Source organism: Sus scrofa, unplaced genomic scaffold (genome assembly GCF_000003025.6).
Source record: "Sus scrofa isolate TJ Tabasco breed Duroc unplaced genomic scaffold, Sscrofa11.1 Contig280, whole genome shotgun sequence".
In the NCBI taxonomy this organism is placed as follows: Eukaryota; Metazoa; Chordata; class Mammalia; order Artiodactyla; family Suidae; genus Sus; species Sus scrofa.
Genome location: NW_018085165.1, coordinates 21,667 through 93,755, shown reverse-complemented (window position 1 = coordinate 93,755; position 72,089 = coordinate 21,667). Strand labels below are relative to the sequence as shown.

Here is a 72,089-nt window from a genome sequence, read left to right as displayed (position 1 = left end):
AGCTGAAGCAAATAATATTGAATGTTCATGTCTTAAAAATAGGTACTGGGAATTGGTGAGTTGTAACAATAGGTAGTATCATGGAGTTTTTTAAAGTTTTAGGCATATTTTAAGGCAGTGTTATCAACCCAGCTTCACATTTGAGTGACCAAGAAAGTCACATGTACAGATCCTGATACTGGTTTGAGGCTGAAGCTGGGGTAGATGTGAATTTTAAAACAATCACATGTAAATTATTGATCAACTGGAACTAAAAAACCACTGGTATAAGCAATATACATTTTTAAAATTTTTATTGCAATATCCTATTTGGTAGTTTCCAATTATGATCACAATTTTTAAGGATAGGAAACTTCCCAGATGTGTTTACATTATTTTATTTTTGAATTTTTCTCAACTAAACCTTGGGGTGACCTTCTAAAATAATGAACCAGAATTGCCTTCAGGTAGTAGAAGTAAGATAATTGCAATCCCTTTATCAGACAGATTGACATGAATATCTATTAGCTAAACCTAAGAGGCTGGGTCCTGACCTAGCTGTGGGACCTTTCCTGGTACTAAACACCTCAACTTTAAGCAAGAGAGTTTATGATAAGGAAAACAAGCCCACCAGGTATATGAAAAGACACTCAATGTCACTAATATCAGGAAATGCAAGGCAAAACCTAAATTAAATATCACTTCACACTTGTTAAGATGTCTATTACCAAGAAAACAAAAGATAACAAATGTCGGTGAGGATGTGGAAAAAGGGAACACTTGTACATAGATTGTGGGAATGATTGTGGAGATAGCACTTACAGAAAACAGAATGGAGGTGCCTTAAAAAATTAAAAACTATTGTGGTTGCCAAGGGGAAGAGGGAAGGAGTGGGATGGATTGGGAGCTTGGGATTGGTAGATACAGACTATTGCCTTTGGAATTGATAAGCAATGGGATCCTGCTGTATAGTACTGAGAACTATGTCTAGTCACTTATCATGGAGCATGATAATGGGAAAAAAAAGAATCTATACATGTATGTGTAACTGGGTCACCATACTGTACAGTAGAAAATTGACAGAACACTGTAAACCAGCTATAATGGGGAAAAATGTCATTATATAAAAAAATTAAAAACTGCTATTAATTAAAATAGAACTCCTTTATGATCCACAACCCACTTCCAAAGTCAATGAAATCAGTCCCTCGAGAAGAAATGTGCAATATTATTCCCTTGTCGTTGCAATATTATTCAAGAAACAAAAGTATGGAAACAACCAAAGTGTCTGTGGACAGATAATGAAGAAAATGTGTTGTGTATACCTAGATAATGGGATATTATTCTGCTATGAAAACAAGGAAACCCTGCTGTTTGTGACAACATGACTAGAACTGGAGGGTCATATTCTAATTGAAGTAGGCAAGATAAAAGACAAACACTCTATGATCCAAATGGTGGGTGGAATCTAAGAAAATCAAATTCATAGAAGCATAGATCAAGACTGTTCATGTAAGTGGTAGAGGGTAGAGAAAGTGGAGAGACAATCACAGGGTACAAACTTTCAATATTAAAATGAATGAGTTCTGGGGATAATATACACCAAGGTTTTTAGAGTACAAATGTATTACAAGAAGTTCCTGTTGTGGCTCCGTGGTAACCAACCCGACTAGTAACCATGAGGATGTTGGTTTGATCCCTGGCTTTGCTCAGTGGGTTAAAGATCTAGCATTACTGTGAGCTGTGGTGTATGTCTCTAGCCATGGCTTGGATCCCCATGTTGCTGTGGCTGTGGCATAGGCTGGCAGCTGCAGCTCCTATTCTACCCCTAGCCTGGAAACTTCCATATGCCTCAGGTGTGGCTCTAAAAAACAAAACAAAAAAATGTATTGTACAATTGAAATCTGCTATGAGAGATCTACTTAACTGCTCTTACCACACACCCATGTCTCTCTACACACACAACAACTCTATGTGATGATAGATAATTAACTTGACTTTGGTAATTATCCACAATATCTACAAGTATTAAATCATCATTTCATAATCTGAAAAAACCTTTGTGTTGTACAAGCTGAATATATGCAGTTTTGTCAATCATCTGTCCGTGAACATTTGGGTTGTTTCCATGTCTTGTGTATTATGCATAGTGCTGCAATCAACATGCGGGTGCATGTATCTTTTTTAAGGAAAATTTTTCTGGATATCTGCCCAAGAGTGGGGTTGCTGGGTCACATGGTAGCTCTCTGTATAGAATTCTAACGTACCTCCATACTGTTTTCCATAGTAGCTATACCAGATTACATTCCCACTAATAGTGCAGGAGCATTCCCTTTTCTTCACAACCCCTCCAGCACTTATTTGTGGACTTATTAGTGATGGCCATTCTGACTGATGTGAAGTGGTATCTTGAGGTAGTTTTGATTTGCATTTCTCTTATAATCAGTGATGTTGGGCATTTTTTTTTTCATATGCTTTTTGGCCATTTGCATATCTTCCTTGGAGAAATGTCTATTCAGGTCCTTTGCCCATTTTTCCATTGGGTTGTTGGCTTTTTTGCTGTTGAGTGAGATAAGTTGCTTGTATATTCTAGAGATTAAGCCCTTGTCCGTTGCATCATTTGAAGCTATTTTTTCACATTCTGTAAGTTGTCTTTTGGTTTTCTTTTTGGTTTCCTTTGCTCTGCAAAAGCTTGTCAGTTTGATTAGGTTCCACTGGTTTATTTTTTCTCTCATTTCTGTTGCTTTGGGAGACTGACTTGAGAAAATATTTGTAAGGTTGATGTCAGAGAATATTTTGCCTATATCCTCTTCCAGGAGTTTGATGGTGTCTTGTCTTATATTTGAGTCTTTCAGCCTTTTTGAGTTTATTTAGGTGCATGGTGTGAGGGTGTGTTCTAGTTTCATTGATTTGCATGCAGCTGTCCAAGTTGTCAAGCAATGCTTGCTGAAAAGACTGTTTTTTTCCCATTTTATGTTCTTGCCTCCTTTGTCAAAGATTAATTGACCGTAGATGTCTGGGTTTATTTCTGGGTTCTCTCTTCTGTTCCATTTGTCTGTCTGTCTGTTTTGGTACCAGTACCACATTGTCTTGATGCCTGTGGCTTTGTAATATTGCCTGAAGCCTGGGAGAGTTATGTCTCCTGCTTGCTTTTTGTTCTTCAGAGTTGCTTTGGCAATTCTTGGTCTTTTGCTGTTCCATATAAATTTTTGGATTGTTTGTTCCAGTTCTGTGAAATACGTCATGGGTAATTTGATAGATTTCTTTGGGTATATGGCCATTTTTTACAATTTTAACTTTTCCAACCCAGAAGCATGGAATATCTTTCCAAATCTTTACATCTTCTTTAATTTCCTTGATGAATGTTTTATAGTTCTCAGAATATAAGCCTTTCACCTCCTTGATCAGGTGTATACCCAGGTATTTGATTTTTTGGTGTGCAATTTTAAAAGGTATTGTGTTTTTGTATTCTTATTCTAAAGTTTCATTGTTAGTATACAGAAATGTGACTGATTTCTGAATGTTAATCTTCTACTACTTTGCTGAATTTGTTGATCAGTTCAAGTAGTTTTTGGGTGGAGTCATTAGGGTTTTCTATGTATAGTCTCATTTCATATGCATACAGTGACAGTTTTACCTCTTCTCTTCCTATTTGGATGCCTTTTATTTCTTTGGTTTGTCTGATTGCTGTGGCTAGGACTTCAAATACTATGTTGAATAACAGTGGTGAAAGTGGGCATCCCTGTCTTGTTCCAGATTTGAGTGAGAAGGCTTTTGGATTTTCTGCATTGAGTATTATATTTGCTGTGGGTTTGTCATAAATGGCTCTGATTATGTTAAGGGATGTTCCCTCTATACCCACTTTAGTAAGAGTTTTGATCATGAATGGATGTTGGACTTTGTCAAATGCTTTTTCTGCATCTGATGAGATGATCATGTGGTTTTTTACTTTTCTTTGGTTAATGTGGTGTATGACATTCATTGATTTACATATGTTGAACCATCCTTGTGCAGCTGGTATGAATCACACCTGGTTGTGGTGTACAATCTTTTTGATGTGTTTTTGGATTTGGTTGGCTAAAATTTTGTTGAGAATTTTTGCATCTATATTCATCAAAGATATTGGCTGATAGTTTTCTTTCTCAGTGGTATCTTCGTCTGGTTTTGGAATTAGGGTGATGGTGGCATCATAAAATGTCTTTGGGAGTGTTCCTTCTTCTTCAGTTTTTTGGAAAAGTTTAAGGAGGATGGGTATAATTTGGTATTTGTATGTTTGGTAGAATTCACCAAAGCCATCTGGTCCTGGACTTTTATTTGTAGGGAATGTTTTTTATGAAATATTCAATTTCATTTCTAGTGATCAATAAAACTTTTAAAAATGTTTTTGTTTATGAACACATAACTTGAATTTAGAATCCAGATGAAAGAGTACTGCATTGTATGGGGTATTTATAAAATTTCTAAATGAAGGAAATATCTAGAATTGTATTTGAGTAAAATAAGGTATATTTAATTATGTCTTAATTTATTAAATTTGAATTATATATTTTCTTAAAGATGAAGTGTATTTCTCATTTTATATTTTCAGCAAAGAAGTAGGCTATATTTTATATGATTGTGTGTGTAATATGCCTAATGAACTTCCTCTTCTGTTACTATTTAACACTCAATATTTAGTTGAATTTCTATAAAGTAAGTGTATAGAGAAAGAGGTGAATAAAGAGAAACCAATGAGGAAACAATTCCAAGCAGGTATAAGTTGTCATATAGAGAAATATTGCCAAAAGGCCTGGGGTGTATTACCTTAGAAATGAATTACTCGAATCCAAAATATGAACAAAATGCTGTGTGCCCATTTTACTTACTTTTTTCCAACCTTTTCTTTTAAAAAAGGTGTTCCAGCTACCTAGAACTGGAAATCTAACTAGTGTCTATGAATTCTTCCTCCTGGAACTCTCAGATGATCCAGACCTGCAGCCCTTCCTCTTTGGGCTGTTCCTGTCCATGTACCTGGTCACCATGCTGGGGAACCTGCTCATCATCCTGGCTGTTGCCTCTGACTCCCACCTCCACACCCCCATGTATTTCTTTCTCTCCAACCTGTCCTTGGCTGACATGGGTTTCATCTCTACTACCATCCCCAAGATGATTGTGAATATCCAAATTCACAGCAGAGTCATCTCCTATGCTGGTTGCTTAACCCAGATGTCTATTTTCATCCTTTTTGGAAGTATAGATGATATGCTTCTGACAGCAATGGCCTATGACAGGTTTGTGGCCATCTGTCACCCATTGCACTACCCTGTCATCATGAACCCACGCCTCTGTTGCATCTTAGTTTTGCTGTCTTTTTTCATCAGCCTTTTGGAGTCCCAGGTGCACAATTGGATTGTGTTACAACTTACTTGCTTCAGTGATTTGGAAATTTCTAATTTTTTCTGTGACCCTTCTTTACTCCTCAAGCTAGCCTGTTCTGACACTTACACCAACAACATAATCATGTATTTTTTTGTTGCCATTTTTGGTTTTCTCCCTATCTCAGGGATCCTTTTCTCTTACTCTAAAATTGTTTCCTCTATTCTGAGAGTCCCTTCATCGGGTGGGAGGTATAAAGCCTTCTCCACCTGTGGTTCTCACCTGGCAGTTGTTTGCTTATTTTATGGAACAGGTATTGGGGTGTATCTCAGCTCAGCCATCTCACATTCTCCCAGGAAGGATGCAGTGGCTTCGGCAATATACACTGTGGTCACCCCCATGCTGAACCCCTTCATCTACAGTCTGAGGAACAGAGACATCAAAAGGGCCATGAGGAGTTTCCTTGGACGCAATCTAATCTCAGTATCCATGGAGTGTAGGTTGAAAAATGCAGAAAAACTAAGCCTGTATACTTAAAATCCTACCTCTCTTTGCTATGGATCAATTATTTTAAACACATCAAAACCCACTCTCTTCTTTCATAGTCACCTCTGCATATCTTCCATGTGCCCTTCCTTAAATACACCCCCATCACTTATCCCCACACAGTAAATAATATCTATTCTTCCATATCATATTTAATTTGATACACATTAAAGCTTTTCATATCAATTAAATATAAACCAATAGCTGCAATCCTCAACAGAGAGATCTCTAAGTCAGAAAGGCTGTGTGTGTATCATTAGGAAGGTTACATTACATCACTATCCAGATATATCCCACTTTAACTTCTAGGGAAAACAGGTAAGCCCAAATCAGATTTTGTTAAAGCCTTCAAGGGTTAAGAACTCACAGAAGTGTAAAGGAAATATATTCTGGATAGAGTTGATTCTTTCCTAGATAGCAGAAAACAGAAACCTGGGCATTTGTTAAATTTGGCATTGGAATGGCTGCAGATTGGACTGATGTGGATGGAGGGGCTCTCCTAGTGTCTCAGAAACCAGGAGGTCTACTCAAGACTGTATGACCAGAAGCAGAAGAGTGGGGTCTGCAAAACTACCCAGTGGAGGGGTACTTATACCCATTGCTGGTTTGTCTCCAGAGAATTCTTATTGAGATCATGGTAGTGCAATGAATTTGAGAGTATGTTGAAAAGCAGATGGACAGAAACTGAGTCTTGATTTGCTTGAAGCACAATGTCCTTATAGAGTATAGTGCTGGTGTGGTGGGAAGTACATGAAATAATCCCAATAATCCTAACTCCTAGTTTCCCTTTCCTTGTGTAATTCCCTTCCACAGAGCATCAGATGGACATAATGACTCCCTCCCAACAATCAGAATGTGCAAAGTCATTTCTGGGACAAAGTTTTAAAATCTTTCTTCTTCCTGCCTCTCTCCAGCTCTCTCAGGTTCTCCTATTGATAGAAGCCAACTGCCATGTATTGAGCTGTCCCATTAGGGGCACACGTGTCAAGGAACCATGGGAGTTCTCTGGATGACATCCTGTGCACACATGAACCCTACCCACAGTCCCATGAGTGAGCTTGAATGTGGTCTTCTGCTAATCAAACCTTGAAATGCCCAAATCCCTGACCAAAAACTTGGCTGCAACCTTCTGGCAGGCCTTCTGAAATATTTAGGTATATATCAGACACCAAATAATAAGTAAAAATCAATAGTTTCAAATATGTTGATTATTTCACTTAGAGCAATAAACATAGAACTGAAGGCTCATTCAACTTGGCAAAAACTAAAACAAACAAACAAACAAAACAGCTTGTAAATCTCCATCACATAAAATGCCAAAGCCAGAAAGGGCTAAGAAAATGAAAATAAGAAGTTATCCTTAATAAAATAAAATTTTAAAAAAGTTATCCTTAGAGACATAGCAGAAAATGGAAAGAGCATCACATTCTTGGTATGGAAGATCTAAGGCTGTATAGATTTCATGCATAACACAGTGGATTTACAGATATGAAACCACACATTGAGTGGTTAAATTGAGGGGAAAAAAGAATGTCTGAACTTTATGGTAAAGATCTTACAACTTTGAAGTAAGAAGCAAGGAGTACAGGTACACTTCCTTGTGAGGAGAAGAGAAGCTTCCAAAGATATTCATTTTTCTCTTTTCTTCTTCCATTAATACTAGCAAGTCTCCAGAGACTAGGACCACATGGGCCAATGAGTTAATCATGAGCTGTGAGCCCTAAGGACATATCATTGCAAATAATTGGGTGGTGCCTCCAGCCCTTTGGTTTCCCAGTTCTATGGATGTGGCTATATATTTTTGTCCACATGTTTTGTAGGAATCTGCATCAGATGGTCCCAGCCTAAGTTCGTCTTCCTGTCAAACCTGAGGAGGGACCCTGAGACTCGATCACACACCAGGCAGGAGAGGGCAGTAAATCTGTACTCCTTGGTCATGGTCCAGCAGAGAGGCAGCGCAGCCCATTAAGTGCTGAATGGGGAGATTGATGGATAGATGGACCCTTGGGACCACGATTTCCTCCTCAACCAGACAAACATGACAGTTGGGTTAGACACCTGAGGGAAGCCAATATACATAATTTTGGATCAGAGCTTCTAAAGTTTATTGGCTCTAGTTGGGGTGTGAAAATATTCACTGAGTTCCACATCCACTCTTACTGGTTTTGCCTGGCATTTCCCAACTATAGCAACACAGGAGTCTCTAAACTTCCTCCTTGACACTTCAAATGCTCATGGAAGCAATGATGAGGAAGAGGAAGACATTAATTATAACATTCTTCAATCCTGTTGAGGGCTTCCTAAGTGCCAGGCTCTGAAGTTTGTGTTTTATATCTCTTGTTTGATTTCATGTTCATTATATCTAACATATTATAAAATTATAAGAGAACACATTATTATCATTACTTTATTAAGAGAAAGTTCATAGCACTTTATATAACTTATACCAGGTCATGAGTTAAAATAGGTTGAAGCCAGTCAGTCTGTGCAGACTGACTCCACACACAGGGCATCTGGGAAGTCTTCCCCCACTAACCCAACTGTCCTGTCACCTCCCTGTCAGGCCAACCATAGACTTATTCACTATTCCTTTCCTTTTGGAACTTTCTGCAGGACACAGTGGAGAGCAATATGTAGTACCTTCTCTCCCAACTATAGGAAGTGTGGCTGAGATCACAGGCAAAGCCATAGAAAGAAGTGATAAATTAAGAAGGATGATTTGGAGTTCCCACTGTGGCTCTGTGGGTTAAGGATCTCTGTGGACATGTGGGTTTGATCCCTGGCCTAACTCAGTGGGTCAAGGATCAGCTTTGCTGCCAGCTGAAGCATAGGTTGCAGAGGCAGCTTCAACCGGGTGTTGCTGTGGCTCTGGTATAGGCTGGCAGCTGCAGCTCTGATTCAACTGGCCCAGGAATTTCCATATGCTGAAGGTGCAGCTGTAAAATAAAAAATATGTATTAGAGCCTTGTCAGTTGCATCATTTGAAACTATTTTCTCCTATTCTGATATTTGTCTTTTTGTTTTCTTTTTGGTTTCCTTTGCTGTGCAAAACCTTGTCAGTTTGATTAGGTCCCATCAGTTTATTTTCGTTTTTATTTCTAGACTCTTATACTGAGTGAAGTAAGTCAAAAAAAGAAAGACTAATACCACATGATATAACTTATATCTGGATTCTAATATATGGCACAAATGAGGCTTTCCACAGAAAGAAAATCATGCACTTGGAGAATAGACTTGTGGTTGCCACGGGGGAGGGAGTGGGATGGAATTTGGAACTTGGGGTAAATAGATGTAGACTATTGATTTGGAATGGATAAGTAATGAGATCCTGCTGTGTAGCACTGGGAACTATGTCTAGTCACTTATGATGGAGCATGATAATGTGAGGAAAAAGAATCTATATGTGTGTGTGACTGGGTCACCATGCTGTACAGTGGAAAACTGACAGAACACTGTAAACCAGCTATGATGAAAAGAATAAAAATCATTATGTAAAATGCATATATATATTGATAACTTAAAGCAGTTTCTCTTTTGATTTTGCTTCTGTACTTCTTTTCAAGCGTCCACTTTTCCCTCCATACTGTGTTCAGCCTATTCAATCACAAAAGGAGACATAGCATCAGAGTCTAGGGTTTACTTCTACATAGGGTACTGAAAACAGTTTAGAAATGTACTTCAGGCACATAGATGGTTAGATCTCAATACCTCTGCTTAAAACTTTCAAAATATTTGGAAAGAATGAAATTTACTGCATGGGACTTTAAGACTGATAAGTTTATTTTGAACCCTGTTTGCTTCAATTATGAGTGTATTTGAGGATAAGTTCTTAGTATACCTGAGCTTAAGATTGTCGACTGAGATTATTACTTGCTGACATAACTTCTGTGAGTGAAGGCAGGGTGAATAATGGATGCCTTCTATGCTATAACTGTCATATGGATGTATATGAAGGGGCAAAGTAGATTTTAGATATTTTGTTACTAATGATTATGTTAGCAAGCAACCGTTTGTGAGTGACTTTTAGTGGTTCTGCTCAGCCACTAGTCAGCATTGTGGTGAGTCCTTCCCCCAAACAGGTGAGAGTTAGTGAGTGACCATTGGCCCCTCCCCCTCCTTTCCTCTGTATAAAAGAAGCCTGAATTTGACTGAGGCAAGATGGTTTTTTGCCTCACTGGTCTGTCATCTTCTCAGTCTGCTAGATTTCTGAATAAAGTTGGTGTTCCTTGCCCAAACAACTTGTCTCAGAATTTATTGGCCTGTCGTGGTGAGCAGAGCCAGTGAACTTGGGTTGGGTATCAATAAGGCTCATTTTCATGTCATTGGACTTAAATATCTGGTGACCTGATGTTATGTCTCTCCCAAATCCCCGATAGGATATTTTGCTTTTGTTTATACAAGTATATTTTGATACATGCAGGGAAATGACTGAGGCTCATTTATTTCTGATTCCCCAGAGCATATAACTTGTTGGCACACAGGAGGCACCAAGAATTTAAAAAAAAAAAAGGTAGGTGTTGATTAAACCATCCTTTTTTCATAGAAACAAAATGTAGGTAACATGTCTTCCAAACAGAGAACAATTTATGCCAGTGTTTTCATCTTTTCAGGAATGTCCCATTAAGATCAGAGACAGTATCAAATAGTGCTTGTTTTTGTCTATGTCATGGACTTTCTGTGGGACATATTATTTTCCATTTAATAGCATCAGCAGCTTTCAATAATTGAAAAACCATGGCAGAGAGTTTCATAAATATTGGGAAGGGGGTCCAAAAAGGAGTGGATGGCACATCTTTTTTTTTTTTTTTTTGTCTTTTTTGCTATTTCTTTGGGCCACTCCCACAGCATATGGGAGGTTCCCAGGCTGGGGGTCCAGTCGGAGCTGTAGCCCCCGGCCTACGCCAGAGCCACAGCAACGCCAGATCCGAGCCACGTCTGCAACCTACACCACAGCTCATGGCAACGCCGGATCGTTAACCCACTGAGCAAGGGCAGGGACCGAACCCGCAACCTCATGGTTCCTAGTAGGATTCGTTAACTACTGCGCCATGACGGGAACTCCCGGATGGCACATCTTAATGCATAGGCTGAGACTCATTTTAGGATTTCATGTCATCCCTGCTCCAGTGCCCTGAAACAGGAAAGGCTTCAGTCTCCCTGCCATATAATCCTTAAAATGTCATTAAATATTTCAGGTTGTTCTTCATTACTAACCATGTTATTCCAATAATGATTGAAATTCTTTATAAAATATGACCAAATATTCATTAAGTTTCAGACATCCCTTAGGTTCTGTACATAGTCTAAATATGGGTGTAGACTCTCCATTTCCAAGAAGGAAGAGAGGCACAGAGAAGAGGAGAGGTTTACACACAATACACATATGGGGTGAAAGACCCAGGACTCAAGCGTTAATCTACTTATTCCTTCACTGCTCCCAGTCACCTCCACTGTAGCTAACAAGTGATTCTTTTCAAAGCTACTTTGCTTCCAGATTGAAATGAAGATAAAAGAATTGGCTTCTCCCCTTCTGGTTCAGTGAGAAAACCTGTGTGAATTATGGCAGTGAGGCAGCAGTTTACAGGGGCCATAATGTGACTACCTATTGGATTGTGGGGTTTTCAAGGATAGTCATGCATATTTCAGTCCAGTTTTTAAGTCTAAGATTGAAAAGACTTTCTATACAAGATGAAAATATCATGTGCAGATATCATGAAATATTCGTCACAAGACAGACATTAGGGTATTTTCAAATGATAAACATAAAAGGGGTCATAGTTGATAGAAAATGATTTTTGTCTAGGGACAGATACAGGCAATTTGATTTCCCTGGTGGTGCATTGGTTTAAGAATCTGGCATTGTGGCTGATGTGGCTTGTGTTGTTGATGTGGCACAGTTTTGTCTCCTGGCCCAGGAACTTCCACATGCCATGGACGCGGCAAAAAATTTTACAAAAGAAAAAAGGAGAAAAAACAACACAAAACGAAACCCAAATAGAGGCAATTAACACTAGTAAAATAAACATGCACTGATTTAGAAATTAAATGAGTAATTCCACACACATATTCCATACAAATTCTCATTTGTGTGATATGGAGAGAGGTACAAGAATTTTCATGGGATTTCTTTTAAGAAGAAACTGATATAAATTATAATATTAATATAAATTATAGAATGTAAAACAACTATTTAATATGTAAATAAATATGTATTATTACATTTAAATGTATATTAATATATATTTAAATTTGTCAAATTCATATTAAAGTATATAAATATAAATTTATAAACCAAATAAAATGATATCTTCCCTTTTGCATGGGAAAATGTGCATCAGTAAAATCTTTCAGGTAGTATGTATTTTACAAAGACCTAACCTCAGTGTTTTGGTTGACAAGTACTTTCATAGCCACCATAAGTAGTATTGTATTTAAGAAAGCTTTTAAGAAAGGTGGATATGGATAACATAAATCAATATTGATGTTATGTAAACATTACAAGAAGATAGACCCATAAACTTAATGACATTGGTTGGTTTGGGGGGGACAAGGGTGCAGAGAAATTGATGTCAAGCCCAATTTCTGGTACCTGACACAGATTGAGGTCAAAAAAACTGAAAGGACAGAGTTTGGAGCTGAGAAAGTTTTATTGCAGGGCCAAGAAATGAGAAGAACCAATGACTCCAGCTCAAAAGTCCTGAACTCCCCAGTGGGTTTAATGGAAATTTTTCATATGCAAAACTTAGGTGGTGGGCTCCAGGGTGTGTGAGCTGCCTCTGATTGATTTGTGATGAGGAAACAATCATCAGTCTTCTGGTCCAACCAGTCTGGGGTCCACGGCCTGGAGCTCAGCCTGAACTTAGCATCATCCACGTACCTGCGGGCCCTAGTTCCTGTAAAAGAACTCAGATCCAGGTATCAGATTGTTACATAGTTCACCTGAGTAGGAACCTGACCCAGGCAACATTGCTGAACAATTGTTTCTAATAAAAATCTCTGTTGTGCAGCACAGTGACCCAGGAACACATATATATAATTGTTTTTCTCATATTATCTTCCACCATGTTCTAACCCAAGAGACTGGATAGAGTTCCCTGTGATGTACACTAGGATCTCATTGCTCATCCATTATAAATATAATAGTTTACATCTACCAACCTCTGACTCCCCATCCATCCACTCCCTCCCCTTCCCCAGTGGCAACCACTGTTCTCTATGATTCAAACATAGTCTGATTAGGGAAGTGAGGGCATAAAGCAAGACACAATATGACATATTGGATCCTACCAACAGCCCCAGGAGTGAGTTTGAAAGTACTCCTCTGCTAATCAAACTTTCAGGGGGCTGCGGCCCTGACCAATTGCTTGATTGCAACATTCTAGGAGGCCCTCTAAAATATTTAAGTAAATATCAGTCAACAAATAACAACTCAATATCAAGAGCATCCTAACATGGCACATAATTCCATTAGAGAAAAAAATTAGAGGTGACGACCCAGTGAAATTCAGAAACACACACACACACACACACACACACACACACAGCCCTGTACATCTCCACCATATAAAGTGCCATTCCAAGTAAGAACTAAAGTAATGAAAGTAAGTTAGCTTTAGAGACAAATATTAACTGGGGAAATGGAAAAAGTATCACCTTCTTGGTATAGATGTGCCAATGCTTCATAGATTTTGTGATGAAAAAATTTATTACAGTGAAAAAAAAATCTTACATTTACTGGTTAGATTGGGAGGAAATGTCTGAATATTATGTTAACATCCTGCAACTTGTTATATGTAATAAGACAAAGGTACAGGTGAAGGGAGGAGAGACCCAGAATCTTCCAGGGACATACACATTTCTTTTTTTTTTTCCTCTTCTATTTATACTAGCAAATCTCCAGAGACTGGGATGACATGGACCAATTGGCTAATTACGAGCTTTGTGCACTGAGCCCTCAGGTCACACCACTGTGCGTAATTGGCCAGTGCCTCCATCTCTTCATTTTGCCAGTTCTAAGAGTGTGACTCTACACCTGTGTCTCCATCCTTTGTGGGCAGCAGTTTCCAGGCTGAATCTGATTGATTTCCTGCCAGTCTGAGGAGGGACCCTGAGACTTGACCACACACCAGGAAGGAGAGGGCAGTGAATCTGTACTCCTTGGTCATGGTCCAGCAGAGATGCATCCCAGCCCAGTAAGTGCTGAGGGGAAAGAGTAATTAAAATAAGAAATTTGGGGATCATTCCTTCCTCCCCAAGGGAACAAACATGATGCTTGAGATAGAAAGATGAAGGAACACAACTATTCAGAATTTTGGACCGGACCCCTCTGAAGTTTTTGTTCTTGGTTATGATTTGTATGTGAGAATTCTCATTCAGACTTCTGCATGCACCCTCACTGGCTCTGCCTCTGCCTGGCATCCCACCCACCACCACCACCATAGCAGCACATGGGTCTCTCTAAAGTTCTCCCTTAGCTCTTAAATGCTCATGAAAGCAATGATGAAGATGAGGAGGAGGATGGTATTAACCCAAATATCATGCACTGTTGATGAGTGTCAAGCTCTGGGGTATGTGTATTGTGTTTCTGCTTGTTATATCCCTCTGAAATTGTAAGTGCCCACAAATGATTATTTTAATGAGAGGAAGGCGCAGCATTTTATGTAACATTTACTGTGGTATTGGTTAGTAAGTGTTAAAGCCATGTTTGAAGCCAGTCAGCCTGGGCAGACTGATTCCAGACACAAGGCATCTGGGCAGTCTTCCCCCTGGGAACCCCAGCAGTCATGTGTCTCCCTGTGAGAGCTGGCAGAAACTCCCCTCTCGTTGTGCCCTTCTCTGTGGAGTTTTCTTGTAGACCGCAGTGGAGGGAAGTAGGTAGCACTTGCTGCTCTGAAGCTAGGAGATGTATGAGATACAGAAAGAGTCAGAGAAAGACAAATGCTGTATGATCTCACTTATATGTGGAATCTAAAATATGGCACAAATGAACCTATTTACAAAACAGAAATAGACTCACAAACATAAAGAACAAACTTGTGGTTGCTAAGGGGAATGTGGGGGAATGGGATAGACTGGAAATAGATGCAAACTGTTACATTTAGAATGGATAAGAAATTATATTCTTCTGTATTGTGCGGGAAAGTATATCCAATTTCTTGGGATGTAACATCATGGAAGACAGCATGAGAAAAAAGTATATATATATATATATATATATATATATACACATATATATATATATATACACACACACACATATGCATGACTTGGTCACTATGCTGTACAGCTAAATTAACACAGCACAGTAAATCAACTATAATAAAAATAAAATAAAATCACAAAAAGCATAGCGCAGAATATTTAAGGGAAAATATCTCTCTCGATCTTGCTCCTGGATTTTACTTCAACTGTCCACTTCCTCCTCCACACCCGTAATCAGCTGACTCGACGACAAAAGGAGACATAAAATAAGAGTCTTGGAGTCCCGTTTCTATTTGGGAAAATGAAAACTGTTTAAAAAATATATCTTAGATATGTCTTTGGTTAGACCTCTGCCCCTCTGATTGGAACTTTCAGAGAGTCTGAAAACAATGAAATTTAGGACATAGGACTCAGAGAATAAAAACTTAATTTTGAATCCTTGGTATTCCACTACTTCATACTGCATGAGGCGGCAATTTCTTAGTCTGTGAGATTTAGGATTGTCAACCGAGTTGATTCTTTTTTGATACAAAACCACTCAATTAGGTTGAAACAAACAATGGTAGCCATCTCTGCAATAACTATGTGAAGAGAGGAAATACATTTTTAATATTTTGTTACCATTAATAATACTATAATAAATATATTTACTTATTAAATATATATTATTTAAATATATTAAAAGAATTAAAATAAATTAAATATTAATAATACTATAATAAACTATTACAATTCTCACATTATTAGATTTAAATATCTCTTGATCTGATGTTATAGTTTCCCTATATCCCAGACATTTTGTTTGTTTACACTAATACATTCTTCTTATATGAAGATGAATGACTGAGGTACATTTATTTCTGACCCCCAAAAGCCTACATTTTGTTTGCACAGAGGAGACACAGAGGATTTTGGAAAAGCCAGTTAAGTGTTGAATAAACCCTTCCATTTTTCAAAGAAAGAAAGTAATGGGCATACGTCTTGCAAACAGTGGACCATTCATGCCAGTATTTTCATCCTTTTCAGAATGTCTCATAAGACTAGGACAAGATAAAATAATGCTTGTTTTTGACTATGTAATGGATTTTCTGTCAGATCTATTAATTTCAATTTAATGGCATATGCAGGATATGCAGGATTCAATCATTGAAAAACGATTGCAGAAATTTTCATAAGTATGGGGAAGAAAAAGGAGTCGGAGTATATGGGGACAGTACATTTTATTTCATTGGGCTTATTTGTATTTTAGGATTTCATGTCATTCCATGCTTCAGTGCCCTGAGACAGGAAAGGATTCAACTGCTCTGCCATATAATCCACAAAATATCATTAAATTTGGGAAATTGTATTTAAAGAATAAATACATTACCCCAATGTTGATTGACTTTCTTTATAAAAAATGATGCAATGAAATATTTCTAAGTTAAAAACACCTTATAGGTTCTCACATGGTCTTCTGGTGGGTATTAGATTCTCTATTTCTGAAAATAAATAGAACCATAGAGAGGAGGAGAGATTTACACACACTCCACATATAGGGGGTGAAAAACACAGGACTCGAAGAGATCTGCTCGTTTCTGCAACAGTTCTCAGTCACCTCCACTATAGCTAATGAATGAGTCTTTTCTAACCTACCTGGGTCCCAAATGTGAAATGAAGGTAGAAGAATTGATTTATCCTCTATTGGTTCAGTGAGTCTATCTGTGAATTATGGGAATGAGGCAGTAGTTTACAGGGGCCATAATGGCACCAACATGATGGATTACAGGGTTTTCTATAAATAGTCATTTTTTTCAGTCCAGTTTTAAAATCTAAGTTTGAAAACAATTTCCTATGCAAGATGAAAATGTATATGCAGGTATCACAAAATTATCACAAGATAGACTTCAGAAGGAGGAATGCAAATACCATATGATGTGACTTACATGTGGAATCTAAATATGGCACAAATGAAACTATCTATGAAACAGAAACAGACTCATGGACAAAGAGAACAGACTTGTGCTTGCCAAGGGGAAGAAGGGGAAAGGTGGGGATGGTTGAGGATCTTGGTGTTAGTAGATGCAAACTATTATATCTAGAATGGATAAGCAAAGGGGTCCTCCTATATAGCACAGGGAACTATATCTAATCTATTTGAATAAACATGATGGAAGATAGTATGAGAAAAATAATGTATATGTATATATATGCATATAAATACATATATACATATATAAATATATATGTGACTGGGTCATTATGCTGTACAGCAGAAATTAACACTAAATCAATTATAAATATTAAAAAATAAAATGAAAATTTGACAAAAATATTTTTTCAAATGATTAGTAAAAGTTGATGTGGTTGATAGAAAGTGATTTTTGTATTGAAATAAATATAAGCAATTAATATTAGTAAAACAATATTCACCAACTCTTAGAAATGAACTAATTATCAATCACAGATTCTTATTTGTATGATATGAACAGTGGTACAAGAATTTTCTTTTTTTTATGAATTCCATAAATGTTTTAAAGAAGAAATAATATCAATCCTTATACATTCCTTTGTAAAATAAGATAATAATGTACTTTTATGAGTTCAGCATTATCCTGCTATCCCAGAAATGGATATTACTTAAAAAACAAAGCAAACCAAAATAAACCAACAAAATACTGTAGACTGATATATCTCATAAGCATACACAGAAATATCCATTAAAACATAGAAAACTGATTGAATTCAACAACATATAAAATAAATACTAAAAAAATAAATAAATTTCAAAAAATAAAATAAAATAAAATAAAATAAATACTATATTATAAACACATGTAGTTTATCCCAGGGATGCACGATTTCATTTACCATTTGAATACAGTAAATATAATTCACCATAGTAATAAAGGAGAAAAATCATATGATCTTTCCATTAGAGGCAGAAAAAGTATTTTTCAAATTCAACACATATTTACGATTAAAAAAAAAATCTCAATAAACTAGATCTCAGTCAACTTCCTCAGTATAAAGAAGAGTATTTACAATAAACCTGCATTGTATTAACCATGAAAGACTAAATTTCTTAAATTTTTTTAAGAAAAAGTTTGTTGCTATCAACACTTCTACTGAACCTTGTATGAGAAGCCCTAGCCAATGCAATGAAGCAGGAAAAATAGTGGAAAACATACAGAAAGAAAATAAATAAGACTGTCTTTACCGCAGGTGAAAGGATTGTATACAATAAATAGCCTAGGGAATCTATAAAATTGTTACTACAACTAATAAGTAAATTCAGCAAAGGTTTCAGACTATGACATCAACATACAAAAATTAATTAGCATAGAACAACTTGAAAAAATTTAAATCATGAATTTAATGAAATACACACAAGACCTACTTAAGACATATATTTAAAATATAAGATGTTGGAGTTCCTGTTGTGGCTCAGTGGAAACGAATCTGACTAGCATCCATGAGGATGCAGGTTGTATCCCTGGCCTCGCTCAATGGCTTAAGAATCCAGTGTTGCCTTGAGCTGTGGTATAGGTAGCAGACAGCTTGGATCCTGTATTGCTATGGCTGTGGCTGTTGCTGTGGCCAGCGGCTACTACTTAAATTCAACCCCTAGCATGGGAACCTCCATATGCCGCATATGCGGCCAAAAAATTTTCAAAGGACTGTTAAGAAGAAATTGATATAAATAGTATTATAAAAAATATGTAATGGAATTTAACTATTACATAAAATATATGATTATATATTGTTACAATAAATAGATGAGATGTCTATATTTTAAATATTTTGCATTTATATTAAAATATATAAATATAAATTTATAAACTAAATAAAGTGATGTTTTACCTTACATGATCATGTGCATCAGAAAAATATTTGAAGTACTTGTTTGTATTTCACAAAGAGACTTAACCTCAAAGTTGAGGTAAAGTACATTTCAGAGGATTGTGGGTGGTAAAGGCAAATTTTTAAGGAAGATGCTTATAGATAAATAAATGAATATTGACATCATGGAAACATTGACAAAGCAATATACCCATCAGCTTCATGGCACTGATTGTTTTTTGGGGGCAGGTATGCAGAGGGATGAAATTGAGCTGAGATACCAAGAAAAGCTAAATGTTATCAGTTATGTTTCACATCTCTATGTTTCTATTTAGTGAGTGATGGTGGGAATTGATGAGAGTAATAATAGGTAATATTCATGGAGCTTTTTCTAAGTCTTGGGCAATATTCCAAGACAGTGTTTATCAAGCCCAGCTTCTCATTAGTGTGACTGAGAAAGTCATGCAGAAATCCTGACATTGGTTCTAGGCTGAGGCTGGGGTGCCTGTATATTTTAAAATAAGCATGCACAAATTATCAGCCAACTGGTACTTAAAGCCACCAGTGTAAGCAATATTAATGATTTTTTCAAAATTTCTTTCAATGTCCTACTAGGTAGTTCAATTATTATCCAAATTTCATAGTAAGGAAACTGCCCAGATGTGTTTACATTATTTTTTTTAACTTTTCTTATTTTCCCACTGTACAGCAAGGGGGTCAGGTTATCCTTACATGTATACATTACAATTACATTTTTTTCCCCCACCCTTTGTTCTGTTGCAACATGAGTATCTAGACAAAATTCTCAATGCTATTCAGCAGGATCTCCTTGTAAATCTATTCTAAATTGTGTCTGATAAGACCAAGCTCCTGATCCCTCCCACTCCCTCCCCCTCCCATCAGGCAGCCACAAGTCTTTTCTCCAAGTCCATGATTTTCTTTTCTGAGGAGATGTTCATTTGTGCTGGATATTAGATTCCAGTTATAAGTGAGATCATATGGTATTTGTCTTTGTCTTTCTGGCTCATTTCACTCAGGATGAGATTCTCTAGTTCCATCCATGTTGCTGCAAATGGCATTATGTCATTCTTTTTTATGGCTGAGTAGTATTCCATTGTGTATATATACCACTTCCTCCTAATCCAATCATCTGTGGATGGACATTTGGGTTGTTTCCATGTCCTGGCTATTGTGAATAGTGCTGCAATGAACATGCGGGTGCATGTGTCTCTCTTAAGTAGAGGTTTGTCCGGATAGATGCCCAAGAGTGGGATTGTGGGGTCATATGGAAGTTCTATGTATAGATTTCTAAGGTATCTCCATACATTTCTCCATAGTGGCTGTACCAGTTTACATTCCCACCAACAGTGCAGGAGGGTTCCCTTTTCTCCACAGCCCCTCCAGCACTTGTTATTGGTGGATTTATTAATGATGGCCTTTCTGACTGGTGTGAGGTGATATCTCATGGTAGTTTTGATTTGCATTTCTCTTATAATCAACGATGTTGAGCATTTTTTCATATGTGTGTTGGCCATCTGTATATCTTCCTTGGAGAACAGTCTATTCAGGTCTTTTGCCCATTTTTCCATTGATTGATTGGCTTTTTTGCTGTTGGATTGTCTAAATTGCTTATATATTCTAGAGATTAAGCCCTTGTCGGTTGCATCATTTGAAACTATTTTCTCCCATTCTGTAAGTTGTCTTTTTGTTTTCTTTTGGGTTTCCTTTGCTGTGCAAAAGCTTTTCAGTTTGATGAGGTCCCATGGGTTTATTTTTGCTCTAATTTCTATTGCTTTGGGAGACTGACCTGAGAAAATATTCATGATGTTGATGTCAGAGAGTGTTTTGCCTAGGTTTTCGTCTAGGAGTTTGATGGTGTCCTGTCGTATATTTAAGTCTTTCAGCCATTTGGAGTTTATTTTTGTGCATGGTGTGAGGGTGTGTTCTAGTTTCATTGCTTTGCATACAGCTGTCCAGGTTTCCCAGCAATGCTTGCTGAATAGACTTTCTTTTTCCCATTTATGTTCTTGCCTCCCTTGTCAAAGATGAATTGACCATAGGTGTCAGGGTTTATTTCCGGATTCTCTATTCTGTTCCATTGGTCTGTCTGTCTGTTTTGATACCAGTACCACACTGTTTTGATGACTGTGGCTTTGTAGTATTTCTTGAAGTCTGGGAGAGTTATGCCTCCTGCTTGGTTTTTGTTTCTCAGGATTGCTTTGGCGATTCTGGATCTTTTGTGGTTCCATATAAATGTTTGGATTGTTTGTTGTAGTTCTTTGAAAAATGTCCTGGGTAATTGGATAGGGATCGCATTGAATCTGTAGATTGATTTGGGTAGTATTGCCATTTTTACAATATTGATTTTCCCAATCCAGGAACATGGAATATCTTTCCATTTCTTTACATCTTCTTTGATTTCTTTGATTAAAGTTTTATAGTTCTTGGCATATAGATCCTTTACCTCCTTGGTCAGGTGTATTCTGATGTATTTCATTTTGTGAGGTGTAATTTTAAAAGGTATCATATTTTTGTATTCCTTTTCTAATGTTTCATTGCTGGTATACAGAAATGCAACTGACTTCTGAATGTTAATCTTATATCCTGCTACTTTGCTGAATTTATGAATCAGTTCAAGTAGTTTTGGGGTTGAGTCCTTGGGGTTTTCTATGTATAGTATCATGTCATCTGCATACAGTGACAGTTTGATCTCTTCTCTTCCTATATGGATGCCTTTTATTTCTTTGGTTTGTCTAATTGCTGTGGCCAGGACTTCCAAAACGATGTTGAAGAGCAGTGGTGAGAGTGGGCATCCCTGTCTCGTTCCAGATTTGAGTGAGAAGGCTTTCCGTTTTTCCCCATTGAGGATTATATTTGCTGTGGGTTTATCATAAATGGCTTTGATTCTATTCAGGAATGTTCCCTCTATACCCACTTTGGCGAGGGTCTTGATCATGAATGGATGTTGTACTTTGTCAAATGCTTTTTCTGCATCTATTGAGATGATCATATGATTTTTCACATTTTTTTTGTTAATGTGGTGTATGATGCTGATTGATTTGCATATGTTGAACCATCCTTGTGAACCTGCGATGAACCCAACCTGGTCATGGTGTATAATTTTTTTGATATGTTGTTGGATTCGGTTGGCTAAGATTTTGTTGAGAATTTTTGCATCTATATTCATCAATGATATTGGCCGATAGTTTTCTTTTTGGTGGTATCTCTGCCTGGTTTTGGAATGAGGGTGATGGTGGCATCATAGAATGTCTTTGGGAGTATTCCTTCTTCTTCAACCTTTTGAAAGAGTTTAAGGAGGATGGGCACCAATTCCTCTTTATATGTTTGATAGAATTCACCTGTGAAGCCATCTGGTCCTGGACTTTTATTTGTAGGGAGTGATTTTATGACCTCTTCAATTTCATTTCTAGTGATCGGTCTGTTCATTTGGTCTGTTTCTTCTTGATTCAGTTTTGGCAGGCTGTAAGATTCTAGAAAATTGTCCATTTCTTCCAGATTGTCAAACTTGTTGCTGTATAGTTGTTCATAGTATTCTCTTATGGTTTTTTGTATTTCTGCTGAATCTGTTGTGATTTCTCCTTTTTCCTTTCTAATTTTGGTGATTTGGGTTCTTTCTCTCCTCTTTTTAGTGAGTCTGGCCAGGGGTTTGTCAATTTTGTTCACCTTTTCAAAGAACCAGCTCTTGGTTTTATTCATTTCCTCTATTGTTTTTTGAGTCTCTATTTTATGGATTTCTTCTTTGATCTTTATAAATTCCTTCCTTCTGCTGACTTTAGGACTTTTATGTTCTTCTTTTTCTAATTCGTTTAGGTGGAGGGTTAAGTTGTCCATTTGGGATCTTTCTTCTTTTTTTGAGAAAGTCCTGTATTGCTATAAATTTCCCTCTGAGCACTACTTTCGCAGCATCCCATAGGTTTTGAGAGGTTGTGTCTTCATTATCATTTGTTTCAAGGTAGTTTTTAATTTCCTTCTTGATTTCCTCATTGACCCATTGGTTTTTTAGTAGCATGTTGTTGAGTCTCCATGGAGTAGGTTTTTTCTCTTTGCTTTTCCCATGGTTGATTTCTAATTTCATGGCATTGTGGTCAGAGAAGATACTTGAGATAATTTCTATGCTCCTAAATTTATTGAGATTTGCTTTGTGTCCCAATATGTGGTCGATTTTTGAGAATGTTCCATGAGCATTTGAGAAGAATGTGTATTCTGATTTTCGTGGATGTAGTGTCCTGAAGATATCAATGAAGTCTAACTTTTCTATGGTTTCCTTTAGGATCTCTGTTGCTTTATTGGTTTTCTGTCTAGAGGATCTGTCCATTGATGTGAGGGGGTATTAAGGTCTCCTACTATGATTGTATTCTCATCAATATCTCCCTTTATGTCTGTTAATATTTGATGTATGTATCTGGGTGCTCCTATATTTGGGGCATAAATGTTGACGATAGTAACATCCTCTCCTTGGATGGATCCCTTAATCATTAAATAGTGTCCCTCTTTGTCTTTCTTTATGTCTTTTGTTTTAATGTCTATTTGGTCTGATATGAGCATTGCGACTCCTGCTTTTCTGTCATGTCTATTGGCGTGAAATATTTTTCCCCACACTTTCACTTTCACTCTATATGTATCTTTTGTCCTAAGGTGAGTTTCATTTAGGCAGCATATTGAAGGTTTTTGCCTTTTTAATTCACTCAGCCACTCTGTGTCTTTTGATTGGGGCATTCAGTCCATTGACATTTAAGGTGATAATTGATAGAAGATTATTATTGCCATTTTGAACTTCGTGTTCCAGTTGATTCTATGGTTCTCCATTCTTCGTTTTTTTTTTTTTTGGTTGGATGGTCTCCTGTTATTATCTGCTTGAGTGTTTTTTTTCCATTTTTTGCAAATGCAATGTTTGGTTTTGGCTTGATGTTGCCCTGTTTTTGAAGTATGCTAACCCCTTCCCATAATTGTGTGTTTTAGCCTGATGGTCCTGTAAGTTCAAACACTTCATTACTATATTAAAATTAAGAAGAGAAACATACAAATAAACAAAAAAAGGGTTATTTACTTCCTAACATCCCTTGCCCACATTTTATGGTTTTGATGACTCTTTTTTATTTTTTCTTTTTAATTTTATTTTGTTTGAAGCATGTTCATGATTAAATCTGTATGCTGGCTTATTTGAGTGACTGCTCTCTGATTGTGGTTTCCTCAGTCCTAGTTCTTCCTCTTCTTCTTTTTTTTTTTTCTTTTCTTTTTTCTTCCCTTTCCTTCCTTTCTTTTTGGTTTAGAGACGCCCTTTCAATATTTCCTTTAACCTGGGTTTTGTGTTGCTGTATTCTTTAAGTTTTTGTTTGGTGGGAAAAAAATTTTATTTCCCCTTCTATTTCAAATGATATTCTTGCTGGATAGAGTATTCTAGGTTGCATATTTTTTCCCTTTTAGCACTTTAAATAACTCTTACCATTCCCTCCTGGCCTGTAGTGTTTCTGTAGAGAAATCAGCTGATAATGTTATGGGGGTTCCCTTGTAGGTAACATTCTGTTTTTCTCTTGCTGCCTTTAGGATCCTCTCTTTATCACTAACTTTTGCCATTTTTATTATGATATGTCTTGCTGCGGGTCTATTTGGGTTCAGTTTGTTTGGGGCCCTCTGTGCTTCTTGTATCTTGAACCCAGTATCCTTTAGATTTGGGATGTTTCCAGCGATAATTTCTTCAAATATATTTTCCATCCCCTTCTCTTTTTTCTACTCCTTCTGGAATCCCTATTTTGTGTAGATTCGCCTGCTTTATATTATCTCATAGGTCTCTTATATTGCTTTCCAGTTTTTTGACTTGGTTTTCTGTCTGCTGACCTGATTGGGTGATTTCCATTATCCTATCTTCCAAGTCACTGATTCGTTCTCCTGCATTATTCATTCTGGTTTTTACTGCCCTTAGTTCAGTTTGCATCTCTGCAAATGAATGTTCTAGTTTTTCTTGGCTCTTCCTTATATTTTCTATTTCCTTTCTGAGGGTGTCTGCATTACTGTTCATATCTTCTCTTAATTCCTTCAGTATTTTCACTATTTCTCTTTTGAACTCCAGGTCTGTCAGACTGCAGAGATCTGTTTCATTGTTGACTGTTTTAGGTGAGTTCTCCTGTTGCTTTGACTGGGGGTGGTTTCTCAGCTTCTTCATCTTGCTTGTAGTTTTCTTTCTCCTGAGGGAGTTGTACTCTCCGTGATCGGGCAGTGTTTGCCTTGTCACTGCTGTGGAATATTTCCTGAGGGCTGGCATTGTTGGTCAATCTTTTTTGAGGCAGTGTGGCTTTTCTGGAGTGTTGATGGGGCTAACCGTGTTTCTTTGAAGAAAAGGAGGACTTCCTGAGGGCAGACAGGACTGGGAGGTCCACGCCACGATGGTAGCAGATTTCACTTGGTCATGCAGAGCTTTCTCTGGTGTTTTTAGGCTGTGGGGTTCTTGCAGGGGGTTGGCGGTGTTGGGCAGCTGTTCCTCAGGAGTGCAGCACCCCCTGAGGGCTTGAGCAGCTATCTGGGTCACTGAGAACCTAAGAGGCTCTTCCCTAGGGCAGCCCAACTCAGAAGGATGGCCTGAGAATGTAGGTGGATCTTTTCACAGTCTGGCCAAGCTTGTTGCAGCTTTTCTGGGCTGCAGGGGCTCCTCCAGGGGACTGGTGGTGCTGAGCAGCTATTCTGCGGGAGTGGGGCACCCCTGAGGGCTTGGGTGGCTAACAGGGCTGCCAAAAACCCAAGAGGCTCCTCCCCAGGGCAGCCCAACTCAGAAAGACCATCTGAGATCTTTTCCTGACTTGGCCAGGCTTGTTGCAGCTTTTCTGGAGCTGGCAGTCCTAGGCGGCTGATCCACTAGGGCTCGGCACCCACTGGGGGCTTTGACAGGTAGCAGGGCCACTGGAAACCCAAGAGGCTCCTCCTCGGGGCAGCCCAATTCAGAAAAACTGTCCGAGAATTAGGCGGATCTATTCACGGCCTGGCTAGGCTTGTTCTACCTTTTCTGTGCTGCAGGCCTTTTCTCGGGGGCTGGTGGTGCTTGGTGCTGCTCTGCGGAAGTGTAGCCCCTCCAAAGGTCAAGCAGCCTGTGCAGGGACAGCCCCTGTGGTGGTAGGCTTCAGGCAATTTTGAGGCCAGCCCTCCCAGATGGCAGGCAGCCGCAGGTCCAGCGAGAGCGTAGGGGTGGCGTGGGTGGGTGTAGGGGATGCACTGGGAAGCACAGCTTTCTGCTAGCTAGCGGGCCTGTAAGCTTGCTGTGGCATGGGGAGTATTCTATGGGGACCCACCCCTTCTTCTCTCCCCTCCCCAGCACAGGCGCAGACCAGACTCTTCTCCCAGGTTCCCTCTGATGCGGCTTTCCACTTCCCCACCCCTAGAGTATTGCTCCCTTCCTCTGCGACAGCTTTGTTTTCTAGTCTCCCAGGCAGTCTCTGCCCCATCAAACTTGACAGACTGGTTTCTAGACCTCCCAAGCAGTCTCCGCTCCGCCCTGCCCCCCCAGCCCATTCTCGGGGACTAACCTCTGGAGCCCAGGTCTCGGTGCCCAGCCTCCACCCAGGCGTCTCAATTTTTGGTGACTGTGCCCGTAGTTCAGATGGTCCGTTGGTTCTTGATCAGCGTTTCCGTACTCCAACTTACTGCTACACTCTTCTCTGCATCTGGAGATTCCTCCGGTTCGTTTGATCTTTCCCCCGAGTAGGTGACTTTCCAGGGTGCGGGATCCCTTTCTCCTCCTCATTTCCCTTTCGGGAGCACCCGTCCCGCTTGGATTCAGCTTCTCTCACTCTCCTCTTTTCTCCCGTTCTGCCCAATAATGTCACGAACGTCTTGCCATTATTGGAGTTTAGGTTCCTCTGCCAGCGATTGGTTGCTGTTCTGTGCGAGTCATTTCTTCTGTAGATGTGCTTTTTTTGTTGTGTTTGTGGGAGAGTGCAAGCGTGTCCCCCTACTCCTCCGCCATCTTGTCCTGGGTCTCTCTACATTGTTTATTTTTAATTTTTCTCCATCAAATCATAGAGTGACATGTCAAAATAATGAAACTGAATTACGATCAGGTAGCAGAAGTAAGCAAATTGCAATCCCTTTATCAAGAAAGATTGACATGCAAACCTATTAACTAGACATGAGAAACCTGGGTCCAGTTCCCACGGTGGCACAGTGGTTAATGAATGCAACTAGGAACCATGAGGTTGCAGGTTTCGATCCCTGCCCTTGCTCAGTGGGTTGATGATCGGGCATTGCCATGAGCTGTGGTGTAGGTTGCAGACGCGGCTCAGATCTAGCATTGCTGTGGCTCTGGTGTAGGCTGGCGGCTACAGCTCTGATTAGACCCCTAGCTTGGGAACCTCCCATATGCCATGGGAGAGGCCCAAGAAATGGCAAAAAAAAAAGACCAAAAAAAAAGAAAGCTGGGTCTTACCCCTGGCCATGGGACCTTCCCTGGTGCTAAACTCCTCAGCTATAAACAAAAGGGTTTATGATCAGGAAAGCAAGGCTACCAGGTGTCTGAAAATGAGCTCAACATCATTATCAGGAAACTCAAGTCAAAACCCCATTCACATATCACTTCTCATGTGTGAGGATGGTGATTACACACAAAAAATAGACAACAAATATTGGTGGGGGTGTGCAGAAAAAGGAGTCATGTACCTGGTATGTAGGAATGAATATTGGTTCAGCTATTATGGAAAACAGAATGGCAGTCTCCTAAAAACTAAAAATATCTGCTAATTGAAATAGAACTTCCACATGATCTAGCAACTCCACTTCAGGGTATTTCCCAAATAAATGAAATCAGGACGTCAAAGAAATATCTGCCCTCCCATGTTTGCTTCAATATTATTCAAATAAATGAAAATAAGGAAACAACCATTGTGTCTTCTGACAGATGTGGAGTTAAAGGAAATATGGTATGTGTATATATAGACATATACAGAGACAATGGATTATTATTCAGCTAGAAAAAAAAGGAAATCCTGCCACTTGTAACAACATGGTGGGAACTGGAGGGCATTATACTTAGTGAAATACACCAGACATAGAAAGACATATGCTGTATGGTCTCACTTATATGTAGAAGCTAAGGAAATCAGACTCATAGGATAATCTGGTTTAGATATGTATTTGGGAGGAGCAGGAGGTGGAGGAAGTGGGAAGATTTTGGTCAAAGGGCCCAAATTTTCATTTATAAAATGACTAAATTGGGGGATTTAATTTACAGTATGATAACAATGGTTAATAATTCTTTATTGTATTCTTGAAATCTGCTGAGAGAGATCTGCTTAACTATTACCACACACACACACACACACACACACACACACACACGCAAAAAGTGAGGTCATTGATATGTTAGTTGACTTGATTGTGATAATCATCATGATGTCAGTGTGTATTAAATAATCATTTTGTACATCTTTTAAAAGCCTACACAAGGACAACCAAAATGTATGCAATTTTCTCTACCAAACTTCATTACACTGGATAAAAAGAAAACAATGAAGCAGTGTTATTCCACCACTACAGAAGAGACTCCAAAATAAGTAAAATGGTCTCAGACACCAGACATTTTACTGTGATAGTATTGTTTTGAAAAAATAACCCTGTATAAATTTTTTGAGTATTTTTAAAATTTCATTATTGTTTAATCATTGACAAAAATCTCTGTCTAATGCCTAACTATGCCATCTTCATTGTCACCAATGCTGGTGATTATGTGCACTTAACTAAGCTGTGCTTATTGAAATTCAAAGTCCAATGATGTGATGTATAAACTATGAATTTTAAAACACAACCCTGATCTTTGAATAATTGCTTATTTTATGAAGGAGGAAAGTCAGAAAAAAAAGACTGCAAATCTCTGAATATCACGTAAATTTTTTCTTCATTACTTTTTATGACCATACCTGTGGCATATGTACGTTCCTGGACTAGGGGCCAAACTGGAGCTGTAGCTTCCAGCCTACACCACAGCCTCAGCAACACTAGATCCAAGCCACACCTGTGACTTACGCAGCAGCCTGCGTCAATGCAGGATTCTTAACCCAGTGAGTGAGGCCAGGGATTGAACCTGCATCCTCAAAGATGCTATTTTGGATACTTAAACTGCTGAGCGCAACAGGAATTCCTAATTTGTTTTCTTGTTATGAATATTCATTGCTCATTTAGAATCTAAATGACATAGTCCTGCATTTCAAAGAGATTTATAAATATTCTAAATGAAGGAAATATCTAGAATTGGGGTTTTTTTGTTTTTTTGTTTTTACACATACTTATATAATGATTTTTTTCCATTATAGCTGGTTTACATTGTTCTGTCAATTTTCTACTGTACAGTGTGACCCAGCTATACATACATGTATACATTCTTTTTTTCCACATATTATGCTCCATAATAAGTGACCTGACATAGCTCCCAGTGAAATAAGTTTTATGCAATTCTATATTGATGTCTTTATTTTTGTTTTAATTTTCCCACTGTACAGCAAGGGGATCAAATTATCCTTACATGTATACATTACAATTACATTTTTTCCCCACTCTTTGTTCTGTTGCAACATGAGTATCTAGACAAAGTTCTCAATGCTACTCAGCAAGATCTCCTTGTAAATCTATTCTAAATTGTGTCTGATAAGACCAAGCTCCCGATCCCTCCCACTCCCTCCCCCTCCCATCAGGCAGCCACAAGTCTTTTCTCCAAGTCCATGATTTTCTTTTCTGAGGAGATGTTCATTTGTGCTGGATATTAGATTCCAGTTATAAGTGATATCATATGGTATTTGTATTTGTCTTTCTGGCTCATTTCACTCCGGATGAGGTTCTCTAGTTCCATCCATGTTGCTGCAAATGGCATTATGTCATTCTTTTTTGTGGCTGAGTAGTATTCCATTGTGTATATATACCATATCTTCTGAATCCAATCATCTATGCAAATCAAAACTGCCATGAGATACCACCTCACACCAGTCAGAATGGCCATCATTCATAAGTCCACAAATAACAAGTGCTGGAGGGACTGTGGAGAAAGGGGAATGTAAACTGGTACAGCCACTATGGAGGGAATGTAAACTGGTACAGCCACTATGGAGAACAGTTTGAAGATACCTTAGAAATCTATACATAGAACTTCCATATGACCCCACAATCCCACTCTTGGGCATCTATCCGGACAAAACTCTACTTAAAAGAGACACGTGCACCTGCATGTTCATTGCAGCACTATTCACAATAGCCAGGAGATGGAAACAACCCAAATGTCCATCAACAGATGATTGGAATCAGAAGATGTGGTATATTGATGTCTTTAAATTCAAATTATATTTTTTTCTTCAGGAGGAAGGGAAAGTCTTATTGTATCCTTTTTCTAAAGAAATAAGATGTGGTTCACTGAGATCACGGATGAAGCATATCTAATGTCCTTGCTCCCTTTTACTCTTCAGTATTTTATAAAGTCAGAGAGAATAGAAAGAGATGACTGACACGAGAATCAATGAGAAAACAAATCTAAGCAGAAAAAAATTGTCATGCTGAGAAATATTGCTGAAGGTACTGAGGTGTATAACCTTTCAAATGAATTGCTTATATCCAAAATATGGATAGGGTTCTACATTCCCCCTTACTTGTTTCATTATTACCCACCCTCTTTTCTTTTTAAAAAGGTGTCCAAGGTACATAGACCTGGAAATCTAAGTAGTGTCTCAGAATTCTTCCTCCTGGGAATCTCAAATGATCCAGAACTGCAGCCCCTCCTCTTTGTCCTGTTCCTGTCCATGTACCTGGTCACCACATTGGGGAACCTGCTCATCATCTTGGCTGTTGCCTCTGACTCCCACCTCCACACCCCCATGTACTTCTTCCTCTGCAACCTGTCCTTGGCTGACATGGGCTTCATCTCCACCACAGTCTCCAAGATGATTGTGAACATCCAAACTCACACCAGAGTCATCTCCTATGTGGGCTGCTTAACTCAGATGTCTTTTTTCATACTTTTTGGATGTATGGATGGTACTCTTCTGACTGTGATGGCCTATGACAGGTTTGTGGCCATCTGTCACCCACTGCACTACCCAGTCATCATGAACCCACGCTTCTGTTGCTTCTTAGTTTTGCTGTCTTTTTTGGTCAGCCTTTTGGACTCCCAACTGCACAATTTGATTGTGTTACAAGTTAACTGCTTTAAGGATGTGGAAATTTCAAATTTCTTCTGTGACCCTTCTCACCTCTTCAATCTAGCCTGTTTGGACATTTTCACCAATAACATTGTCACATATTTTAGTGGTGCCATTTTTGGTGCTATTCCTTTTTCAGCCATCTTTTTCTCTTACTATCAAATTCTTTCCTCCATTCTGAGAGTTCCCTCATCAGGTGGGGGTATAAAGCCTTCTCCACCTGTGGTTCTCACCTGGCAGTTGTTTGCTTATTTTATGGAACAGGTATTGGGTTGTACCTCAGCTCAGCCATCTCACTTTCCCCCAGGAATGATGCAATGGCCTCGGTGATGTACACTGTGGTCACCCCAATGCTAAACCCTTCATCTACAGTCTGAGAAACAGAGACATGAAAAGGGCCATGAGGAGGTTCCTCAGCCAAACAAACCTGGGCCACCCATTTTGAGCATAGGTTAGAAAATGAAGCAAAATTAAACATGTAGACTTGAATATCCTACCTCTCTCATCACATCCTCTTTGTAGCTCTTATGACCTTCACTCTTCTCCTTGCTTAACATCTGAATATTGCTGCTTTTTTATGTCTTTAAATAGACTTGGGGAGTTTTCCTGGATACTTTTTATATAATAATCTCTGCATGATTTAATATTATTACATCTAAGGCTAATTTATGATTTATTTTCTATTTTTAACCTGTAATTCAATAAATTTTATTACATTTATAGTTACACAACCAACATCACAAATATTATAGCATTACCATCCCAAACCCCCAGTCCATCCCCACCGCCCTCACCCAGTCTCCTTTGGAAACAATAATTTTTTCAAAGTCTGTAGTCAGTATCTGTTCTGCAAAGAAGTTCATTGTATCTTTTTTTAGATTCAACTGTAAGTGATAGTATATGATGTTGTCTCACTGTCTGACTAACTTCACTTAGCATGATGATTTCTAAGTCCATCCATGTTGCTGCAAATGCCATTATTTCTTTCAATGGCTGAGTAGTACTCCATTGTATATATGTACCACATCTTCTTTATCCACTCCTCTGTCAATGGACATTTAGGTTGCTTCCACGTCTTGGCTATTGTATATAGTGCTGCAATGAAACATTGGAGTAAATGTATCTTTTCGAGTCATGGTTTCCTCTGGATAGATACCCAGGAGTGGAATTCCTGCATCAAATTGTAATTCTATTTTTAGCTTTTTGAGAAGTTTCCACACTGTTTTCCCTAGTGGTTATCATTTAGAGTTTAACATTGGTGGACCAAGAATCCTAGAATGATGAACAACTCAGATAGATATAGATAGATAGATAGATAGATAGATAGATAGATAGATAGATAGATAAATAGATTAAATGTACATCTTTTCCACAGCTCCTGTGTATTTATCATAGTAATTTCCATTTATTAATTCTATGTGTGGAGGATATCTGTCATGATACTTGTTACACTTTCTTAGCCATGGGTTTTATTCAAATTATCTGGAAAGAATGAAAATACTGACAACTGTGTCTTTACACCAGAGATTCTGATGTAATTGGTTTCATGTGTGCCTTGATAATGACATTTTTTTTTTACTTTTTAGGGCCACAACTGTGGTATATGTAATTTCCCAGGCTAGGTGTCTAATCAGAGCTGTAGGTACTGGCCTGTGCCACAGCCCCACAGCAACACAGGATCTGAGCCACCTGTGCAAGCTACACCACAGCTCATGGCAACACTAGATCCTTAACCTACTGAGTGAGCCCAGGGATAGATCCCCATCCTCATGGGTACTAGTCCAGTTCCTAACCCCCTGACCCACAATGGGAACTCCAAGATTTTTTTTAACTGAATGAAAGATTCTTTAAATTCTGTAGTGCTTTCCAATTTTCAAAATCTCAGGGGAAAATAGGATGAAGGGGAAATAAGATGTGAGGCTCACTTACTCCCACAATTACATTGAAAATTCATTTACATGTGGAACTATTTGCACAAAAAAAATTGTTCAACACTGACCAAAGACCTCAGGATTCTGATAAACAATAAAAACTTCATGAAACCAGGTAGGACAAAAGAAAGAAGAAAAAGAAAGAATGGGAACTTAAGCAGGATGGGACCTGCACCACTAGGAGAAAGCTGGAAAGAGGAAAACTCCTTCAACCTGGGAAGTCCCCCCACCAGTGAAGAGATCAGCTGTGACAGAGGAGGAGCTGTGGAATATTGGAGGAGAACACAGCCTCCAATCATTAGTTAAAATGGAAACAATCCTCCACAAAAGGTCAGTGCTACCACCTTGCACTTCTCAACCTTATGCTGGTGCAGACAGTGATTGGAACTTGAAAACTCTGACTTTAGCAATCAGACTCAGAGAGAGATGGGACTGGCTCCCTGGATAAAACTGTGGTTTGCCAAGCAGAAATAATCTGGAGGTACTAGAGTATAAGGAGACCACATCTGAGGGTGTAAGCTGAGGAATCTTGGTTGGGCTTAGAGACTAGGGGCCTTTGTCTGGGGGCTCTGTAAGATAGGGGTGGAGTCTACCACTATGGCCTTGTTCCTTGTATTCTCTCTCAGGCTGTAGGACACCAACTGCTTCAGCTCTTGGAGCCACACTGCAGTAGGTGCTGCCTAGCAATAGCTGGGGAGAAGCCCTACCCTCATGTCTAGAGAAATCAGTGCAGGTGAAGTAAGTGCCCAGGGGAATAACACAAGCTCCTGGGCTCCTCTGGGTACATGTAAGCCACTACCACCCCAAGAACTCCTGGACTAGGCACCTGCTGCTGCATCTACTTACTTCCTGGCAAGGGGATGATAAACATAGAAAGGTGGAAACATGAGATTATAAAGAAATAGCTTTCAGACAAAGGAACAAGACAAAAACACAGTAAAACAACTAAATTATGAGGATATAGGCAATCTACATGAAAAATATTTTATTTATTTTTATTGTTATTTCCCCAATACGATTTTTTTCTACTGTACACCATGGGGACCCAGTTATACATACATGTATATGTTCTTTTTTTTCTCCCATTATCTTGCTCTGTCATAAGTAACTAGACAAGTTCTCAGTGCTGCACAGCAGGATCTCATTGCTGATCCATTCCAAAAGCAACAGTTTGTGCCCATTATCCCCAAGCTCCCAATCCATCCCACTACCTCCCCTTGCCCTCAGGCGACCAGAAGTCTATTATCCAAGTCCATTATTTTCTTTTCTGTGTAAAGTTTCATCTGTGCTATATAATAGATTCCAAAAAGAAAACAAAAAAAAACTTACAGAATGGGAGAAGATAGTTTCAAACGATGCAACTGACAAGGGCCTAATCTCTAAAATATACAAACAACTTCTACAACTCAACAGCAAAAAAGCCAACAACCCAATTGAAAGATTGGCAAAGGACCTAAATAGACATTTCTCCAAGGAAGATATAGATGGCCAACACACACATGAAAAAATGCTCCACATCACTGATTATTAGAGAAATGCAAATCAAAACTACCTTGAGATACTACCTCACACCAGTCAGAATGGCCATCATTAATAAATCCACAAATAACAAGTGCTGGAGGGACTGTGGAGAAAGGGGAACCCTCCTGCACTGCTGGTGGGAATGTAAGCTGGTACAGCCACTATGGAGAACAGTTTGGAGATACCTTAGAAAACTATACATAGAACCACCATATGACCCCACAATCCCACTCTTGGGCATCAATCCAGACAAAACTCTACTTAAAAGAGACACATGCACCCGCATGTTCATTGCAGCACTATTCACAATAGCCAAGACATGGAAACAACCCAAATGTCCATCGACAGATGATTGGATTCGGAAAAAGTGGTATATATACACAATGGAATACTACTCAGCCATAAAGAAGAATGACATAATGCCATTTGCAGCAACATGGATGGAACTAGAGAATCTCATCCGGAGTGAAATGAACCAGAAAGACAATGGCAAATACCATATGATATCACTTATAACTGGAATCTAATATCCAGCACAAATGAACATCTCCTCAGAAAAGAAAATCATGGACTTGGAGAAGAGACTTGTGGCTGCCTGATGGGAGGGGGAGGGAGTGGGAGGGATCAGGAGCTTGGGCTTATCAGACACAACCTAGAATAGATTTACAAGGAGATCCTGCTGAATAGCATTGAGAACTTTGTCTAGATACTCATGTTGCAACAGAACAAAGAGTGGGGAAAAAATGTAATTGTAATGTATACATGTAAGGATAACTTGATCCCCTTGCTGTACAATGGGAAAATAAAAAAAAATTATTTAAAAAAAATTATGAACCAAGCTAACAAATTGTTAAAAAAAAAAAAACTACTATGAGGTACCACATCCCACTGGTCACAATGGCCACCATTGATAAGTTTACAAACAACAAGTTCTGGAGAGGATGTGGAGAAATAGGAACCCTCCTTCACTGTTGGTAGGAATGTAAATTGGTGCCAAAAATATGGAAAACACTATACATACCCCAGAAAACTAAATATAGGAGTTCCCGTCATGTCTCAGTGGTTAACGAGTCCAACTAGGAACCATTAGGTTGCAGGTTTGATCCCTGGCATTGCTCATTGGGTTAAGGATCTTGTGTTGCCGTGAGCTGTGGTATAGGTCACAGACGCGGCTTGGATCCCATGTTGCTGTGGCTCTGTCGTAGGCTGGAGGCTATAGCTCCAATTAGTCCCCTAGCCTGGGAACCTCCATAGGGTTCTAGGAGTGGCCCTAGAAAAGGCAAAAAGACAAACAAACAAAAAAAAAACAAAAAAAAAGAAGACTAAATATAGAATTACCACATAATACAGCAATCCTACTCCTGGGCATATATCTGGACAAAACTACTATTCAAAAAGATACATGCACTCCCGTGTTCATTGCAGCCATATTCACAATAGCCAAGACATGGAAACAACCCAAATGTCCATCAGCATGTGAATGAATTAAGACGAGGTAGTACATATATACAATGGGATATTAGCCATAAAACCAAACAAAATAATGCCATTTCAGCAACATGAATGCAACTGAGATTCTCATACTTCATTTCTAAAGTTATGCAAGTCAGAATGAAAAAGGCAAATATGATGTGATATCACTTATATGTGGGAATCTAAAATACCCAGATGAACCTATTTACAAAACAGAGACTCACCAACATAAAGAACAGACTTGTGGTTGCCAACAGGGAGGGGGTGAAGAAGTTGTATGGATGGGGGTTGGTAGATGCAAACTATCACATTTAGAATGGGAAAGCAATGAGGTCCTTCTGTATAGCACAGGGAACTATATCCAGGCTCTTGGGATAGACCATAAGGGAAGATAGTATGAGAAAAAGAATGTATATAGTATGACTGGATCACAATGATGTACAGCAGAAATTGACACAACACTGTAAATCAACTATACCCAAATAAAAAATAAATTTAAAAACTTCAGTCTCATGCTCTAAAAGGACCTCTAAATATATACCATGTTCTCTTCCCTAAATATACCCCTGTCACTTATCCCCACACCAGTATATAATATCTATTTCTCCATCTCCAATTTAATTGGATATATATGAAAGTTTTTCATGTCACTTAAATATAAGCCAATAAGTGCAGTCCTCATCAGAGAGATCTCTAAGTCAGAAAGGCTGTGTGTATATTATTAGGAAAGTTACATTGCATCGCTATCCAGATATATCCGGCTTTACCCTCTAGGAAAAACAGGTAAACCAAAATCACATTTTGGTAGAGTCTCCAAGAGTTAAGATTTCAAAGAATCATAAAGGAAATATATTCTAGAGTGTGTTGATTCTTCGCTAGCTAGCAGAAGACAGAAACATGGGCATTTATTAAATTTGTTATTGGAATGGCTGCAGATTGGCATGATGTGAATGAAAGGGCTCTCCAAGTGCATCAGAAACAAACAAGGGGGTCTACTTGATACTGTCGGACTGGAGCAGTCTGGTGGAGTCTGCAGAATTACCCAGTGGATGGAGTTCTACACATTTGCTATCCTGTCCCCAGGGAATTTTTGTTGAGAATATCAATAGTAGATAGGTCAATTTGGGACTAGGCTGAAAAGCAAATGGAAAGAACCCGAGTTTTTATATGCTTGAAGCACAAAGTCCTTATAGACTATGGGGCAGATGTTGTAGGCTGTATCTGAAATGTTCCCAATAATCCTAACTCCTTGTTAGGTTTATTGTGTGATTCCCTTCCATAGAGCATAAAATGGACATAGTGACTTCCTTCCAACAATGAGAACATGGAAGATGTTGCAAAGACACTTCTGGGACAAGGTTTTAAAAATCGTTCTTTCTTCTTAACTGTCTCTCTCTGCTCTCTTGGGTGCTCCTATTGATAGAAACCAACAACCATGTATTGAGCTGTCCCATTAGGGACATTGGTGTCAAGGAACCGTGGGAGTTCTCTGGATGACATTCTGTGTACACATGAATCCTACCCACAGCCTCATGAGTATGCTTGAATGTGGTCCTCTGCTAATCAATCCTTGAGATGCCCAAATCCCTGGCCAATAACTTGGCTGCAAAATTCTGGGAAGCTTTCTGAAATATGTAAATATATATCAATTACCAAATAATAAGGAAAAATCAATGGTTTCAAATATGTTGATTAATTCACTTAGAGAAATAAACATAGAACTGAAGGCTCATTCAACTTGGCAAAAGCTAGAAAAACAACATCAACAACAACAATAACAACAACAGCCTGTAAGTACTCATCACATAAAATGCCAAAGCAAGCAAGGGCTAAGGAAATGAAAATAAGTAATTCTTAGAGACAAATGAGAAAACGGAAAGAGCATCACATCTAAGATCTAAGGCTGTATAGATTTCATGCTTACCACAATGGATTTACAGATATCAAAACCACACATTGAGTGGTTAAATAGAGGAAAAAAAGAAAGTCTGAACTTTATGGGAAAGATCTTACAACTAGGAAATAAGAAGCAAGGAGTACAGGTGAACTTCCTCCTGAGGGGAGGAGAACCTTCCAAAGACATTCAATTTTCTCTTTTCTTCTTCCAGTAATACTAGCAAGTCTCCAGAGACTGGGACCACATGGGCCAAGGGGCTAATTATGAGCTTTGTGCACTGAGCCCTACAAGGACATACCATTGCAAATAATTGTGTGGTAGCTTTAGCCCTTTAGTTTCTCAGTTCTAAGGATGTGGCTCCATATTTGTGTCCATATCCTTTGTAGGAACTTGCATCAGACAGTCCTAGCCTGAGTCTGTCTTCCCACCAGTCCTGAGGAGGAACACTGAGACTTAATCACATACCACACAGGAGGAGGGCACTGAATCATACTCCTTGGTCATGGTCCAGCAGAGAAGCAGACCAGCCCAGTAAGTGCTGAGGCGGGAGAGTGATTGATAGAGGGGTGGTTGGGAGCATGATTTCTTCCTTAAGAGAACAAACATAGCAGTTGGGTTAGACACATGAGAGGCACCAATATACAGCATTTTGGATCATAGCCTCTGAAGTTTGCGTTCTTGGCTCTAGTTGGGGTGTGAAATCTCTCATTCAGAGTTCCACATCCATTCTCACTGGTTCTGGCTCTGGCCAGCATCTCTCTACTGTAGCAACCAGGAGTCTCTAAACTTCCTCCTTAGCACTTCAAATGCTCATAAAAGCAATGATGAGGATGAGGAGGAAGAAAACATTAAACATAGCATCATGCACTCTTGTTGAGGGCTTCCTAAATGCCAAGCTCTGAAGAATGTGTATGTCTCTTTGATTTTGTGTGCATCATCTCCCCCAAATTCTATCATTATCCTTACTTTATTAAGAGAAAATTCATAGCATTTTATATAATTTGTACCAGGTCAAGAGTTAGAAAGGGTTGAAGTCAGACAGTCTGAAGACTTCACACACAGGGGCATCTAGGCAGCCTTTTCCTGGCCAAGCCAAATTGTCCCATCTCATCATTTTCAAGCCAGCCAGAGACGCCCTGTTCACTATTCTCTTCCTTTTGGAGTATTTTGGAGAACGCATTGCAGCGGGCGGTAGGTAGTGTTCTTCCAATTATAGGAAGGATGGTTGATTACAGGCAAATGCATAGAAAGAATGGATAAATTAAGAAGGATGATGATTTGGAATTCCCACGTGGCCCAGTGGGTGAAGGACCTGATGTTTCTGTGAAGACATGGGTTAGATCCCTTGCCTTAATCAGCAGGTCAAGGATCCTGTGTTGCTGCAAGCAGCAGCATAGTTTGCAGAGGAGGATCTCATCTGGCATTGCTGTGGCTGTGATATAGGCTGGCAGCTGAAGCTCTGATTTGACCCCTGGCCTAGGAACTTCCATATGCCACAGGTGCAGTTGTAAAAAGAAACAAAAAGTAATTCAAAGCAGACTTCCCTGTTGATTTTGCTTCTGTGTTTCATTTCAACTGTCCACTTTCTCGTCCATACTTATAATCAGCCTATTCAATTACAAAAGGAGATATAAAACCAGAGTCTTAAGGTTTACTTCATGTAGGAAACTGAAAATTGTTTAAAAATGTACTTCAGGCATATCTGTGGTTAGATCTCAACACCTCTGCTTAAAACTTTCATAATATCTGGAAAGAGTGAAATTTAATGCATGGAACTTAGATACTGACAAGTTCATTTTGAATCCTCTTGTTAGGCTTATTATTAGTGTATTTGAAAACAAGTTCTTAGTGTACCTGAGCTTAATGTTGTCTACTGAGATTACTACTTGTGATACAACTTCTGTGAATGAGGACAGGATGAATAATGGATGACTTCTATGCTATAACTGCGAGATGGATGTGTATGAAAGGGCATAATAAATTTAGGTACTCTGTTACTAATGATAAGGCTAATCGTCATGTTATTTGACTTAAATATCTGGTGACCTGATGTTATGTTTCTGCTACATCCCTGACAGGATATTTTGTTTTTGTTCATATAAGTACCTTTTTGATATATGAAGGGAAATGACTGAGGCTCCTTTATTCCTGATTCCCCAGAGTCTACAATTTGTTGGCATACAGGAGGCACCATGAATAAAAAAAAAACCCAGTTAAGCGCTGAATAAACACTCCATTTTTCATAGAAACAAAACGTGGGCAGCATGGTTTCCACACAGTGAACCATGTATACCAGTATTTTCATATTTTTTAAGAATGTCCTAGTAAGAACAGAGACAACATGAAATAGTGTTTGTTTGTGTCTATGTCATGGACTTTCTATGAGACCTATTCTTTTCCATCTAATAGCATCTGCAACTTTCAATAATTGAAAAACCATGGCAGAGAGTTTCATAAATATTGGTGGGAGGGGGGTCAGAAAAGAAGTGGATGGCACATCTTAATGCATAGGCTGAGGCTCATTTTAGGATTTCTTGTCACCCATGCTCTAGTGCCCTGAGATAAGAAAGACTTCAGTATTTCCTGCCATACAATCTTTAAAATGTCATTAAATATTTCAGCTTGTACTCATTGCTAACCATGTTATGCCAGTAATGAATGGAATTCTTTATTACATATGAGCAAATATTCATTGAGTTTCAGACTTCCCTTAGGGTTCTGTGCATAGTCTAAATATGGGTGTAGACTGTCCACCTCCAAGAAGAGGAGAAGATTTACACACACTCCACATGTGGGAGAAAAGACCCAGGACTCAAACCTTGATCTGCTTATCCCTGCACCAGCTCTCAGTCATCTTCACTGTAGCTAATAATTCATTCTTTTCAAAGCCACTTTTCTCCCAAATGTGAAATGAAGGTAAAATAATTGGTTCCTCCTCTTCTGGTTCAGTGAGACTACCTGTGTGAATTGTGGGAATGAGGCAGCAGTTTACAGGGGCCATAATGGGACTACCTATTGGATTGTGGGATTTTCTAGGATAGTCATGCATTTTTCAGTCAGGTTTTTAAATCTAAGTTTGAAAAGACTTTCTATACAAAATGAAAATATCATGTGCAGATATCATGAAATGATCATCACAAGACAGATGTCATTGGTATTTTCAAATAACTTCATAAAAAGGGGTGTAGTTGATAGAAAAAGTTTTTGTATAGGGACAGATAGAGGAAATTGGAGTTCCCTGATGGTGCAGTGGGTTAAGAAGCTGGCATTGTCACTGCTGTGGCTCAGGTCATTGCTGTGGCACGGGTTTGATTCCTGGCCCAGGAACTTCCGTATGCCATGAGCATGTCAAAAAAAAAAAAAAAGAAAGAAAAAGGAAAACAAGGTAAAAAACAAAATATAGGCAATTAACCCTAGTAAAATAAACATGCATTAATTTAGGAACTGAGCAACTAGTCCCACATATTACATAAACTTCTCATTCATGTGATATGGAAAGAGATGCAATAATTTTCATAGGATTGTTGTTAAGAAGAACCTGACATCAATAATAATGTAAATATAAATTATTTGATATAAAATAACTATTTTAATAAAGAAAATAAATTACATATAATTACATTTAAATATATTTTAAATATACATTTAACATTTGTTAACTTCATATTAAAATATATAAATATAAATTTATAAACCAATAAAGTGATATCTTCTCTTTTGTAATAATGCACAGCAGTAAAATACTTCAGGTGGTATGTTCTTTACAAAGATCCTAGCCACAGTATTTTGATAGACAGGTACATTTAGAGGCACCATAAGTAGTATTGCATTTAAATAAGCATTTAGGAAAGCTGGATATGGATAACATAAATCAATTTTGACATTATGGAAATATTGACATGACAATATACCCATCAACTTAATGACATTGGTTACCTTGTGTGTACAATTATGCAGAGAAATTTTTGAGGTCAAACAAACTGAAAGTTCAGAGTTTGGAGCTGAGAAAGCTTTATTGCAGGGCCAAGCAAAGAGAACCAGTGACTCTACCTCAAAAGTCCTGCACTCCCCAGTGAGTTTAAGGGAAAAGTTTTTGAGGCAAAATTTCGGGGCTGGGCTGCAAGGTATGTGACCTTCCCCTGATTGGTTTATGATGAGGTAATAATCATCAGTTTCTGGTTCCAGCCAGTCCACAGGCTGGTCTCAGCCTGAAATTAGTATCCTCCACCTACAGGGGGGCCTAGTGCCTGTAGAACTCAGAGCCTGGTATCAGATGGTTATGTACTTCACCTGAGTAGGAACCAGGCCCAGGCCACATTGCTGAACTCTTGCTCCTTTCTTTCTAATTAAAAAAAAATTATAGAGTATAGTTGATTTATGGTGTTGTGTCAATTTCTGCTGTACAGCATATTGACCTAGTCACACACACACACACACACACACAGATGCAATAATTTTATAATTTATATACACACACACACACATACATTCTTTTTCTCATATTATCTTCCATCATGTTCTATCCCAAGAAACTGGATAGAGTACCCTGTGCTGTACAGTAGGATCTCATTGCTTATCCATTCTAAATGTAGTAGTTTGCATCTACTAACCCAAATTCCCCATCCATCCCACTACCTCCCCCCACCCTTGGAAACCGCAAGATTGTTCTCTGTGATTCAGTAACTTAGGGGAGCGAGGGCATATATATGTCCATGAGTCATATTATTTCTTTAGTTATGCCCTCACTCCTCTAATCGGTCACTGTTTGTATCCGCCCTTTGGATCTCACGGAAGATCTAGAAGGCTGAAACCTTTTCCCTACAAACAAAAAATGCCAGACATAGAAAGGGTTTTGCCCTTGGGAGGGCACCCTGGGGTCCTGCTGGGTTTCAAAATGGGATGGAACTGAGATGCCAAGAAAGGAAAATTCTATTGGTAAAGTTTCAAATCTCTATAAAAAATGAGACCTGGAGAAAATGCTACTAAATATTTATATTTTAAAAATAAGAAATGGGTATAGATGAGAGTAATAATAAGTGATATTAATGGAGCATTTTCTAAGCGTTGAGCAATATTCTAAGACATTTTTTCTCAATCCCAGCTGCACATTCAGATGACTAGGAACTTCATGTGTAGAGATCCTGATATTGGTTCTGGCTGAGGCTGGAGTATTTGTGCATTTTAAAATAAGCACATGTAGGAGTGCCTGCTGTGGCACAACAGGGTCAGCCATGTCTCTGGAGCACTGGGATGTAGGTTCGATCCCTGAACCGGCACAGTGGGTTAAGGACCTGATGTTCTTGCCATAGTCGCAATGTAGGTTGCACCTGTGGCTTGGATATGATCCCTGGTCTGGGAACGCCATATGCCATAGGGCATGAGGAAAAAAAAACTCACATGTAAATGTAGTGATCATATGGAACTGAAAACCACTGGTCTAAGCAATATTAACAATTTTTCAAAATTTTCAACAATCCTATTATGTTGATTCAATTGTTATGATAATTTCATGGTATGGAACCTTCCCAGATGTGTTTACATTATTTATTTTTAATTTATTCTCAATAAAACCATGGGATGACCTGCTAAAATAATGAACCTGAAGTACCTTCAGGTAGCAGAAGTAAGAGAACTGAAATCCCTTAATTAGGAAGGATTGGCATGAAAATCTGTTTGACATGAGAAGGCTGGGTCTTAACTCTGGTCATGGGACCTCCCCTGGTGCTAAATTCACCAACTGTAAGTAAGAGGGTTTATGAACAGGAAAACAAGACTCCCAGGTGTCTGAAAATGTGCTCAACATCGCTGATATCAGGAACGCTGGTCAAAGCCCCAAACATCACCTCACCTCTATTAGAATGGCTATTTTATTTGTTTGTTTATTTATTTATTTATTTTTGCTTTTTAGGGCAGCACTCTCGGCATATGGAGGTTCCCAGACTAGGGGTCGAAGTGGAGCTACAGCTGCCAGCCTACACCACAGCCACAGCCACACCATATCTGAGCTGTGTCTGCAACCTACATCACAGCTCACAGCAACTCCGGATCCTTAACCACTGAGCAAGGCCAGGCATGGAACCTGCAACCTCATGGTTCCTAGTCGGATTCATTTCCACTGTGCCACAATGGGAACTCCTAGAACGGCTATTATCAAAAATCCAGATGAGGAGTTCTGGCTCAGAGGGTTAAGGACCTGAAGTTGTCTCTTGTGAAGAGGAAGGTTCCATCCCCGGCCTTGCTCAGTAGTTAAGGTTCTCTTATCACTACAAGATGTGCCATAGGTTGCAGATGTGTCTCAGATCAGGTGTTGCCATGGCTGTAGGTGAGCAGCTGCAGCTCAGATTCAGCTCCTGGCCTGGGAACTTCCACATGCCACAGGTACAGCCATTAAAGAAAAAAATCCAAATGACAAGTGTTGCTGAGGATGTGAAGAAAAGGGAATACTTGTACTTGGTTGACAGGAATGAATGTTAGTACAGCCATTATTGAAAAGAGAATGGAGGTTCCTTAAAAATTAAAAACTGCTACTAATTAAAATAGAACTACCCTATGATCCATCAATCTCACTACAGAGAAAAATGTCCAAAAGATATGAAATCAGTACCTCAAAGAGATATCTGTACTCCCATGTTCATTGCAATACTATTCACAGTAGTGAGAATATGGAAAAAAATGAAATGTGGAGAGATGAATAAAGAAGATGTGGTGTGTACATAGAGACAGTAGATGTACAAAAACTAAGAGTGGTCCCTCACACCAGACATTTTACTTAGACTCTATTGAGTTGAAACAAATAACTTCGTTTAAAATAAAAAAATTTCTAGAGTGTTTCTTAAATGTTATTGTTTAATCATTGAGAGAAGCTCTGTATGTTAATGCCATCCTCTTAGCAGCGCTGCATGATTCTGTGCACTTAATGAAACCATTAATTTTGAATTTTAGCAAAGCCAAATGTATGAAGAATATATTAAATGACTTTTAAAACATAACCCTGATATTTGAGAAATCACTGAATTCATGAAGGAGAGAAGACAAAAAGCGACAAAACTCTTGAAGATAACTATCAAAAAAAATGTCTATGAACATTCAACTTTAATTTAGAATTCAGTTTACACGGCCCCACATTTTATAGCATATTTATAAATATTCTAAATAAAGGAAATATCTAGAACCCTTTTGAAAAATAAGGTTTATTTAACTGTGTCTTAATTTTTTTAAATTCAAACTTTATTTCATTCTTAGAGGGTGTAGGGTATTTCTTGTATATTTCTTCTAAAGAAATTGTCTATATTACTGTGATCACAGATTTATTTTTTAGTTACTCAATGAATTTTATTACATTTATAGTTGTACAACAATCATCACAACCCAATTTTATAGCATTTCCATCCTAGAGCATCCCCCCACCCCACAACCTGTCTCATTTGGAAACCACAAGTTTTTCAAAGTCTGTGAGTCAGTATCTGTTCTGCAAAGACATTCATTGTGTCCATTTTTTTAGATTCCACATGGAAGTGATAGCATTTGATATTGATGTCTAACTGTCTGACTGACTTCATTTAGCATGATCATTTCTAGGTCCATCCATTTTCAGGAACAGAAATTAATATTTATGATCCCTAAATCATGGCAGCAAGCTGAGGCCAGATTAGATTAACATATAGTCCCCTCATGGACTTTCTCAGGAAAATCATAAAATAAATTTATCATCTGGAAGCATTTTTATTCTACTCATGTTGCCTTCTTGGAACTGGAATCAAAGCATCTTCCCTTCAGGGGACAAAGTGTAGGGCTCAAAATTAAAGCCAAGTTAGGAAGAATTCATTCTGGTTTTATCTACTGTCTACAGAAATATATTACCCTATCTTATTGACATTGAAGATCATGGATTTATATCTCTAATATTCTCTCTCCTCTGCTACTGTATAGTAAAGTTGCTATAAAGTGAGTGTGTGTAGAAAAAGGCAAAAAAAATGGAAACCAGTGAGAAAACAGTTATAAGCAGATAGAACTTTTCACACTAAGAAATACTGAACAATTCCTGGAGTGTGTGACCTTAGAAATGAATTGCTTGAATCCAAAATACAGACAGAGTGCTGAATGCCCATTTTACTTATTTCCTTAACTTCAACCCTCATTACTTTTCCCAAAGGTGTTCAACCTACAAGGAACAGCAAAATCTAACAGGTGTCTCAGAATTCTTCCTCCTGGGACTCTCAGATGAGCCAGAACTGCAGCCCCTCCTCTTTGTCCTGTTCCTGTCCATGTACCTGGTCACCATGTTGGGAAACCTGTTCATCATCCCGACTGTCACCTCTGACTCCCACCTCCACACCCCCATGTACTTCTTCCTCTGCAACCTGTCCTTGGCTGACATGGGTTTCATCTCCACCACCGTCCCCAGGATGATTGTGAACATCCAAACTCACACCAGAGTCATCTCCTATGCAGGCTGCTTAACTCAGATGTCTGTTTTTATTCTTTTGGGGGGTATGGATTGTACACTTCTGACAGCAATGGCCTATGACAGGTTTGTGGCCATCTGTCACCCACTGCACTACCCCGTCATCATGAACCCACGCTTCTGTTGCCTCTTAGTTTTGGTGTCTTTTTTTGTTAGCCTTTTGGAGTCCCAGGTGCACAGTTGGATTGTATTACAACTTACCTGCTTCAAGGATGTGGAAATTTCTAATTTCTTCTGTGATCCTTCTCAACTCCTCAAGCTAGCCTGCTCTGACACTTCCACCAATAACATAGTCATGTACTTTGTTGGTGCTATTTTTGGTGGCATTCCAGTCTCAGGGATCTTTTTCTCTTATACACGAATTCTTTCCTCCATTCTGACAGTCCCTTCATCAGGTGGGAGGTACAAAGCCTTCTCCACCTGTGGCTCTCACCTGGCAGTTGTTTGTTTATTTTATGGAACAGGCCTTGGGGTTTACCTCAACTCAGCCATCTCTCATTCTCCCAGGAAGGATGCAGTGGCCTCAGTGGTGTACACGGTGGTCACCCCCATGCTGAACCCCTTCATCTATAGCCTGAGGAACAGAGATATCAAAAGAGCCATGAGGAGGTTTCTCAGCCAAACAATCTATTCTCCATTACCTGTGTCATTACCTGTGTCATCCATTTGGAGTGTAGTTTGGAACATGTAGCAAAATCCAACATCTGGACCTGAAAAGTCTACTTCTCAGATCACATCATTTTTTAGCTCTTCATGTCACTCTTTGCCTCACATTTGAATACTGGTTCATTGTTATGTCTTTAGCGGGACTTGGAGTGTATTCTGAGATCCTTTGTATATCATACTTAACTGCATAGCTGACTCATTAGATCTATGGAAATATCTGTAGTTTATCATAGTGACCCAAACTTCACGAAAAGATGACCAACTCTCTTGTTATTGAAAATGCATATTATTTTCCACAAGTCTTTTTACAATCTGTTATTTTTAGGGATGAATAATATTCTACTATATATATAGATATCTATATATCTATATATATAGACATATATAGGTAGATCGATATATCTAGACAATCAGTTTAAGAAAACTCTATATGGAATTCCTGTCATGGCACAGCAGAAGCTAATCTGACTAGGAGTCATGAGGTTGCGGGTTCAATCCCTGGCCTCGCTCAGTGGGTTAAGGATCTGGCGTTGCCATGAGCTGCGATGTAGGTCACAGATGTGGCTCAGATCTGGCATTGCTGTGGCTCTGGTGTAGGCCAGCACCTGTAGCTCCAATTAGACCCCTAGCCTGGGAACCTCCATATGCCGTAGATGCAGCCCTAAAAAAGACAAATGACAAAAAAATAAAAAAAACATTATATATAAAAACATTTTCTCAAATTGATTGTCTGTTGATGGGCTTTTGGGTGGTTTCCATGCATTAGCTTTTGTAAGTAGAGCTGCTATGAATACTCGGGTATGTGTATCTTTTTGAATTAGAGTTTTCATATTTTCTAATTATATCCCCAAGAGTGGGATTGCAGGATCATATAGTAACTCTACCTTTAGTTTTTTAAGGACCCTCCATATGTTCTCTGAAATGGGTGTACCAATTTACACTCCCACCAACAGTGTAGGAAGGTATTATTTTTCCCACAACCTATCTGCATTTATTATTTGTAGACATTTTTTTTAAGGACTGAAGGTGTAGCATATGGAAGTTCCCAGGCTAGGGGTGGAATTGGAGCTACAGTTGAGGCCTGCACCACAGCCACAGCAATGCCAGATCTGGGCTGCATCTGTTGCCTATGTTGCAGTTCGCAGCAATGCTGGATCCTTAACCTACTGAGTGAGGGCAGGGATCAAGCCTGCATCCTGATGGACACTATGGCTGGTTCTTAACCAGCTGAGACACAACAGGAACTCCTGTTTTATTTTTTAATTTAATATTATTGGAGTATAGTTGACTTACACTATTGTAATAGTTTCAAGTTTACAGCAAAGTGGATCAGTCATACATATAAATATGTTTATTATTTTCCCCATATAGGTTATTACAAACTATTGAGTAATTTTTCTGGTGTTATACAGTAGGTTCTCACTAATCATACATTTGATACAGTAGTGTGTATATGTTATTTTCACTCTCACAATTCTTCCCTCCCCCCAATGTTTTCACCTGTGATAACCTTAAAATCAGTTTTGAAATCTATGTGCTTGTTTCTGATTTATAAATAAATTATTTTGTATCATTTTTATTAGATTCCATGTGTGAGATATTATATTGTATTTGTATTTGATTTACTTAATGCAGTATGATAATCTCTAGATCCATCCATGTTGCTGCAAATGGCACTATTTCATTCTTTTTTATGGTTTAATAATATCCTATTGCATATATGTACAACATCCTTATCCATTCATTACTTGATGGACAATTAGGTTGTTTATATGTCTTAGCTGTGAATAATGTGAATAATTATATGTGAATAATGCTGCAATGAACATTGGAGTGAATGTATCTTTTCAAATTATAGTTTTCTCCAGATAAATGCCCTAGTGTGGGATTTCTGGGTCATATGGTAGTTCTATATTTAGATTTTTTAGGAACCTCCATACTGTCCTCCATAGCGGTTATACCACTTCCTTCCTTTTCATGCAGCTATTCTCAGTTTTGTTCTACTGTGTTGCTGAAGTTTCTTACATGGACCCCTGACCTCTTCCAGAGTTGTTTTTGCTCATGGATAGCTGTCTAATTGTTGATCATTGTGGGGTTACAGAGGCTAAGGTTACTCCTACTTTACTATCTCAGTCATGTAAAGTTTTCTTCATATCAGTTAATGACAAACCAATCTCTGAATTCCTCCTCCAGAGACCTCAGGAGGACCATATGAGTAGAATGTAGAGTGTTGCAAGGGATCATCATTCCCTTACAACTCACTTTATTAACCAGGAAAAAAAAAAAAAACAGACCCGAAGTACATATACTTAAATGTTATGATCTGTGAATACAAAGCGATCTAAAGAAAATAAATTCTGGAACAAGATGAGCTCTTCCAAAAGAGAAAAAATCAGGAGTCCACTGGAGATTTTTGCTGTATTGGGGCACGGAAGGGCTGTGGCTATCAGTGGAGAGACCCTGGTGGTGGAAGAGAAATCACATTGGCTTTTTCTAACTGCCTATCCTGAAGCAACATGGTGAGGACTGCAGAAATACCAAATTGGTAGAGCCAATTTCTACCCATGTGCCAGTTCTTCTCAACAGGGAAACTTGGCTGAGAGAATTGTGGACCATGTTGAGAAGCAGAGAGGTATCTCCAGTGTCTTGTGGTGCTTAGAGACCAATGTCCTGATAAAGATGAGGCTGCATGGTGAGCAGACTCTAATGTGGTCCCAATGACCTCCCCCTCCTCTATTCATGCCACTGTCAAGACCCATCTCTTGAGTGCATCTGGGGCCTAGTGACTTGTTTTCAACACAGGCAATAGGGCAAAACTAAGGGGATATCACTTTTGAGATTAGGGTGCAAATGGAATGCCTTTCACCTCCCTAACCCTTTTTTCTTCATCAGCTGATCTGCTTAATTTGATGGAAACCAACTGGCAAGTGTGAGCTTCCCCATGAGAGACCCATGTGGCAAAAAATGGAGGAAGTACTCTGGCCAACAGCCCACAGGAAACTCCATCTTTCCAAAAGCTACATGAGCAAACTTGAAAACAGTTCTATTCTCGGTCAAATTTTGAAGGGACTGCAGCTCTAGCTGAGACCTTGATTGGCATCTGTTAGATACTCTGGTTTGTTTAAGAGAAGAAGCAAGTCATAAAAAAAGTGTATAAAATCAATTGTTTTCCAATATAACAACATATATCAATTAAAGAGAAAAATCTGAACTTGAACTATCATTTAAATAAGTAAAAAGTCCCAAATAAGGGAGATAGAAAGTTCCTCTTAGAGACATAAACCCTAACTGGGAAAATGGAAGTAACTTCAGATTCCGTTATACAATTCTCCTTAATTTACATGATTGACACAATGGATTCACAGATGTCAAAGTCAAAATGTCATATGTCGACTTTTTAAAATGAGACTGCAATTTAGGTTACGACACTCAAAGTTGGAATACAATTCAATCTATACTTTGAAAGAGTACAGGTGAGCTTTATCTTGAGAAAAGAAAGGGCCCACACCTGTTCTTTTCTTCTTCTGTTAATATTAGGAAGTCCTCACAGATTGGGATACCCTGGACCAATTTTGTTAATGAGGAGCTCTGTGCATTGAGATTTTACGGCCATGCAGGAGTAAGTAATTAGCCAGTGCCTCCAGCCTTTCAGTGTACCATTCTCAGTTAGGCCATTTTTTTTCTTCTCCTTTTTAGGGCTGGCATATGGAAGTTTCTAGGCTAAAGGTTGAATCAGAGCTACAGCTGTAGACCACAGCCACAGTCATAGCAATGCCAGATCTGAGCCTCATCTGCGACCTACACCATAGCTCACAGCAATGCCAGATCCTTAACCCACTGAGCAAGGCCAGGGATCGAACCCTCATCCTCATGGATACTAGTCAGATTCATTTCCTTTGAGCCATGATGGGAACACCCTCATTTAGGCTTTATATATGTATCTCCTCCTCCCAGGGTCATCAGCTGCATAAGGGGATTCATGCCTGAGTCTGTCTTCCTGTCAGTCCTGAAGACAGAACCTGTGCCCTCATCATTCCCCAGACAGAAGAAGGCAGTGGATCAAAACTCCCATGTCATAATCCAGCAAAAATACAGCATGGACCAGTGAGTATCCAAGGAGGAGGTAGAAGGGGCAGGGATTGTTAGGAATTGTTTCCTCATTAAGACAAGAAGAGTTGTTGGGGTAGCAAGTTTCAGCTCAGCGGCCTATGAAGTTTATGTTCTTTTTTTCTGCTGGGAATTTCTGAATTCTCGTTCAGAATTCTTCTCTTCTCCATCACCCATTCTAACATCCATAGGCATCACCCACAAGAGATAAGGTGGTAGATCTCTTCGAACCATCTTCTAATCACTCCAAAATCATCATGGGGGAGTTCCTGCTGTAGCACAGTGGGTTAAGAACCCAGCATTAGTGTCTCAGTTCGCTGTGGAGAAATGGGTTTGATCCCTGGGCTGGCTCAGTGGGTTAAATGCAGCTGCGGCCCAGATTCAGTCCCTGGCCCAAGAATTTCCATATGCCACCAGGTGGCCATAAAAAATATGATGTTAGATGACATAATTATGATCATGATGGTAATGAAGAGAGTAACCATAATATCACAAAACTTTATCAAGATTTTCCTCAAACAGGCTTTGAGCTCTGTGCTATATAGCCTTCAAATTTTCATCTGCACAATTACCAACAAGATAGAGATACACATGTTATTTTTTATTTGTTAACATTATTTTACATCAAATAGAGAATTCTTTTTTAATTTGGTCCTGGGGTAAAAAGGAGGGAAGTCGGGTTTGGATCTGAGCAGCAAGACTATTCACAGGGTACAGGACTGTGTCTTTCTGTACAATTTAGTTTCATGTGGACCCTTGAAATGTGGCTAGTCCAAATAGAGGTGTGTTTTGCAGGCTTTATATATGTCCATAAATTGGGTTTGAAATAACTCTTTCACTGTGCTGCAAGGGGGCCATGGATGTTTCGTCCTATAGCTCCAAGGATCTGGATCTTTGTTGCAACAAAGGCATGGGCAATGGTAGGGGCAGAGGTGTTTAAAGATCATGGTCTGTTTTTATGATGCAAACAACAGCACGATTCACAATAGCTGCTTTTTATTCTTTTCTCTCCCACCCCCTCTCTCTTTCCCCTTCTCCCTCTCTCACAATTGTCTAACTACCACCCTCATGGGCAACCACATAAGGTACCTATATCTTTCACAGGGTATCCTCTTTCCCCTGAGCACCCATGGGGGTCACTGCCTGTTTGAAACACATAGCCAGTCAGGGTAAGAGTCTTTCCCCTGACCCTAGCATCAGCCACAGCTTTATTTGAAGACATACAGATAGGTCTGGACTGAGACACAATACCCAGGGCCACATTAAGGGAAGACCCAATCCCACACTCTTGTCTCAAATAGCCAAGCAATTATTGAAACTCCTATATTAGGTTAGTTAGACCTTTCAGAGAGGATTGGAAGGGCTCGACGCATGCAGCACAGTCCAAAGGGCCAGCTTGCCAGCTGGCATTTGCTAAATGTATGTTTGTCACAGGCAGCAGAGCCAGTTGGCAAGCCAGAGCAAGAGCAGAAAGACCTTTGAGGGTGGTGGGCATTGTCCCATTGCCTCACTTGCTGCAGTGAACACTCTGCAGAAATAGCACAGACTCCCATACAAAATTTGGCTTGGATGTTGTGACAGAAAATGCCATACATATAAAAGGTTGTAAAAGGTTTTACTCCTCGGCTCAAGATCTCCATGTCTGGGGAATGCATAGAAGGTCCTCTAAGTGGGTTTGAAATGGCTGAAGAGTTCAAAGAAAGTGACTGGTTTGGGGTTTAAATTTTTTTTAATTGTGGTGAGAGTGTAATTTCTGAGTGAGAGTTCCTGCCTATGTGCTCAAGGTGGCATGGTTTGAATCTTCCAGTATCACCAAAGGAAGGAGGACGTGGACTTTATCATAAGCTTGCCCAGAAGTTGAGCAGGAGAGGAAGAGAGAAAAGTATAGCTTAATCCTACAGTATAGCCTGTATAGGGATCTACATCCAATCTCTTGGGATAAAACATGTTGGAAGATCACATGAGAAAAAGAATGTTACACACACATAAATATATGTATGACTGGGTCATTTGGCTGTACAGCAGAAATTAACAAAACATTATAAATCAATTATGCTTTAACTTTAAAAAGTTAAAAATAGCAAACCTCCTAAACCCCAAAACAACAAGAACAAAAACACACAAAAAAGTATAGCTTAAAATCTGCCAACAACCAAACATCACACACACACACAAAATAGAGCCACACACTTTATTAGATAGCTCTTGGAGTATTATAAATATTTCAAATCAAGGAAATTAATTTTACCTAATTTGGATAAAATATATACGACTGCCTATTAATGTCCTTTAATTAGGATTTTTTTTTAGAGGAAAGGATATTTCTTATTCCTCTGGTTTCCTTGAAAGAATGGGAACTGGTATTTCAGTATGCTTCTGGTGTTTTTTTATGTTTTAAAACTTTATTGAGGTATAGTTGATTTACAAAGTTGTGATAAGTTCTGACATACAACAAAGTGATTCAGTTATACATGTACACACATCCATTCTCTTTCAGCTTCTTTTCCCACATTGGTTATCACAGAATATTTAGTAGAATTCTCTGTGCTATAAAGCAAGTCCCTGTTGGCCATTCATTACTTACGGAGTTTTCTTCATTTCTAAATATCCTTACTCCTCTAAGTTCTTTAGCCTATACTTTCCAATGTGATAAGTGTAATAACAGATGTATGGAGAAAAACCCAGAGAGAAAAGAAGTTCTAAGAAGGGTGGGTTTGTTATGACAAAGAAATATTACTAAAGAGCTATGGTCCTAAAGTGAATATTTTATTTATGAATTTCTTGGCTCTGAAGTAGACATACAATGGGTACATGTATACTTGTTTCCTTTTATATCAACTCTCATCTATTTTTCAGAAAGTGCCTCTGCTCCACGAAACCACAGAATTTCACAGGTGTCTTGGAATTCCTCCTCCTGGGGCTCTCAGAGGATCCAGAACTGCAGCCTCTTACTTTCCCCCTGTTCCTGTCCATGTGCCTGGTCACCATGCTGGGGAATCTACTGATCATCCTGACCATCAGCTCTGACTCCCACCTCCACACCCCCATGTACTTCTTCCTCTCCATTCTGTCCATGGCTGACCTCGGCTTTACCTTTACCACTGTCCCAAAGATGATTTTGGACATTCAGACTCACAGCAGAGTCATCTCCTATGTGGGATGCCTGATTCAGTTGCCTCTCTTTAATCTTTTCAGGTGTTTGGACAGTGCACTTCTGAGTGTGATGGCCTATGATGGGTTTGTAGCTATCTGTTATCCCCTGCACTACCAGGTCATCATGAACCCCCGCCTCTGTAGCCTGTTGGTCCTGGGGTCTTTTCTGTTCAGCCTTTTGGACTCCCAGCTGCACTGTGTGATGACGTCACATCTTACCTTTTGTACCAAAGTGGAAATTCCTCATTTCTTCTGTGACCCTCCTCAGCTCCTCAAGCTTGCCTGTGATGATACCTCCACCAATAAAATAATTATGTACTTCATTGGTGCCATCTTTGGTGGAATTCCCATCTCTGGAACCCTTTTCTCTTATTCACAAATACTTTCCTCCATTCTGAGAGGCCCCTCATCAGGTGGGAGGTACAAAGTCTTCTCCACCTGTGGCTGTCACCTGGCCATTGTTTGTTTCTTTTATGGAACGGGCCTCGGGGTGTACTTCAGCTCAGCTGTCTCACATTCCCCCAGAAATGATAGAGTGGCCTCAGTGGTGTACACAGTGGTGACCCCCATGCTGAACCCCTTCATCTACAGCCTGAGGAACAGGGAAATCAAGAGGGCCTTACAGAAGCTCTTCAACAGAACAACCTAATTTCAATACCTGGCTATTTTTTTTAATCTTCTGTTTAAAAATTATTGCACACAAAACATGTGGAATTGGCAGATATGATTGTTGGATCATATAGGTTTTGCAGCTCACATTATTTATTTATCATATTTATAACATCTAAACATCTCCCACATGGGCATATGTTTGATGGGATTAAGAGACCATTTTTGATCTTTTTTAAAGTTTAACTTTATTGAAGTAAAGTTGATTTACAATGTTGTATTAGTTTTAAGTGGGTGAGAATAATATATACACATTACTGTATAAGAAGATGATTAATGAAAACCTACTGTGCAGCATAGGAAAAACTACTCAATAGTTTGTAATAACCTATATCAGAAAAATGAATTGGTATTTTTATATATTCTGGATCTTATGTATGTTAAAATCACTGCGTGAATGAATTCCATTACATCTATGGAATCGTTATTTTTTTTAAAGTAAATTTGCAATGAGGGATTTGTTTATTTTTGTTTTTTATTTTATTTTATTTTTTATTTTATTATTTTTTTTAATTTTTTTTATTTTCCCACTCTACAGCAAGGGGGTCAGGTTATCTTTATATGTATACATTACAATTACATTTTCTTTCCCCCACCTTTTGTTCTGTTGCAACATGAGTATCTAGACAAAGTTGTCAATGCTATTCAGCAGGATCTCCTTGTATATCTATTCTAAGTTGTGTCTGATAAGTCCAAGCTCCCGATCCCTCCCACTCCCTCCCCTTCCCAACAGGCAGCCACAAGTCTTTTCTCCAAGTTCTGTGGAATCTTCTGCATTTGCCATCTATGCCCCAGCATTTTTCAGAAATTCACAATTGTTTTAAAATGTATAAAGAATTTTCTAGTTTTAAATGATGCAACGGACAAGGGCTTAATTTCTAAAATATATAAACAACTTATACAACCCAACAGCAAAAAAACCAATCAATCAATGGAAAAATGGGCAAAAGACCTGAAAAGAGTGCTCTCCAAGGAAGATATACAGATGGCCAACAAGCACATGAAAAAATGCTCAACATCATTGATTATAAGAGAAATGCAAATCAAAACTACCATGAGATACCACCTCACACCAGTCAGAATGGCCATCATTCATAAATCCACAAATAACAAGTGCTGGAGGGGCTGTGGAGAAAAGGGAACCCTCCTGCACTGCTGGTGGGAATGTAAACTGGTACAGCCACTATGGAGAACAGTTTGGAGATACCTTAGAAATCTATACATAGAACCACCATATGACCCCACAATCCCAATCTTGGGCATCTATCCGGACAAAACTCTGCTTAAGAGAGACACATGCACCCGCATGTTCATTGCAGCACTATTCACAATAGCCAGGACATGGAAACAACCCAAATGTCCATCGACAGATGATTGGATTTGGAAAAAGTGGTATATATACACAATGGAATACTACTCAGCCATAAAAAAGAATGACATAATGCCATTTGCAGCAACATGGATGGAACTAGAGAATCTCATCCTGAGTGAAATGAGCCAGAAAGACAAAGACAAATACCATATGATATCACTTATAACTGGAATCTAATATCCAGCACAAATGAACATCTCCACAGAAAAGAAAACCATGGACTTGGAAAACAGATTTGTGGCTGCCTGTTGGGGGAGGAAGGGAGTGGGAGGGATCGGGAGCTTGGGCTTATCAGACACAACTTAGAATAGATTTACAAGGAGATCCTGCTGAATAGCATTGAGAACTTTGTCTAGATACTCATGTTGCAACAGAACAAAGGGTGGGGAAAAGAAATGTATACATGTAAGGATAACCTGACCCCCTTGCTGTACAGTGGGAAAATAAAATAAAATAAATAAAATAAAATCTACATAGAATTTTCTTTTTCTTTTTTCCTTTTTACAGCCATACATACCTCATATGGAAGTTCTCAAGGCTAGAGTGAATCAGAGCTACTGCTTCAGCCTATGCCACAGCCAAAGTACACTGTATCTGAGCTGCATCTTCCACCTCCCCTGCAGCTTAGAGCAACACTGGATCCTTAACCCCCTGATTGAGACCAGGGATTGAACCCATATCTTCACAGAGGCCACATTGTGTCCTTAACCTGCTGAGCCACCGTGAGAATTCTGTATATAAAGTTTTCAATCATTTGAACTACCCAGGGTATTTTCTATAAAACTTTGGCTTCAATCAAATCTATTGATGAAGGTATATGGGGGAATATATGTCACTTGTTCTCAATCTTGGCTTCATATTGGAAGCATCTGATAAACTTTAAAAATCCTCCTGCCTGAGTCCCACCACCGTGGATTAAAATTTACTTGGGGAGAGAGGACAAGATGGTGGAGGAGTAGGGGTCCACGCTCGCCCTATCCCACAAACACAACATAAAAAGCACATCTACAGAATAAATGACTTGCACAGAACAGCAACCAATCGCTGGCAGAGGAACCTAAACTCCAATAACGGCAAGAAGTTCGTGACATTATTGGGCAGAACGGGAGAAAAGAGGAGAGTGAGAGAAGGTGAATCCGACCGGGACGGGCGCTCCGGAAAGGGAACTGCGGAGGAGAAAGGGATCTCGCACCCTGGAAAGTCACCAACCGGGGGAAAGATCAAACGAACCGGAGGAATCTCCAGATGCAGAGAAGAGGGTAGCAGCAGTAAGTTGGAGTACGGAAAAGCCGATCAAGAACCCAACGGACCATCTGAACTACGGGCACAGTCACCAAAAATTGAGACGCCTGGGTGGGGGCTGAGCACTGAGACCTCGGCTCCAGAGGTTAGTCCCCGAGAAAGGGCTGGGGGGGCGGGGCAGAGTGGAAACTGCTTGGGAGGTCTAGAAACCATTTGAAGGGGCAGAGACTGCCTGGGGGACTAGAAAACAAAGCTGTTGCAGAGGAAGGGAACAATACTCTAGGAGCGGGGAAGTGGAAAGCCGCATCAGAGGGAACCTGGGAGAAGAGCCTAATCTGCGCCCGTGCTGGGGAGGGGAGAGAAGAAGGGGTGGGTCCCCATAGAATACCCCCCACGCCACAGCAAGCTTACAGGCCCACTAGCTAGCTGAAAGCTGTGCTTCCCAGTGCATCCCCTGCCCCGACCCCCGCCACCCCCTATGCTCTCGCAGGACCTGGGGCGGCCTGCCATCCAGGAGGGCTGGCCTCAACAATTGCCTGAAGCCTACCACTGCAGGGGCTGTCCGAAAACAGGCCTGCTTGCCCTTGGAGGAGCTACACTTCTGCAGAGCAGCACCAAGCACCACCAGCCCCCGAGAAAAGGCCGGCAGGCCAGAAAAGCTAGAACAAGCATAGCCAGGCCTTGAATAGATCGGCCTAATTCTTGGACGGTTTTTCTGAGTTAGATTGCCCCGGGGAGGAGACTCTTGGGTTTCCAACGGCCCTGCTACCCGCCCAAGCCCCCAGGGGATGCTCTAGTGGATCAGCTGCATAGGACTGCCAGCTCCAGGCAGGACCCCCTGCAGCCCAGAAAAGCTGCAACAAGCCTGGCCGAGTCGGGAAAAGATCTCAGACGGTATTTCTGAGTCGGACTGCCCCGGGGAGGAGCCTCTTGGGCTTCCAACGGCCCTGCTCCTGCCCAAGCCCCCAGGGGGTGCTCTAGTGGATCAGCTGCATAGGACTGCCAGCTCCAGGCAGGACCCCCTGCAGCCCAGAAAAGCTGCAGCAAGCCTGGCTGAGTCGGGAAAAGATCTCAGACGGTTTTTCTGTGTCAGTCTGCCCTGGGGAGGAGCCTCTTGGGCTTCCAACGGCCCTGCTACCCTCCCAAATCCCCAGGGGCTGCCACACTCCCATGAAATAACTGCTCAGCACCAGCAGCCCCCTGGAAGAGCCCCTGCAGCCCAGAAAAGCTGCAACAAGCTCTGCCAGACTCTGAAAAGATCTGCCTACATTCTCAGGCTGTCCTTCTGACTTGGGCTGCCCTAGGGAAGAGCCTCTTAGGTTCTCAGTGACCCAGATAGCTGCTCCAACCCCAGGGGGTGATGACCCCTGAGGAGCAGCTGCCCAACACCGCCAACCCCCTGCAAGAACGCCACAGCCTAAAAACACCAGAGCAAGCTCTGCATGACCAAGTGAAATCTGCTACCATCGTGGCGTGGACCTCCCAGTCCTGTCTGCCCTCAGGAAGCCCTCCTTTGCTTCAAAGAAACACTGTTAGCCCCATCAACACTCCAGAAAAGCCACACTGCCTCAAAAAAGATTGACCAACAACGCCAGCCCTCAGGAAATATTCCACGGCAGTGACAAGGCAAACACTGCCCGATCACGGAGAGTACAACTCCCTCAGGAGAAAGAAAACAACAAGCAAGATGAAGAAGCTGAGAAACCACCCCCAGTCTAACCAACAGGAGAACTCACCTAAAACAGTCAACAATGAAACAGATCTCTGCAGTCTGACAGACCTGGAGTTCAAAAGAGAAATAGTGAAAATACTGAAGGAATTAAGAGAAGATACGAACAGTAATGCAGACACCCTCAGAAAGGAAATAGAAAATATAAGGAGGAGCCAAGAAAAACTAGAACATTCATTTGCAGAGATGCAAACTGAACTAGGGGAAGTAAAAACCAGAATAAATAATGCAGAAGAACGAATCAGTGATATGGAAGATAGAATAATGGAAATCACCCAATCAGGTCAGCAGACAGAAAACCGAATCAAAAAACTGGAAAGCAATATAAGAGACCTATGGGATAATATAAAGCAGGCGAATCTACACAAAATAGGGATTCCAAAAGGAGTAGAAAAAAGAGAAGGGGATGGAAAATATATTTGAAGAAATTATCGCTGGAAACTTCCCAAATCTAAAGGATACTGGGTTCAAGATACAAGAAGCACAGAGGGCCCCAAACAAACTGAACCCAAATAGACCCACACCAAGACACATCATAATAAAAATGGCAAAAGTTAGTGATAAAGAGAGGATCCTAAAGGCAGCAAGAGAAAAACAGAATGTTACCTACAAGGGAACCTCCATAAGAATATCAGCTGATTTCTCTACAGAAACACTACAGGCCAGGAGGGAATGGTAAGAGTTATTTAAAGTGCTAAAAGGAAAAAATATGCAACCTAGAATACTCTATCCAGCAAGAATATCATTTGAAATAGAAGGGGAAATAAAAATTTTTTCCAACAAACAAAAACTTAAAGAATACAGCAACACAAAACCCAGGTTCAAGGAAATATTGAAAGGGCGTCTCTAAACCAAAAAGAAAGGAAGGAAAGGGAAGAAAAAAGAAAAGAAAAAAAAAGAAGAAGAAGAGGAAGAACTAGGACTGAGGAAACCACAATCAGAGAGCAGTCACTCAAATAAGCCAGCATACAGATTTAATCATGAACATGCTTCAAACAAAATAAAATTAAAAAGAAAAAATAAAAAAGAGTCATCAAAACCATAAAATGTGGGCAAGGGATGTTAGGAAGTAAATAACCCTTTTTTTGTTTATTTGTATGTTTCTCTTCTTAATTTTAATATAGTAATGAAGTGTTTGAACTTACAGGACCATCAGGCTAAAACACACAATTATGGGAAGGGGTTAGCATACTTCAAAAACAGGGCAACATCAAGCCAAAACCAAACATTGCATTTGCAAAAAATGGAAAAAAAAACACTCAAGCAGATAATAACAGGAGACCATCCAACCAAAAAAAAAAAAAAAAAAAAAAAAAACGAAGAATGGAGAACCATAGAATCAACTGGAACACGAAGTTCAAAATGGCAATAATAATCTTCTATCAATTATCACCTTAAATGTCAATGGACTGAATGCCCCAATCAAAAGACACAGAGTGGCTGAGTGAATTAAAAAGGCAAAAACCTTCAATATGCTGCCTACAAGAAACTCACCTTAGGACAAAAGATACATATAGAGTGAAAGTGAAAGTGTGGGGAAAAATATTTCACGCCAATAGACATGACAGAAAAGCAGGAGTCGCAATGCTCATATCAGACCAAATAGACATTAAAACAAAAGACATAAAGAAAGACAAAGAGGGACACTATTTAATGATTAAGGGATCCATCCAAGGAGAGGATGTTACTATCGTCAACATTTATGCCCCAAATATAGGAGCACCCAGATACATACATCAAATATTAACAGACATAAAGGGAGATATTGATGAGAATACAATCATAGTAGGAGACCTTAATACCCCCCTCACATCAATGGACAGATCCTCTAGACAGAAAACCAATAAAGCAACAGAGATCCTAAAGGAAACCATAGAAAAGTTAGACTTCATTGATATCTTCAGGACACTACATCCACGAAAATCAGAATACACATTCTTCTCAAATGCTCATGGAACATTCTCAAAAATCGACCACATATTGGGACACAAAGCAAATCTCAATAAATTTAGGAGCATAGAAATTATCTCAAGTATCTTCTCTGACCACAATGCCATGAAATTAGAAATCAACCATGGGAAAAGCAAAGAGAAAAAACCTACTCCATGGAGACTCAACAACATGCTACTAAAAAACCAATGGGTCAATGAGGAAATCAAGAAGGAAATTAAAAACTACCTTGAAACAAATGATAATGAAGACACAACCTCTCAAAACCTATGGGATGCTGCGAAAGTAGTGCTCAGAGGGAAATTTATAGCAATACAGGACTTTCTCAAAAAAAGAAGAAAGATCCCAAATGGACAACTTAACCCTCCACCTAAACAAATTAGAAAAAGAAGAACATAAAAGTCCTAAAGTCAGCAGAAGGAAGGAATTTATAAAGATCAAAGAAGAAATCAATAAAATAGAGACTCAAAAAACAATAGAGGAAATGAATAAAACCAAGAGCTGGTTCTTTGAAAAGGTGAACAAAATTGACAAACCCCTGGCCAGACTCACTAAAAAGAGGAGAGAAAGAACCCAAATCACCAAAATTAGAAAGGAAAAAGGAGAAATCACAACAGATTCAGCAGAAATACAAAAAACCATAAGAGAATACTATGAACAACTATACAGCAACAAGTTTGACAATCTGGAAGAAATGGACAATTTTCTAGAATCTTACAGCCTGCCAAAACTGAATCAAGAAGAAACAGACCAACTGAACAGACCCATCACTAGAAATGAAATTGAAGAGGTCATAAAATCACTCCCTACAAATAAAAGTCCAGGACCAGATGGCTTCACAGGTGAATTCTCTCAAACATATAAAGAGGAATTGGTGCCCATCCTCCTTAAACTCTTTCAAAAGGTTGAAGAAGAAGGAATACTCCCAAAGACATTCTATGATGCCACCATCACCCTCATTCCAAAACCAGGCAGAGATACCACAAAAAAAGAAAACTATCGGCCAATATCATTGGTGAATACAGATGCAAAAATTCTCAACAAAATCTTAGCCAACCGAATCCAACAACATATCAAAAAATTATACACCATGACCAGGTTGGGTTCATCGCAGGTTCACAAGGATGGTTCAACATATGCAAATCAATCAGCATCATACACCACATTAACAAAAAAAATGTGAAAAATCATATGATCATCTCAATAGATGCAGAAAAAGCATTTGACAAAGTACAACATCCATTCATGATCAAGACCCTCGCCAAAGTGGGTATAGAGGGAACATTCCTGAATAGAATCAAAGCCATTTCTGATAAACCCACAGCAAATATAATCCTCAATGGGGAAAAACTGAAAGCCTTCTCACTCAAATCTGGAACGAGACAGGGATGCCCACTCTCACCACTGCTCTTCAACATCGTTTTGGAAGTCCTGGCCACAGCAATTAGACAAACCAAAGAAATAAAAGGCATCCATATAGGAAGAGAAGAGATCAAACTGTCACTGTATGCAGATGACATGATACTATAACTAGAAGACCCTAAGGACTCAACCCCAAAACTCCTTGAACTGATTAATAAATTCAGCAAAATAGCAGGATATAAGATTCCCATTCAGAAGTCAGCTGCATTTCTGTATACCAGCAATGAAACATTAGAAAAGGAATACAAAAATACGACACCTTTTAAAATTACACCTCACAAAATCAAATACCTCGGATACACCTGACCAAGGAGGTAAAGGACCTATATGCCGAGAACTATAAAACTTTAATCAAATAAATCAAAGAAGATGTAAAGAAATGGAAAGATATTCCATGTTCCTGGATTGGGAAAATCAATATTGTAAAAATGGCAATACTACCCAAAGCAATCTACAGATTCAATGCAATCCCTATCCAATTACCCAGGACATTTTTCACAGAACTACAACAAACAATCCAAACATTTATATGGAACCACAAAAGACCCAGAATCGCCAAAGCAATCCTGAGAAACAAAAACCAAGCAGGAAGCATAACTCTCCCAGACTTCAAGAAATACTACAAAGCCACAGTCATCAAAACAGTGTGGTACTGGTATCAAAACAGACAGACAGACCAATGGAACAGAATAGAGAATCCGGAAATAAACCCTGACACCTATGGTCAATTCATCTTTGACAAGGGAGGCAAGAACATAAAATGGGAAAAAGAAAGTCTATTCAGCAAGCATTGCTGGGAAACCTGGACAGCTGCATGCAAAACAATGAAACTAGAACACACCCTCACACCATGCACAAAAATAAACTCCAAATGGCTGAAAGACTTAAATATACAACAGGACACCATCAAACTCCTAGACGAAAACCTAGGCAACACTCTCTGACATCAACATCATGAATATTTTCTCAGGTCAGTCTCCCAAAGCAATAGAAATTAGAGCAAAAATAAACCCATGGGACCTCATCAAACTGACAAGCTTTTGCACAGCAAAGGAAACCCAAAAGACAACAAAAAGACAACTTACAGAATGGGAGAAAATAGTTTCAAATGATGCAACTGACAAGGGCTTAATCTCTAGAATATATAAGCAACTTATACAACTCAACAGCAAAAAAACCAATCAATCAATGGAAAAATGGGCAAAAGACCTGAATAGACATTTCTCCAAGGAAGATATACAGATGGCCAACACACACATGAAAAAATGCTCAACATCACTGATTATAAGAGAAATGCAAATCAAAACTACCATGAGATACCACCTCACACCAGTCAGAATGGCCATCATTCATAAATCCACAAATAACAAGTGCTGGAGGGGCTGTGGAGAAAAGGGAACCCTCCTGCACTGCTGGTGGGAATGTAAACTGGTACAGCCACTATGGATAACAGTTTGGAGATACCTTAGAAATCTATACATAGAACCACCATATGACCCCACAATCCCAATCTTGGGCATCTATCCGGACAAAACTCTGCTTAAGAGAGACACATGCACCCGCATGTTCATTGCAGCACTATTCACAATAGCCAGGACATGGAAACAACCCAAATGTCCATCAACAGAGGATTGGATTCGGAAGAAGTGGTATATATACACAATGGAATACTACTCAGCCATAAAAAAGGATGACATAATGCCATTTGCAGCAACGTGGATGGAACTAGAGAATCTCATCCTGAGTGAAATGAGCCAGAAAGACAAAGACAAATACCATATGATCTCACTTATAACTGGAATCTAATATCCAGCACAAATGAACATCTCCTCCGAAAAGAAAACCATAGACTTGGAGAAGAGACTTGTGGTTGCCTGATGGGAGAGGGAGGGAGTGGGAGGGATCGGGAGCTTGGGCTTATCAGACACAACTTAGAATAGATTTACAAGGAGATCCTGCTGAATAGCATTGAGAACTTTGTCTAGATACTCATGTTGCAACAGAACAAAGGGTGGGGGAAAAAATATAATTGTAATGTATACATGTAAGGATAACCTGACCCCCTTGCTGTACAGTGGGAAAATTAAAAAAAAAATTTACTTGGTTTGGATTTTATTTTTTTAATTTTTAATTTTTTTTTGTCTTTTTGTCTTGATAGGGCCACACCTGAAGCATATGGAGTTTCCCAGGCCAGGGGTCCAATCGGAGCTGTAGCTGCCAGCCTCTGCCACAGCCACAGCAATGCAGGATCTGAGCTGCATCTGCGTTCTACACCACAGTTCACGGCAACACCAGATCCTTAACTCACTGAGTGAGGCCAGGGATTGAACCTGCAACCCCATGGTTCCTAGCTGGATTTGTTTCCACTGTGCCTTGATGGGAACTCCACGGATTGGCTTTTAAAACCTTTTCATTCTAAAGTAAAATGTAAGAGATCAATCATCACATCATTAGTTTTTCTTCCAAGATTGGAGGGGATGCTCTTTCTTTAGTTGAACTCTTAACGGAATTGGCTCTCATCCACAGGCCACTGTGCAGAGAAAACACATCTAAAACAGCAGAATTATATTTGGTGGGAAGAGCCATGACACTTAGGATCAGCAAGGAGCATGAAAACTGGCTGGTGGAGGAAGAAGCCAAGTCACCCTACAGCTCAGATACTTTTTGATGCTTATGATTACTGACTGTAATTTGGGCAAAATTATAGATGTTATTTAGATTCTGCTTTCTTCTTCTATTTCTGCTCCATTTTTATCATCCTTTCCCTATCCTCCCTTCCCCTTTCCCTCCCTTTCTCTTCCATTCCCATTTCCCCTTTTTATTCTTCTTCCTCTTCTCCCTCCTCCTCTTCTTCCTCTTCCCCTTCCCCTTCCTCCTCTTTTTCCTCCTTCTCCTCTCCTCCTCTTCCTTTCTTCCTTCTTCTTCTTTTCCTTCTTCCTCTCCTTCTTCATCTCCTTCTCCTTCTTCTCCTTCTTCTTCCAAGCATCAAATTAAACATGATTTCAGACATACAAAACAAATTTATGATTACAAAAGGGAGGCGTGGGGGAGGGGAGGGATAATTTGGGAGGTTAGGATTAACAGATACACATGGCTACGTATAAAATAGTTAAACCAGGATCTATTGTACAGCACTGCAAACTCTATTCAATCTCTTATAATAATCATAAGGGAAAAGAATCTGGAAAACAATATATATCTATCATTATGTATAACTGAATCACTGTGTTGTATGCCTTAAACTAATATATGAATTACAAAAAAAGAAAACAAAGATTTAATTAGATTAGAGAACAAAAAGGGCATGACTGATTTTTTTTTTTTTTTGGCTGTGTCTGTGACATGTAGAATTTCCTGGGCCAGGGATTGAACCTGTACCACAGCAGGTATCTGGGCTACTGCAGTGACAATACTGGATCCTTAATCCACTGCACAGCAAGGGAAGTCCAGAGCATGACCAAGTGAGTCTATGTGAAGCCAATGTTGAGGATTGTTTAATTCTGTCAGACTTTTCATTCGATGACAGCTTGTATGTCTTGGGCCCTTTACTGTTCATAGTTAGATCCTGAAGATGTTAAGGTAATTAGAATTCATAAAGAAGAAGATAAGAGTATTTACCTTAGCAAGACCAATGTGATTTTTCTCAATATTTCTGATAATATTTTTTCACACGTCTTCTCTCTCCACACTCTGTAGCTGGTCATATGAGCTGGTTATTTAGGTACTGTTTTTCTCCTCCAAACTTACCCTTTAATACTTTAAGTTGTGATACTATGGTGGGGACCGAGCATTTTTAGACTGCTGTTCTGAATTTCCATCTCGTTTCTCTTAGTTCCTTCTAATTCATGTTTGAGAAAAGTCACCCTTCCCTATCACCCAACTTTTCCCCATACCCCTTAACCTATGGCATTGTCACCACTTCCTTCAGTGACCACTCTGTGTTACAATGTCTTTTCTTGTGTGCCTTTCATCTCTCAATAATTACCAATATTAAATTATTACCATTAAAATAACTAGTGTGGTTTCTTTTCTCTTGATTGAACCCTGACTAATAAATCATAGTATGGGGGATAATGCTACATTGTGAGAAGCAACTGAAAATTTCAAAGTGAGCTTAGCCTACAAAAATAAGGGTGATTGTAATGATATGGCTTAGTTTTGGATATGAAGTTGAAGTTTAAATACTGGTGTGGTATATCCAGTTAGTGTGTGGTTCTAATTGTGCCTGTAGATAATTGTCACCCTAGTCCTTATGTATAATCTTATCTTAATTTTTATTACTCAAGGACAGCAAAGGATCACACCCTCAGCAAAGCAGAAACCTTTCCTTTCACTAGTAACCACCTCATTGGGATTCACTTTATAACAATGCATCTCTCTTTCCCATCATGATCATATATTTGGGGTCACTCTGTTTTCTGCTACATACCTAGGTATCTATGGTCATCTCAACCTTCCCTTTAGAGATGCTACACATTGTTTCTGAGAGAGCAATCTGGGCTTTTTGAAGATCTATCCAGGAACAGGTTTAAATTACTTGGCCTTTAAAATATTTTATTGGAGTAGAGTTGACTTAAATGTTGTGTTAGTTTCAGGTGTACAGCAAAATGAATCAGATATATCAATATCTATCTATAACTATATCTATATCTATATCTATATCTATCAATTCCTTTTCGGATTTTTTTCCCATATAGGTCAGTACAGAAATTTACCCTGCCTTTCACCGTGGACCTAAATTACCTATGAATTTCACTAACAATGAACTAGTACCTGATTGAAACCTCCCACTAAGAAATGATTTCTCTTAAATATTAGATTTTTCTTCTTCCCCAAGCATTTTAAAATGTCTCAGCCCTCACACCTTCTTCTCCAATCCTCTCTTTACTTCTGCTATTTGGTCATTTTGGCTGCCAAAATGTTCTTCTGCCACTTATGCACACACACACAATTAGCATACTTTCTCTTATATCCAGTTATAATGAGTAAATAATCAAGCGTTCTTTATATCCATTAATTAGAAACCAATCTCTGAGTTCCTCATATAGAGAGATCAGAGCTAGGTGGGCAGCAAAGAGAAGATATAGAGGTTGCCAGAAATGATGATTTCCATGCACTTCACTTTATCTCACTCTATAGGACAAAAGCACATTTTAAAAAAGACATCAAGGAGTTCCTGTTGTGGCTCAGAGGGTTACAGACCTCATGTTGTCTCCATGAGGATGTGGGTTCAATTTTTCCTCACTCGGTGGGTTAAGGATCTGCAAGCTGCAGCATAAGTCACAGATGTGGCTTGGGTCTGGCATTGCTGTGGCTGTGGTGTAGGCCAGCAGTTGCAGTGCCAGTTCAACTCCTGGCCCAGGAACTTCCATTTACCATAGTTTCGGCCATAAAAAGAAAAAAAAAAAAAAGACCTCAGGAGTTCAAATACAAAGATCCTAAGAAGAATAAGTTTGTAGAGAGATGAGCCCTTTCTAGTTGAGCAGAAAACCGAAACCTCTAGAGACTCTTGTTGAATTGGTCATGAAATGGCTGTGGCTTCTGTTAGCAAAGATAAAATGACTCTATTGTTTTTTTCTTCAACAATTTAAATGTCTCTTTCAACATATGGCTCTAATACAGAAAACATATAAACAAGTACATTATGAACTAACTCTCTACCTCTCTACACCCCCCATACACAGAAAGGTATTAAAAAATAAAAAAAGATTAGATAATTTCAAAATTAAAAGTTACCTGAATTGTGATGGCACAAAAAGTTTAAATTCTAAATGAGTCCAACTACTGTAAAGACTTTGAACTTCAGGGCATGAGGATGGCCCCATAATTATCATCACCATGTAAATCAATCTTCACTGCAAGACCACTCACTGCTGATCAGTTTTACTGAGACAGCAGTGAACATCTCAGCATCTCTCTGTTATTCTATAGGTGGGTCACCTTGAGATAAGCAAGAAATCTTTCCTAGGGTATGTGACACTTATTTCCAACATGGAAACGTTTGGGAGATTTCTCTATTTAAGAGAAACCGGGAAGACTTCTTATGACATGGCCAGGAGCAGCATGGTGGGATCTTCAGAAGAATGTACAACAGAACAAATTCTTTCACTTACCAATTCTTCTCTAGGAAAGTTTTTTTTAAGAAGTTGGTGATGTGAAGAGTTGGAGACTATGCTGTAATTGCCTTTTTTTTTTTTTTTGCCACGCACATGGCATGCAGAAGTTTCCAGGCCAAGGATCACACTTGTGTAACAGCAGTGACTTGAGCCACAGCTATAACAGTGGTGGTTTCTTAACCTGCTGAGCCAACACGGAACTCCAAAGAGCTGGGGACTATGTTGAAAAGCAGAGGGATATCTCTGTAGTCTTGTATGTAGAGCCCAAATTTCTGATAGAAGATGAAATCTTTGTGATGAGCAGCTTCTAAGATGCTCCTAGTTAGCACTTTCACCTGTTTTTCTTTTTTCTTTTTTTTTTTTTTTTCTTTTTAGAGCTGCACATGCAGCGTATGGAAGTTCTTAGGCTAGGGGTGGAATCAGAGCTGCAGCCACCCGCCTATGCCACAGCAGTGCCAGATCCAAGCCACACCTGTAAACTATGCCACAGTTCACGGCAATGCCGAATCCTTTAACCCACTGAGCAAGGCCTGGGATTGAACCCACATCCTCATGGATACAGGCAAGGTTCACAACCTGCTGAGCCACAACAGGAACTCCCTCACCTGTGTTAATGACCTTTTATAGACAAATGTATGTGGGTGTTGGCTAGAGCTAGTGACTTATATCCAATGAAATATATTTAGAAAAATATTGGTGTGTCTTCCCAACATTAATGACCTTCAACCTGCTAGCCTTCTTCTGTTTTCAGCTCTCACATGTGGTCCTGTGTCCTAGAGAAGTCCATGTGGAAGGAAACTGAGGGATGCTTATGGCCAACTGCCCAAGAGGAACTAGATCCTCCCTTTGCCATATAGGTAAATTTCGAATCATATCCTCTTTCAGTCCAGCATTGATATGGCTGCAGTCCCAGCCTACATTTTATTTATTTACTGTTTATTTTATGGATGAATAGTTGATGTAGAGTATTGTGGTAGTTTCACGTGTACAACAAAGTGATTCAGCTATACATATACATATATCCATTCCTTTTCAGATTCTTTCCTTTTATAGGTTATTAAAAATTATTGAGTGTAGTTCCGCATGCTATACCATAGGTCCTTGTTGGTTATCTATTTTATATATGGTAGTACGTGTATCTTATCAAACTCCTGAATTATCCCCCCATCCCCTTCAGTAACCATAAGTTTGTTTTCTGTCTGTGAGTCTACTTCTGTTTTGTAAATAAGATCATTTTTATCTTTTTTAGATTCAACATATAAATGATGTCATACGATATTTGTCTTTCTCTGGCTTGCTTCACTCACTATAAAAATTTGTAGGTCCAGCCATGTTGCTGCAAATAACATTATCTCATTACTTTTTTATGGCTGAGTAATATTCCATTGTGTACACACACACACAATGTATGTATGTATATATGTATGTATATGTATATATATGCTACATCTTCTTTACCCATTTATCTATTGATGGACATTTAGGTTGCTTCCATGGCTATTGTAAATAGAGCTGCTATGAACATATGGGTACATGCATCTTTTCAAAGTATTGTTTTCTCTGATAAACGCCCAGGAATGAGACTTCATGATCACATGATGATACTATTTTTAGTTTTCTAAAGAAGCTCCATACTGTACTCCATAATACTGGCCTACATTTTGAATGTATAACTCTGTGAGACTTCCTGAAGTATTGAAGCAGTCAAATTCCTGATAAACAGATCAAAATAGATAGTTGTCTAATGTACCAATATACATCAATTAAGCAAAAAAATGAGAACCTGGGCTGTCATTCAAAATAGCAAGAAACATACACCTTCAATGCCCAAATCTATTTCCAGTGCTAAAATTCACATTGTCAACCAGGACAATTAAAAGAAAAATAGTTAGTTCTCCTTGGAGATGTACATCTTAACTTAAAAAAGGAAATATGTCTGATTCTGAATATAAAATACCCAATTCTCTCTAAATTTCACTATTATTAATGGATTTGGAGATTTAAGGCATATGGTATTTATTTATTTTTCTTCTTAAAATAATTTTTATCTTTTCCATCATAGCTGGTTTACAGTGTTCTGTCAATTTTCTACTGTACAGCAAAGTGACCCAGTCACCCATACATATATACATTCTTTTTATCACATTATCCCCCATCATAAGTGACTAGGTATAGTTCCCAGTGCTAGCTATACAGCAGGACTTCATTGTTTATCCATTCCAAAGGTGATAGTTTGCATCTATTAAACCCAGATTTGTTATTTTTTTAATTGCTAAAATATGTGTGATTTTTATAAGAATCCCTATAACTTGGAAGTCAGAAGTGGGTCATAGGATTGAGCTTTCTCCTAAGATGAGGAAGGGTCCAAACTCTTCCAAGGATATTCACTTTTCTCCTTTTCTTCTTTCACTAATATCAGCAAGTCCTCAGAGGCTGGGATAACCTGGACCTATTTGGCTAATTATGAGCTCTGCGCATTGAGCCCACAAGGTCCCACAATGGGAAATAATCACTTTGCTTTCCAGCTCTTCAGTTTTTTGTTCCAGTCCAGTGGGCTTCATACGTATATTTTCTCCTCCCAGAGTCATTCATTGCCTGAATCAGAGGACCGATAGCTGAGTCTATCTTCTTGCAAGTCCTGAGAACAGAGCTTAAGTTTTCATCACTTACCAGGCAGGAGAGGGGTTTGGGGATCGTCATTTTTTGGTCGTGCCCCAGCAGAGATGCAGAACATCTGGTGAGTGCCCAGGGAGAAAATGGATGGAGGAAGGGCTGGAGGGGCATTTTTTTCCCTTTATCCTCAGGCCAAGCAGGGCAGCCATAGCAGAAGGAATCGGTATCCCATGTTTCAGCTAGAGGTCTATGAGGTTTAAATCCTGGTTCTGTTGGGGGTGCAGGAACTCTCACATACAATGTAATTTTGATCCTGCACTGACTCCAGCTCCTGTAGTCATGTCTCCCATGACAGCTGGAAATATGTCCTTCTATACTATCTGCTAAGCACCAAAATGATCATGAAAGTGATGATGACGACAATGATGGAAATGACATTGATCACAATACCATGAACTTTTTACCTAGGGTTTCCAAGTGCCAGGCTCTAAGATAAGTATTTTTTATGGCTGCACCTGCAGCATATGGAAGTTCCCTGGCTAGGGATAAAATCAGAGCTGCAGCTGCAGGCCTGGGCCATAGCTACAGCAACACCAGATCGGAGCTGCCTCTGTCAACTGCCAGATCCTTAACCCACTGAGTGAAGCCAGGGATTGAACCTGCATCCTGGCGGACACTGTGC

General features: G+C 39.2%; 3 protein-coding genes and 1 pseudogene across 3 annotated transcripts; all 4 read left to right on the top strand.

Moving 5' to 3' along the window:
- The first annotated feature begins 4,789 nt into the window (after positions 1–4,789).
- Positions 4,790–5,871, top strand: LOC110258684 (annotated as a pseudogene).
- Positions 5,872–30,613: 24,742 nt separating this feature from the next.
- LOC110258685 (olfactory receptor 7E24-like) lies at positions 30,614–31,459 on the top strand. The gene is given in 2 exon segments (XM_021081960.1): positions 30,614–31,281; positions 31,284–31,459. Coding segments are annotated over 2 exon segments (774 nt in total). The 5' UTR covers positions 30,614–30,683.
- Positions 31,460–41,826: 10,367 nt separating this feature from the next.
- LOC100524133 (olfactory receptor 18-like) lies at positions 41,827–47,059 on the top strand. The gene is made up of 2 exons (XM_005652847.2): positions 41,827–42,028; positions 45,993–47,059. Exons 1-2 carry the CDS (start codon positions 41,827–41,829, stop codon positions 47,057–47,059), a joined length of 1,269 nt encoding a protein of 422 aa, XP_005652904.2.
- Positions 47,060–50,645: 3,586 nt separating this feature from the next.
- On the top strand, positions 50,646–54,943 carry LOC110258683 (olfactory receptor 18-like). The gene is made up of 3 exons (XM_021081959.1): positions 50,646–50,653; positions 50,989–51,138; positions 53,998–54,943. The coding sequence occupies exons 1-3, from the start codon at positions 50,646–50,648 to the stop codon at positions 54,941–54,943; spliced, it is 1,104 nt and encodes a 367-aa protein (XP_020937618.1).
- Positions 54,944–72,089: the final 17,146 nt, after the last annotated feature.

What these genes read in the sequence shown, in the direction of transcription:
- LOC100524133 (XM_005652847.2), top strand. Translation starts at nt 41,827, where the DNA reads ATGACATTGGTTACCTTGTGTGTACAATTATGCAGAGAAATTTTTGAG. An exon ending in TTTCGGGGCTGGGCTGCAAG is followed by an intron (nt 42,029 to 45,992) that starts GTATGTGACCTT and finishes TCCAAAATACAG; the next exon opens with ACAGAGTGCTGAATGCCCAT.
- LOC110258683 (XM_021081959.1), top strand. An exon ending in CAAAAATACAGCATGGACCA is followed by an intron (nt 51,139 to 53,997) that starts GTGAGTATCCAA and finishes TCTATTTTTCAG; the next exon opens with AAAGTGCCTCTGCTCCACGA.